At 55.8% G+C, this 58288-nt stretch overlaps 4 protein-coding genes across 4 annotated transcripts; 2 read left to right on the top strand and 2 right to left on the bottom strand.

Moving 5' to 3' along the window:
* Positions 1 to 689: 689 nt before the first annotated feature.
* BESB_056500 (uncharacterized protein) lies at positions 690 to 7489 on the top strand (the record flags this gene model as incomplete). Its single annotated transcript, XM_029364085.1, has 8 exons — positions 690 to 2336; positions 2982 to 3097; positions 3554 to 3713; positions 4047 to 5088; positions 5553 to 5659; positions 6013 to 6144; positions 6332 to 6839; positions 7311 to 7489. 8 exons carry the CDS (start codon positions 690 to 692, stop codon positions 7487 to 7489), a joined length of 3891 nt encoding a protein of 1296 aa, XP_029220008.1.
* An 807-nt stretch (positions 7490 to 8296) lies between these two features.
* BESB_056510 (uncharacterized protein) lies at positions 8297 to 48009 on the bottom strand (the record flags this gene model as incomplete). Its single annotated transcript, XM_029364086.1, has 59 exons — positions 8297 to 8358; positions 8820 to 8922; positions 9296 to 9418; positions 10032 to 10796; positions 10988 to 11162; positions 11534 to 12117; positions 12606 to 12821; positions 13110 to 13329; positions 13772 to 13909; positions 14263 to 14797; positions 15205 to 15402; positions 16245 to 16480; positions 16869 to 17037; positions 17551 to 17929; positions 18725 to 18937; positions 19220 to 19345; positions 19570 to 20107; positions 20162 to 20457; positions 20967 to 21160; positions 21517 to 21847; positions 22143 to 22391; positions 22664 to 22891; positions 23366 to 23771; positions 23988 to 24278; positions 24688 to 24838; positions 25413 to 25657; positions 26200 to 26497; positions 26780 to 26993; positions 27405 to 27717; positions 28152 to 29341; positions 29620 to 29852; positions 29964 to 30208; positions 30680 to 30813; positions 30934 to 31243; positions 31605 to 31947; positions 32562 to 32714; positions 33254 to 33488; positions 33883 to 34059; positions 34830 to 34978; positions 35590 to 35769; positions 36297 to 36530; positions 36865 to 37077; positions 37408 to 37634; positions 38076 to 38285; positions 38471 to 38637; positions 39131 to 39361; positions 39957 to 40208; positions 40495 to 40725; positions 41211 to 41696; positions 41948 to 42154; positions 42385 to 42517; positions 43166 to 43593; positions 43996 to 44064; positions 44636 to 44857; positions 45520 to 45579; positions 45707 to 45736; positions 46109 to 46211; positions 46758 to 46990; positions 47452 to 48009. 59 exons carry the CDS (start codon positions 48007 to 48009, stop codon positions 8297 to 8299), a joined length of 15639 nt encoding a protein of 5212 aa, XP_029220009.1.
* Positions 48010 to 50182: 2173 nt separating this feature from the next.
* Positions 50183 to 51678, top strand: BESB_056520 (EF hand domain-containing protein; the record flags this gene model as incomplete). The annotated part of the gene is made up of 4 exons (XM_029364087.1): positions 50183 to 50350; positions 50615 to 50720; positions 51101 to 51231; positions 51565 to 51678. 4 exons carry the CDS (start codon positions 50183 to 50185, stop codon positions 51676 to 51678), a joined length of 519 nt encoding a protein of 172 aa, XP_029220010.1.
* Positions 51679 to 54379: 2701 nt separating this feature from the next.
* On the bottom strand, positions 54380 to 57593 carry BESB_056530 (putative kinesin; the record flags this gene model as incomplete). Its single annotated transcript, XM_029364088.1, has 3 exons — positions 54380 to 54730; positions 54831 to 55966; positions 56225 to 57593. 3 exons carry the CDS (start codon positions 57591 to 57593, stop codon positions 54380 to 54382), a joined length of 2856 nt encoding a protein of 951 aa, XP_029220011.1.
* Between the last annotated feature and the right edge of the window lie 695 nt (positions 57594 to 58288).

The following is a 58288-nucleotide window of genomic DNA, read 5'->3' on the forward strand; positions in this document are numbered from 1 at the left end:
CAACTTCGGGAGGCGTCGCGTGCCTCTATCTCTCAAGCTGAGGCGGTAACCCGTTCCTAACTGCATCAAGGCTATACGAACGCTCAGAGTGTGCTGGGCACCTTTTACACGTGACCGATTTCCTGAGGGGAGACGGCACAGACCGCATGCGCCAGTTTTGCTCATCGAGACGTTGCATGACTCAGTGCCGAGGCGTGGACAATTCGTTCATTTTTTGACCATCTCGTCCTCGGCGGGGAGTCACGCAGGGTGCGGTTTACACCAGGTCTTTTTAAGGAGGAGGAAAACTCACAAGGGAGCGGCCGGGGGGGGGGGGGGGGGGCAGCACGCGGAGACAAGGCATGTAAGATATTGGACCGACGGAGGGTGACTTGACGCGAGAGACGGCCGGCTTTCTTGTTTGCCGTGGCAAGACTGTGCCAGCACAGAGAGGCTGAGTGGAGGTCTCGATTGTGAGCGCCCTGATGCCTCTACTCTTGTCGGCTCCTCGGGCTTTCTTTCGTGAGCCGCGGTCAAACACCTGACGCGCAGCGGTTTCCTCCTACTTCCTTGCCCATTGAGCGATCAGGCTCCTCTGCCTGCCTCAAAGCCTTTCCGCTCCCCGTTCTTTCTTCATCGACTCGTTCCCCTCTGCGTGTGAGGCCCGCATCCTTCGCGCGGCGCAGGATCTGTGCCTCTTGCTCGCCGCGATGGCGCCACCCGCCCGTCCGGCCCCGCGGGTCAAGGAGCGGAACTCTCTCTGTCTGCCTGAGCAAGAGACAGACTTTGGTGTTTCTCCGCGTTTTCTCGAGGAAGCGAGCACGATTGTTCCTTTGCCTTCGTCCTGCTCGTTCAGCCCCCGCTCCAGCCACCTGACTGCCAGCGCAGAAGCTGCGCTGCCCTACTACGTCTCCCTGGGCCCTTTCTCGCTTTTTCAACCTTCCACCCCTTCGCTCTCGCTGCAGCAGGCGGCCATCTCTTCTCTCTGCACTGGCTGCTACGTGTTCCTTCTGGGCGCCGCCTTCCGGTTCACCTTCGATTCCCCGCTGCCCATGCAGACAGGGCAGCCGCCGAAGGACGCCAAGCTCGACGACTTGCCTTCCTCTTCGTCCCCTGCCTCGGAGAGCTCGCTGCCTCTGCCTTCTCTTCTCGCGCTTTGCATTCGACTTTTCTATCACGAGGCGCCGTTTTTGCTCATCTTCCCCCTCTCCGTTGTGTGGATCTTGAGCGGGGTCAGCGCAGGCCTCACGACGCTCTATCTACGTCGCACCCGCGGAGGCTTTATGCTCGCGCCGACGCTCCTCGACGTTCGCTTCCCCCGCCACGCGAGTCTCGTTCGAGACAACGACGGCCGACGGCGGAGTGAGGCCCCATTTTCGTTTCTGTCCTCCTCACGGACGGCTTCTAAATTAGACACGCAGAATGCGGCTGGCGCCGAGGGAGAGGCTTTCGGCCGGCGAGCCGCCGCAGGAGATGAAAAGACTCCGGATTCTCACGACCTGAGAGGGCCCTCGCATGCGTCTGCACCCGCGCTCCAGGGCAGAGGCGGGACGTCGTATGTGCCCCCGCCGTTTCGCCAGACTCAATCGGACCCCAGCGACAAGCTCGAAGAGTCTGGCAGCTGTGCCACGCCGGCGATCTGCGACGCATGTTCTGCTGCCTCGTCGCCCTCGCCTCTCCCCTCTGTAGTGCGTCGCGCACGGCCTTCCATGTCGTCCTCCGTCGCATGTTCCGTCACTTCGCTCGCCTCTAGACAGCCGTCGTCTTCGTCCCTGCCGCCCTGTCTGCCCGGCTCCGGGCCCAGTCGCTCCTTCGCGTCATGTTCCTCGTCGTGCGCCTCCTCGCCGATGGCTGATATGCCCGCAGTCGACGCCCGCGGCGCGCGGGACCGACCGGCGCGCGTGCGGGCGCCAGCAGGGCCCGTGCCGCCAGAGGGGAGCACAGCTGGGGCCCCCGGCCGGTCTGAGAGGGCCCCGGGGGCAGGCGACCCGCACGGCTTGGACGTCATACAGTCTCCAGCGCTGGCGCCCTCACAGCGAGAGCGCGGTCCTTCGTTCTTCGGCCAAGGCACGATTTGCAGCATGTCTTCCCTCGTGCGAAGCAGACAAGAGAGTTTCTTTGGAGGAGACTCTGTCGGGGGTTTGTCGCCGGGTGCAAGCCACTGCGAGGCCCACGAGGGGTCGTCCGCCGCCGGCCTCTCCTTCCCTTCCTCCTGTTCGTCGCTGTTCGGCGCCTCTGTCGAGAGAGGCAAGGGGGGCGGGTGGAAGCTTCGGTCCAGCGAGGGTGGCGGAGGGGCGCGAGTCCGCGGCAACGGGCGATACGCTCCTGAAGGTCGTCGTGAAGCTACCAGACGCCGGGTAAGAGCGCGAAATCGACAGCGTCCACAGGGCGCCCGCATGCCCACGTCGCACGCCCTTGTACGTTTCCCGGACTGATGCGCCGGCTGTTTGTACAGGCCGTTCTTGAGTTTTCGAATTGCACCCACAGCGGCGCTCTCGCGTGCGAAGGACCCTATGCAATCGGATGCGTCCTCGCCGTCGGCGCCAAAGCTCTCTGAGTGCGGACAGGTAGAGGACGAACAAGTGTCTGGGCTAGATGGAGAAGTTACTTCCTTTCCAGCGCTTGTTGGAGTCGCTTGCCGTGATTTATCGCGGAGCGCCACGGTGTCTCACGTGCCGAAGCCTCTGCGAGGCTTCGCCTGTGACGTGACCCGGACCAGTCGCTGGCTGCGTCTTTGTGCGCTTCCTCTGTCGCATGCCGGTCGGATCTTGTTTGACGTTGTCTCCTCGTGTGTTTATAAATATGCGGGCACACATGCGCACGGGCATTCGTATATATGCCCCCGGAGGTCGTCGAAAGCGTTACATCTAGAGATCAGGAAGGCCGGTGGCAGTCGGTATGGGACTTCAGCCTACGCGACTTTGAGGTACCAGTGGGACCCTTCTGAACAACCTAGTCGTAGACTTTCTTCAGCGTCGCATTTGTCGCTACACTGCGTTCAGGAGTATGCGCAGCCGCCGGCTCTCGTCGCGTCCACGTGGCTGAGAACGCAGCTGACCGGCCTCTACGCTGCCCTCTCGTCTCGCGGACTGCCGTCCTTGCGCGACCGACTGACTGGGTGCGTAAGGCGCTTTCGCCCTGCGTGCTCACCTCATCACTCGCGTATATGTAACATACATAATATATATATATATATATATATATATATATATATATATATATATATATATGGGAGCTTTGCCTGTGCACAGAGTTTATGCAGTACGCGGATGCTGCCTTTCCTTTGGCTGGGGGAGGGTGTATGAAATGCATCTGCGTCTGGGTTCATGTTGCACTGCCTATGTCCTCTGCGGGGCCGCGACTTCCAAAGCCTGAAGGTGTATGAGCCAACTCAGGTACATGTATGGATTCGCATCGGCCAGTCGTGGGAGGCGTGTCTCCTACAACGTGTGCTCTTGCATATGTGACCCACGTCTCGCCTGATAGCGTCGTATTTCTCCATGCGTAATTTAGGTTTTCGTGAAAACGACATGCATCAGGATGTCTCTGCATGGTTCGCGGTGCCTTCTTACAGGTGCACGGCTGCCCCGCTGCTCAGTCGCCTCCGTTCTCCCTCGGGATTTTCCATGGCGGTTTGTGCCAGCCTCTTTGCCTGTCTTCAAGAGCTCTTTCTGCTTCTCGCTCTTCGAGCCGAAGGCTGGAAACGCTTCGATATGTGGCCTGTCGTCACTTCGGTATGCTGGCTTGCCTCTCTCATCGCTCGTAGCTCTTCGTCGTTTTGCAGGCTTCACACGTTCCCCGATAGTGTCCCTTTGTCGTGTTCCCACGAGTTACTCCAAACTGGTTTTGCTAGGTTGCGTGCAAGGAAAGCATGACAGACGTTTTCACACGCCATGTACGATTCCTCGCCCTCGTCGTACGCACGCCTACAGCAATGAAGTCACCTCCAGCGCATTTTTCCTGGGCTTGCGGCGCCTCACTGTCTGTCGTGTGCCCGTTTGGGTTAATAGCCTTGGAGCAGGAGGAATCCGTTTCTTTATTTTCTTCCGTGATGCGGTTTCGTGCAGGTGGCCTACGCAGAACTGCCGCTCCTCGCATTGCTCGCATCGGTCTTCAGGGGCTCGTGGCGCCCCTGCCTTTCGGCGTCGCGTGGCGCAGGCTTGTTTCTCCTCGTAGCTGCAAACTTTTTTTTCTGTTTATCAGCTCTGTTGCCTTCGCCTGTGAAGGTGCTTCGCGACGGCTCGCCTCTGACTCTATCCAACTCGTCCGTCTTACTGCTGACGTCGGAGCCTTCTGCAACTCCGGTGGAGATGGCGTCGCTCTCTGCGTTATCGCCTCGCCTCTCCTTGACGCCTTCTGGCTTCCTGTCGGCGACGCGTGCTTCACCCTCGCGCCCGGCGTCGGCTCGCGACGCCTCAGGCGTTTCATCGTCTTCGGCTATGGCCGCCCTGCTGGGGAATCGTTCGTCTGCTGCGTCTGCCTCCGCATCTCCCACTTCCTCTGGCATGAACTCGCCAGTTGTTGCATCTTCTTTTACTTCTGCCTCCTCGTTCCCCTCTTCTCGCCTTCGTCACTTTCTGTCATCACCCCCTTCACCTTTGTCGGGGCCTCCTGCGCCTCCAACCGGCGGCCTCTCGCCGTCCTCTCTTTCGCCGTCTGCGGCCTCTTCACAACTACCGTCTGGTGCAGCCGCTTTAGGCTTGCCAGCTCCGCTATCTGTGGGAAATCTTTCTGAGCTGCCACGTGGCGTGACGCTGAGTCACACGAAGGTCTTCTCTCGACGCGACCTGGAGAGTTTGCTGAGCAACCCGCTTGACCAGATCGGTGCCGCAGCGGCATCCTTTATTCCGACAGCGGACGTCGCCCCCGGTGAAGGCGAAATACCTGGCACAGAGACGGACATGAGCGATATGGGGGGTGGAGGTGCAAGCCTGCGACGCGGCCGGCAGCGTAGAGAAGACACGAATTCGCGTGGCAAGCCGGACGCGGCATGTGCGTCGTCTCGCTCTAACGCCGCCCAAAGCGGCGACGCACAGCACCACAACCTTGAGAGTCACGCCGTCGCCATTGTTTTGGCCGTCGGCGCCCTAGGCTGTTCTCTCCTGGCCAGTGAGCGTGCCCTTCCCCGGAATGTGTCACAAAAAGCGGTGTGAACGGGTGAATTAATGCGGACTTTGTGGATATGAAACGATATCTAAGCTTGTAACATCTACGTCGCGGTGTCCTCTCGGCGACGGGTGTCGGCGCTTGGGGACCGTTGTATGATTCAGCTGAGGTGTCTCGGTTCGCCGTCAGCCACACCCCCAGTCTTGCTGATATTCTTGTGAACCGTCTCGTGTGGCTGACGCTGCTCGCTCTCTTCTATATTGCACTGAGACAACATTTCGGTCGTGTCAATCACCAGGGCTGTACCCTACTGTTCCATTTAAACTGTATACTTTATGTATTATTTCTGGGCATTCTCTTTCCACACGCTCAAGTCGCTTCGAGTTTAGTTTGCGTTCAAACAAAATACTGCAAACTACCGCTTCTGCATCTAGCTCTTCGTTGCTATTCCGGCCTTGCGCATTCAGGTCTCTCCCTTGCGCAAGCGCTTCACTCGGGGCTATCCGTGGTGACCGCGTGCGTTCTCCGCTTTTTCACCCAGGGCGTCGTAGGCGGCCTTGGGCTCGTTTACGGCGTAAGGCGCTTCTCACGGCATCCGTGTGACGTAGGGGGATAGCTGTAGGCACGTGGCGTCGGCTGCGCCTGCTTGTGTGACGAAGACATGCAGCGGTCTTCATAATCAAATATGTGTACAGATATGTTTCTACTTCTACACACATGTGTGTGCAGTCATGATCTAAGCCGAAGGTGATGCTGCTTCTATACTGCATCTCACTTTTCGCTTTGATTCTCTTATTAGCTCTGCCCGTGATATACAAGTTCCTGGATTCCGGTCTCCGCTTTAATGACGCCGCCGCAGGGCCAGCAGCTACCTCCGCCGCGCGATTTGTGTTGTTGCGATACTCTGTGTTTGTTTCTTCCTCTCAGCTGGTCTGGGGCAGCCTCGTGAACGGCGAGGGGCTCTCGGATGCCACAAGCCTCGCGTCCCCTCTGGCAGCGAGTTTTGCATGTATCGGTGCGGGCGTGCTTGGCGTCGGGGCTGCGGTCACGTTCTCAAAGGTGAGTTCGCGTTGAGGTCGCTTCACGTAGCTGCGCTTAGCCGTTCCCTTTGGAGGCTGTTGCTTACGGGTTCGTTGTGTGCGCATCTGCGTCTGTCGTCCGTGTATGTTGCCTCTCGCGTCATCCGCATATCCGTTTAAAGCGTTGGAAGGTGTCCGCTGTCGGGCTCGTCTGCTGTTGCCTTCAGAGTGTGGCGCTATCCTCGCTCATGTTGAGCAGCGATATCCGCGGTCTCTGCTGGACATTCGTCGCCTTCCTCGTCCTCGTCGTGTACCACGCGTCGCTTTCGGTCGCTGTTTCGCTTCCTCTGTTGCTCGCGCTGGTGGGGTCCGCTCTGTTTTGGTGGGGGAGCATGCGCATGCAGTTCTGCAGCGAGACGACGAGGTATCGCCTCGTGGTACCCGGAAACTTGGGATATCCGGGGTCTGGGGGCGCCCGGATCGAGAGCGGTTTCTCCGGGTCTCTGGGCGACGGCCTGCTGAAAGACAACACGCCTGAGGGCGACGCACAACACGAACGAAGAAGCGACGCGGCTGATCACCCGCGCAGGGATGATCACTCCTTCGCCTACGACGCCGCCGATGACGACGAGGAGCAAGGCTGGTATAGGCGTGTCTCGTCGCGGCAAGCGGAGGAGTGCAAGCAAACAGAGGAGTCGCTCCGGTACTGCACAGAAGACCTGGAAGACAACGACGGTACGGATGTCCGCTGCGTGACTGCCCGGGTCGCCTCAGCGATCCATGTGCGTTCGGCGACGATGTGTTCCCCGGCGACTCTGAGGGCATGCTTGTCAATCTATAGGTTGTGTGGCGGCCTGGCGGTGACGTCCTCCCTAAACCCTAAATGTCGTCTCCGCCTGCGTTGCGTGTCGCGCCTTCTCCTGGTGTTAATTCTGCATACATGGCTGCTGTTGCGCGTAGTGGTCGTGTGGGGTTGCGTCTGTCTGTCTGCGTCTGCTGTGTCTCTTTGTGTTAGCGGTTTCGTCTTTCTCCACTCGGCGGCCCCGTCTGCCCTTCCGAGTTGCGTGCCCGCTGCCCCAGACTGTATGCAGCGCGTGCTGAGCGCGATCTCTACGATCGACGTCTGTGCTGCCGCGTGTTAGTACTGCGCACCCTGTGCCGGTCTGTCGATCGCGTTTCCTTTTGTCCGTCTGATCGCGCTTTCAGATTCAGCCATTGAGCGCTGCGACACCTGCAGCGAACCGCTGAAGGAGGACGTGCTGCTAGTGCGCACGCGCTCCCGCGTGCCGGTCGGTTTGTCGGGCGACCCCGGACGTCTAGCCGTTCTCGATGAGAGTGCGTGTTGCGAAGAGCCGGACGACGAGTGCGACGAATTGTCTCCGTGAGCGACCCGCCAAGCGCGACGTAGAGGCCTCGAAGGTGCTGTCAAAGACCGCGGACTGTCAGTTGCGCCAGCGCCTCCCGCACAACGCGCTGACGCGTGTGGAGACGTAGCGTGCGAGACCATCGGGTGCGAATTTAGCCTTCGCGCACCCTGATGCGACGCCGAAGAAGGCGTTCCGACGGCGCGTTGACGCCCTGAGTAGCTAGTGGAGTACCGTGTGTTTGACGTGAGAAGGGCGTCTCGATTTTGCCGCAGTAATACACACCGCGTATGTATATAACTCAGCGCTGCTGAGGCCGCAAGGGCAGCGGTGCCACACGGCGCTCGCACAGACAGCGCTCGGGTGTGGAATCGGTTTGTTGTTTTTAGTGAATACAGATTTGGTTGTAACCCAAATCGAAACTTTAAAAGACATTCATACGACCGCATGCACACGACAGTGCAGCGGAGGCGGTTTCGAGGGAATGGCTCATAACGTGTTTGCAAAGCAGCTGATGCGATAGACATAGGCGGGTGCCATCGCGAATGAGGTCACCGGCGCGCAGGATCCTCCCATCGCAGCCGTTTACGCAATCTTGTTTTGCCGCTGACAGACGAACATGGCATGCAGCTGCGAGTACACGGAGGCGCTGAGCTGCGTCCACACGAAGGCCGCGCTCGGGGCGCTACGACTGCAGCCTATCCCCGACGTGCGTGTCATTCCGTGCCGGCCATGCTCAGGCCTCTGTCGACTATGGTCTGATCCGGGAGGCCTTCTGTCTCGCCGGCTGTTACTACGCCAGTCGCTTGCGCGACGCCTTTCGCACATCTAGCCAGCCTTCAAGTAGAATATCCACGGCGGAGTGCCTTCAGCTGTGACGATGAGGCGTCCTGCATAGCCAAAAACGGGCGAAAGGAACCCGGAGGTTTGCGAGTAAAACACGAGGCCCCCAAACCTGGCACAGTCGTGTAAGAAACGCGAATCTCAGCATGCTGTGGAACGGGCGTAAACAACTTGAAGCGCTAAAGAGGAACACACATTCGCGACATGTGGCGTCACCCTCGTACGAGCGCCCGACGTTCCGAGTTAGAGCGGACGAGGTATGGCAGAGGCAAAGCGAGCCGCCGCGCGCTCACACGCGCAGCTGACGATTTCTGGCTCCACCACGACACGCCATATACAGAGGTGAACCCTCAAAGGGAGCGTCAGCCTTCGCCTTCAGTTTAGCTGGAACACGAAAGCGGCCTGAGTGCGAGGGGCAGCGGACTGCAATACCGATTCGCAGTAGTCTCGCGCTTATTCAGAGGTACCGCGCCCGTTTCTTACACTGACCCGCGAACGCGTCTCCTACCTGCTTCGTGCGAGTCGGGTTTGACTGCGACAGCGATTGTCATGGATTTCTTGGGATCCAGTCTGGCAGTTTTCTTCTCGACGGCGAAACAAGGGTGGTCAACCTGAGAAGAGAGAGGCCACCAGTGGCCAGGGTTCATGCACGTCATGTTGCGTCCATGGGTGTCTTGCTGCGTCATCGTTTTCGGCTTCCGAATTCCCTCTCTTGCTCGTTCTATATCGACGACTGAGGGCCCTGAGTGTGGTCTCGTGCGCTCACAATAGTCACCCGATGCGTGCGGTTGTCCGGGGCGACGAGTTTCGGCCGATGCGTACCAGACTCGAAATAAAAACATAACTTTGCTCGCGTCCATGTGACGGCCGATGACAGGGTAGAGGATCTGCGAATTCTGCGGTTGCTATCATCGCGGCACATGGTTTCGGTCTAGCCCACTATGTGCACATCTCTGCATGCCCAGTCGACCATGGCTAGCTCACTTGAAAGGTGAATTCCGTCTGCGCGTCGAACGGATTCTTGAAATCGATGTTGATTGCTTTTCCCTTCCCCTGGTGGAACGGACCCTGGGGCTGAGGCGGCTGAGCTCGCCCTACGAGGAGTGCCTGATCAAGTCATCAGAAACGCGCACATAGCTGCGTCGTGGTAGGCAGGCCTCATACCTCCTTGGAATACCGTCACCAGCGCGAGGGAGAACTTTGCCTGAACCAGGGAGCCCTATGGGTAGTCACTGCCTCTAGATAGGCAGTGTATGTTACAGGCCTCGTGCGCATTCTCTGTGCTGCTTCTGTGCTCGCACTCCGCATTCAAAGGCAAGAGACTCAAAACGGGGACACCTCACACTCAACGAGTCTTCGTAGAGTGCGCACGAGTTTTAGACGGGCGAGCGTCGGAGGCCCTGCAGTAAATACTCGAGATCGCTTGTGGATGGAAATACCAATTCCTTTGTATCTCCGGCGGACGGCCGCTTTTGTAACATGAATGCGTGCATTCATCAAACTCGATCATGGCGCCCTCTCGCGTTCTCTGCTGTTCAGGGGTTACCTCTGAGACAGGAGTATTTATCAGTTGCCTGTATCTCAAACGAATAGTCAGGTTCAGAACTATAGGATCTATAATGCTTGTTTTTATTTGGTTTGTCTTTTAGTACGATTCATGTTCTATGGACACGTTTTTTCTTTGCGCTCGTCAAGCGGTCTCCCAGGTGTTGTGCTTGACCTTATATTCGAATCCTTCTGGGCTTCTCAGCACCAGAGTCGCTTTCGTCTCCGCGAGCTTGGATGGGGTGAACCGGACAGTGACAGGGAACTCCACGCCTTTGTTCTCGAGGTCCGCGGCGGCAGAGACGCTCTTGGTATCGAGGGAGAAGTTCTCTAAGTTCGCATTCGGCTTGCCGCGGCTGAGGCCTTTCCCGTCGTCGGGAGGCGTGTCGAGCGTTGCGTGGTAGACCGCGGCCTTCTTTGCGAAGTGAAGGAAGCGAAGGGTTTGCGTCACGTCTCTGCCGAGCGGCGCGTTGAACGTGGCAACTTTGTCGATGTCTACTGGGGCTGCAGTGTATTTCAGAAGGTACTTGTAAGTGCCTAGCTCGTCACTCGTGAGCGCGACTGTCCCCTCGCCGGTCCCCGGGAGGTTTGGGCGCAGAGACACCTCGAGCTCGCCCGTCGCGCCCGGAAGAATTTCGAAAGGGACAGGCGCGAAAAACACGTCGGGAATGTTGCTTTGACACTGGAAGGCGACTTTTTTCGTGGACGGATTCTCAATTGAAATTTTTGCCCGTGCGAGCTGACGCACGAAGCTGTCCAGCGTGATAGCCCCCATCGCCTCAGGCTCTGTGAAGGTCAATCGGGCCTCAGCGAGATAAAAGTCCGCCTTCTCCCGATTGGTGAATCGGAACTGGATTACATGCGAACACGCTTTGAAGGCAGACGCGAAGAAGCGATACTCCCGCGACTGAGACGGCGGCAAGTCGAAGCGGTCTGGCGCCTGAAGGAAGCAAAACACGTTTCCACCAGCGAGGGCGGGGTCCTAGGCATAGTTGAGGCAACTCAAAAAACAACTCCAAAGCACACGCGATTTCATTTAAGACATCCTCGGTGAATGATCAGGATCCAACGCACAACGGCCGATTTCTGAAAATCAACCAAATCGCATTCGTTGCCGGCGCGCAGCCGTACCTGAATCTGAGGGACAGCGTCGCCTGTCGACTGAATGACGGTGTAGTGCACATCAAATTTCTGCTTCACTGGGAGCCAGTTGCGAATGTTAATCAGGTGAAGCTGCTTCTGTCTGCACCTAACGGTCGCCTCGATGACGTGCTCCACAATGGGCTCCGTGGCGTGGCCAATGAACCTGGAACGGTCAAGCACAAACAGAAGCAGAGCTTCGAAGACAAAACGGAAATCTGCTGGAGAAAGCCGGAAGAGGAAACAGATTGTCCGCGTCATCAGACTTCGATTTCGGTCGGTACAGCTTACCCTCCATTTACACAGTATATATATATATATATATATATATATATATATATATATATATATATATATATATATATATATATATATATATATATATTGCTTCCCTTATAGGCCATTCCCGTAGTTGACGGGCACGCGCCCCTCGCCGTCAACGTATCCGACACCCCGTCATCGTGGATGACATGGCGGCGCTTCACATACGCACCACTGAGAGGACTCTTCTTTCTCGGCAATCGCCCCCCGGCTCACCTGCAGGTGGTCGCCGCTCCGTCTGGCAAGGGGATGAAAATAGAAGCGGCGTGACAAGGGACGAGGGGCCCCGGATTCTGCCCCGCCCCCTTCCCGTGATGCGGAGCGTCCCTCGCGGCTCCGCCGCCGGCGACACTTTCCGCCTTGTCTCGTTCGTATTTCTGTCGCTTGCCGGTCGCCTCTTCAGCGCCCGGCTGCGCGCCTTCAGTTCGCTCACTCTTGGGCTCGCGCGTCAAGGCGAGTGGCTTGTAGGTCACTTGGAACGTAAGTTTTTGGTTTGCCGGAATCGTGATACGCCCACTGGGCGAGCAGAAGAAATACATCGCGTCCTTCGGGCTCTCACACGCAACAAGGGGCGTGATCGTCCAGTCGTACTTCTTCGGGTTTTTCACCTGGAACGTCTTGGTCTGCTGCATGCGCACGGCGGTGGAAAACCGCAGCGTCTGAACAGAGTCCGCGGGCTGCGGCACGCCGAGCCCCGTGACCGTTAGCGGCAGAGAGGAAACCTCGAGGTTCGCACTCGAAGGAGTCGCAGGCTCGATGACACAGCAGATGTCGTCCACCGTGACCTCCTTCTCCGTCGCCTGGGAATGCAGCAGACGCCCGGCGAAGAAACTAAACAGACGAACATGTACCGAGGACCTCATGAGCGCGGCAGAGGTCCTCCGATTCTGCCGCCGCCGGCGAAGGATAAAAACAGAAAAGCTCCTCTCAAGATGTGCGCAATGTGGACCTTCGGTCTTTTAGTTCCACAGACACAGCCACCGACGGGCGCGATCCCCAACATGGCTGCGTTTTGTGGCTACGAAAGAAATGAGGCATCGCTCGCCTCAGCAATGCTTGTGCAGTCGACAGGAGACACACTGGAACCGAGTCGCCAAGCCTCGCTGGAAGCCGAAGCAGAGAAAGCGCGCTCGCGCTGCCTCGCTTACAGGCATACATGTGATACCCCACCGCAGCCCACGTGGTGCTAGGCCGAGGTCGGATTCGATTGGCTCGACTTCGAGTACACTCGAATGATAAGCAGCGGAGAGGCTGGCGGCGAGCGCCTCGTTCTCTAAACTCTACTCACGTCTATCGGCCGGAACGTGACCTCGATTGGCACATCGGCGTGAGGTTGAAGAAGGCCTTCGGCAGGCGAGAGCGAGACGAGACGCGAATGCTTGGCTGAGTTCTTGAATCTGAAGCGCATGTGCAGCTCGCCGATGTTGGTCAGCTTCACCGTTTGCGTCGCCCAGGAGTTCACCACAATTGATCCAAAGGACAGCGACGGCTGGCTCAATCGAACCTGAGAGACGTCGAGACACACGCAGAGAGCAAGCCCGACAAAGACAGAAACGGCACCCTATTCAGTGAACGCCGCCGAAGGCGAGAGAGACATGCACATGCTCACGCCGCGCACCTAGCAGGCACCGCCCGCCACGAGCTCGAAGAGGCGCCTGGCAGAAAAAAGGTCCGGTGGGCGCCCAAAGACAGATTGCCGCATCGTTTGAAGCAACCGGTGGAAGACACAGGAAACGCCGAGGCGACTGCCGACAGCCGCCTGAAAACGCGGAGCTCAGGATAGCCGACGAACCTCGGTTTCGAAGGACTTGGCTGCTACGTTGCAGAGAAAGCTGGGGAATCGGTACGTGGACCCGCCGCGCTTGACCGAACACTCGGCGAAGAGGGGAAGGGAGAATTCAGGCATCGAAAACGCGGGTTTGAAGGAAACCTCCAGCGGCAACTCCTGCCGCGGCTGCAGCGAAAACATCCTCGTCTCCGACGACAGAGGCTTCCACGATATGCCGTGCGATCTGCACGCACGCGACACCACACACGTCGAATCTCGACAGAAACCAGAAAACAAACATGTGTCAAGAGGACACACCAGAGAACTCAGACAAACATGCGACGCCAGACCCGGAGAGGAGACTACGCGGCACAGACCGCCTCTCCGAGGGGAAAGCTTTTACGAACTGGCGCGACCATTCGAGAATTTATTGCGCAAGTAGCCTGTCGCTGGATCGTTGCCAGAAAACACCACTGCAGAGGCAGATCATTTTGAGTTGCGAGACAAAGTACCTGAGGAGTTCCAGGGAACGATGCAGGCCCCCAGTGAAACATTTGGAAGCTCGGAAAGGCGCACAGAACCCGATCTCAGCGCTTGCGTTCTCTGCCTGAAGAGGGACGCATTAAGCTTTAGGGGTACGATTTAAACGTGGCACGCCCGCGGGAGACGGGATGTGTCGAGCTCACGCTAGTTTGGGCGCTGCTCGGAGGAAGAAGTCGAGGCTCGCCTCAGAGCGATTGACAATCTTAACGTGCTTGATGGCAGACTCTCCCTTTATCAACGGCGCGAACCGAATCTCGTCTGAAGGCGGGGTGAGCTCCAGCCTGAAGTCGCACACACGAGCCAGGCGACTCCAATTTGAAAAAGGCAAATCGCCAACATCCTTAGGTTTCGTTCGGAAGAATAGAGACGGTGAACGTTTTATTAACAGACGATGCGCCGCTCAACCGCGCCACGTGTGGCACACATGCGTTCTCGCGCAACGTTACACGCTGCCTCCTAATCCGCAAAAGACATATGAACATAGTCAACAAACCATATGGTCATCTAATCTTCTGTCCGCTTACATGTATATATATACGTACGTCTATTGGTTTGTAACATATATTTGGATGTGTATATGTGTGTTCGTGTTGAAGGACTGACGCCTTCGCTTTCCACGCGTGGGTTCAAATACCTGGCGAGGATGGCTTTTCCCGTGATGGTCACGTGCGCGTTTTTTCGTTCGTTGACGGAGAAGGGAATTTTGAATTTGTAGCTGCGGGCTTGCTTGGGGGTGAAGACAATCGGCACGCTTATTCTCTCCCCAGGGCCGATATTGCATGGAACGAGCTGGACGTCGACAGCGCTGCTTTTCTCGAATGGAGTCGAGATGAAGCAGTCGTGGAGCGTGTCTGTGTTTGTGATTTTCAACTCCACGCGGTCGCTGATGCCGCTCGCATGAGGGAAAGCCAACGCGGACTCTGCGGAGTCGGACGATTCCAGCAGCGCCTGGAGCCCAGGCGCGAGTGGCGGCGGCAGTACAAACGTGCCAAAGTCGTGTGCTGAGAAGGAAAACGAAACTTTCGGCGATGCGCAAGAGCCTTGCACTCGAATGCGGTACGGCTCGCTGCCGCTGACGCTGCACACGAGCATAATTTCTTCGTGTCTGCAGACCTCAGTCGGCGCATACGTCAGCGCAATCTCCTCATTCTTGCCCTGCTCCACAACGCCTGAGATCCACGCAGAAACACAAGAGAACCATTTAGACGTGCCCGCATAAGCGCTAACAACCAGCTCAAAAAGTATATTGAAGCTCGAGCTCGAGGAACACCGTGAACTGCAAAGGCCCAGTGGTAGAAAAGCGAAAGACTGCAGCGATCGCGAAAGACCCCCAACCGCGACAGCAATCCGAATGCGAAACCTGCGCGGCGCCACGCCGAGCTCCTTTTATGGCCTGACCTAAACACTTTGGAAGCATAGGACAGCTGGCAAACGAATCAGCCTGTAAGCTCGACGCTGTGAAAAGGCGCAGCCTCTGACGCCAGCAAGGCGTACGTTGACCAGGCAACCCGCTCGGCCGCACTTCATGGAGAGAGAGGGCCGAATCCTGTCTGCCCGTAGACAGATGCACACATACCTGCCCTCGGCGATACGGTGATACTCGGCGCGAATGCCCCGCCGCTCACACTCTGCACTGCCCAGTGGAAGCTGAACGCGAAGCTCCCGCCATTCTGCAGCTGAAGGGTGTAGCGCTTCGTCTGACCAACGACCAGCGACCCAAAGTCAAGCAGCGACACGGTCTGAGCGCCCGCAGCGAACTGCCGAAGGCTGCCGTCTGCGAACCAAAGAGGACCGAGGACACGCTGAAACCGAGCGGCACGAATGGCTTCAACTCCACAGAGTCGCGCAAGAGGGGAGACGGCGCGCCGCGAAAAGGTGGAGCGAAGACAGCACGCCTGGCCGTTCCCACACAAGCGAATATTTCAGGATACATCCCCCTGGGCACCCCGCAGCCAAGACGCGTAGACGCAAACATACAGTCGCGACGCACCATCGCCCGCAGGCATGTTTGTGGTTATCCTCCCCCCTATACTCAAGAAGCTATCTACGCAGGGGTGTTTGAATACCTATGTATCTATGTACGTATGATGTATGTATGTAACTAAATATCTTTCTATTCCTACCTTTCTATCTATTTGTCTGTCTGTCTATCTACCTATCCATCTGCCTATGTATGTCTGTATGAATACCTCAGGCTATCCATTCACCTCTCTCTTCCTATCTATATATATGCATGTATGTGTATATTTGCCTATCTGCGTATATGCATACTTGTGTGTTCGTACGTACATGAACTGGGGTATTGTTCTGAGCGTCCACCTCATACATATACATAAACGTATATGTGTATAAGAGATCATCTATGTATCTACGTAAATATCCCTTGTTCCGTGCCCATATGTCGATGCATATTTCTGTCGATATTGATCTATCTATTGATCTGTCTACGTTTCCTTTTTGATATGTATGAACGCCAGCGTACTGAGCCAATTTGACTCTCTCTGTGCGAATCTTGAAGTGCTCATGGCACACATCAAATATGCCTGGGTGCCCCCCGGTAATGGCCTCAGGAATTTAGTGCGTGAGAGCCCATGCATGCGAGGCCTGCGCTCGTACCCTCGTTCAGAAGAATCATGTTGTGTTTGACGGAGTATCCTTCGCCCTTGACCTTCAGCGTGAGTTGCCGCGACTTCTGCTTGACTCGGCAGAGGAGATTCAGACTGAAGGGCTTTTCATCCACAGGCTTGAAACTCAGCGTCACCGGCGTCACCGAGTTCGCCGGCAGCACGCCGCTCGCGGGAGAGATGCTGAGCTGCGTGGTCAGAGGACGGCGCTCCGCTGCAGGTTGACTCCTGAACGGTGCAGAAGAGAAAATATCATGAAAGCAAGGTGCGATCCGCCGAACGCGCGGATGCGTAAAAGAGTGTATACATGCTGCTCGATGCACGCGTACAACAATCAATGTCTGTATATGCTTTTACATATATATGTATATATATACAAAGACGCAACGACACATGCCCCCGGGATGACGCATCCACATGAGCGTAGGAGAGTATGCGTGTGTGCATCTACTCGTCTGAGCATAGACAAATACCTTTCTTCAAGCGCTGTCACCGCTCATGCTAAGATTTCTCATATGGGACACAAAGAGGCTTCGAGCGTCGAAACCTTGGCGGCTTTGCCGGGGGCCAACGACAGAGTGAAACAGTTGTAGTAGTTTGAGGCCCGCCTGCGTACCGATCAAAAACAAACGAAAGGGGCACATCTTCGCGGTTGTGGATCTTCACGATTTCTTCGGCCTTCGCCCCCAGCAGCACGGGATGGAAGCAGACCGACGACCGGTCGAGAGCCACGTGAGGCTCTTTGACGTTCCCGACGAAAAGAAATTCCTGCTCGAGCTCCTTTCCTGAACCAACACGAAACGCGGGCACACGCGAGGCACCGGCGCGGCCTTGCATCGGCACTCAGGCAGCGGACCTTGCCTGGGGAGTCGCAGCCTGCTGCGCTACCCAGCAAACTGACAGGGAAGCGCCCCCCGACGGTGCCGCCACACACGCGTTGGGTGCATTTGTATACGCATAACAAACACAGTTTATATACATATATGTATATATATATATATATATATATATATATATATATATACATTAGTATGGACAGATATACGTTGACACGCGACGATAACCTGGCTGCCAAATTCCACTGACGTCGTCGTGAAACCTCTTCTTGACATCGTCATGTAATGCGCATCTCAGGGCGTCACCATGACGACAGCGCGTGGGCCGTGCTGCAGCCTGGCGAGACTTTGCTCCCTGCCGCATGGACCCACCAGGAATCGCCATTGGCTTTCGTATCTGTCGACCGACACATCTTTGTCTGCAAATGTGCTCCGGCATTCAAGTTCGCGGCGGTGCCTTACGGGGGATGGCGAACGTCCAGTAGCTTTCGTGGGTGCCTGGCCTCGCGGGCAGGAACTCGACTGCGACTTCGGTGCGCTTTCCCGCGGCGATTCGGCCTCGCGAGTTAGACAGCCTGAAGCCCTCGTAGAGCGGCGGGCCGCCTTTGGCCGCGAACGCCGAGGCACAAGAGGCGGAGGCGGGGGAAAATCCTGCAGGCGGCGCGCCGTTCGCCGCGACGACGCGAGCGCCCAGGGACTCTGCGGTCGACGCGCGCGTCGCCGCATCAAACGGCGCCCTCGCGGGACGCCACTCGAAGTCAAAGTCCGAGGTCGTCGGATTGAACACGAAGAAGCGCTTCGTATTGCGGATGCCAATCCCCACGCTAGTCACTTCAACGATCTGCATCGAGAGTAGAAATGCAGCAGCACAAGAAAGCAGCCGCGACACGGAGAGGCACCGTGCAATCAAGAGCAAAATCGGCGCCTGGCAGACGGAAGCAGTACAAAGTTGCGGACATAACAGACGTCCGCCACCTCCGGAAACACCGACACAACTATATCATCAAAATAGATATTCATATATGTAAATATATCTATCTCTACTTTCATCTGCATTTGGTCGCGTGTATACCTGTGGACATTCAGCCCCAGCAGCGTATGTAGCCATCACATGAGCATCGAAGCGTGTATTCGCTCTCTTGCCCAGACCCCTGTGATTTCGTTTTTGCCGTTCGCTAAAGCTTGGCTGCGTGAACTGCGCATTCAAGTACAGTCGCTCTGTGCCTTGCCGATACTACATTATTTTCCTCTGCTGCTGCTCGTGTATGCCTAGAATACTCTTCCTCCCCACTGGCGGCCCTTGCCCTCCTCGATTGATGTCATCATTGGCGCCAGCCTGGGGCGATTTCCGCGTCCCCCCGAATTGTGTCAGATTGCAAACACGATCATCGAGATATGTGCCAGCATGGAAGTCATGATTTCATGCCCTACGCATCATTATTGCCGCATTATACGTAGCCATCTGCTCGACACAAATGAACCGCGATCCAGAACTCTATAACGCAAGTCGAATAAACAAAGACATTATAGTCCCCCAGAGAATACAGAACATATGAAATCGCATCTCCCGCTGGAGGAGTGTATGAAGTGCACACATTGTTAACTACGCTTAGAGTTGAGGAATCGGCTGGCGGACCTGTATCTTGGGGTCGAGGATTGCCGAGTTCGTTCTTGCTCGTCTGTCTCGGTAGTCCGACGGCGGCAGGTCGAAGTGACAAACGGGCCTAATCGCGGATGCGTTAACCGCCATTCTGCGCGTCTCCGTCGTCGCGAATAAAGTTGGGAAGGAGCAGACGAGGACACGCTGAAAGTCGCGCAGCTCCGTCGGCGCAAAGGTGAGGCCGATTTCCTAAACGCGGAAGGAGACACAGAGCTAGGCAGACTGGAGAGTTGAGAGACATTCAAAAGTCGATTCGAGACCGCCGACTGAGAGGCTCCAAGACGAGCGCCTCTGAGTCTACTGGGTACGATAGTGCAGCAGGGGGCAGCTCCCCAATGCCGTAGTCGCCCGGGGATGCGCGACAAAAGGAGACGACCTCGTAGAACTGAATATAAAAGTGTAAATGATAGTACTCTATGCGCCAGTACACACACGTATAATTAATTTCATGCAAAGCTCAGGAGGACTTACCATCCTTGAGCTGGGCGCGAGGACTCCCTTCCTAGGAGAGAGACTGTAAAATGGCGGCTCGTCGCGCAGATGGTCAGCGTCCTCCCAGTGGAACTCGAAGGGCAGCGTCACTTTCGCGGGGTTGACCTAACAGCGACCGGGTAGCAAACGCGCCTTGAAAAGAGGTAGGAGTTCGAGGCGATGATGCAAAGAATATGGATGGCTATCGAACCAAGGACAGTGAGCACAGGCCACGAATTCGCCGCCCTTGCTCTTCGCAGGGTGAACGGCAACCCCCTCCCGGCCCTCAGGAATCTTCGTTGTAAACGGGCGTTTGGCAGCTCCCGAGGCAGGGCCTCGCTGGCGCCTACCAGCGTGAAGGCAAACTTTCTGGATTTGAACAGCTTCGTGGTTTCGAACTCGATGTCGCCGCACTCCAGCTCGCACTGGCGCGCGTCGCAGTTCACCGAGACGAAAAAGGGCAAATACACTTCTGTCCCGGCGAGGACCTGGTAAAGGCACCCGCAGTGTTCTTCGGTTCTGTCAAGGTCGCCTGCGGACAAGGCCGACTTGCCGCGGGCCTTGGCCTTCGGCCCCGCCTTGGCCCCTGAGGGGTCGACCTCCTTCAGGCGGCAAATCCGGCAGCCGATGGGGACAGAGGAGACAGTCAGGGGCGCCTTGGAGCCGAACCAGACGGTGACGTCTTGGACGCCACGGGCCGGTAAGACGCCAGAGACGGGGGAGACTTGAAAGGCCCCCTGCAGTTCCGCAGGCAGCGGATGGGCGATCTCGAACTTCATGCACGAGTCAGTTGTGTTCTCTAAAAACAACACCTTGCTGACCGTTTCCTCAAGCGGCACGTCGCCAAAATCTAGAACGGCCCTCCCTTTTCCGGCGCCCAGCTCCTGCCTGTGTTGTGCATTTTGGTAGAGAGCGCACGGGGAGGTGCTGGAGCCGGAGAACCCCTCAGCCGTCGAGGCGGCGTGCCCCGTTTCGGTGGGATCGAGGGACAGCGACAGGCGCGCGCCGCGAACCCCTGGGCCAAAGCCGCCGACACCGCTAGTTGGGCTCGACGGGCCCTGACGCGGCGAGAGGCAAGGTGGAGAGGGAACCACTCCCGGCGCCGCGAGGGTCCAGCGACACTCCTCGATGTAGCACGTGCCATGGATACGGCACGTGACGTCTTCGTAGGGATTCGAAATTGTGTAGACGCGGAAGGAGGCCTCGATGTCGCCGGGCACTTGAGGCCGGACGTGGACCTGCAGCGATTGCGGAGGACACATGCAACGAAGCCCTCTCTTGAAAGCTGATATCGGCTCGCATTATTACCCCCGAGGACCGGTGACGAGAGCGCGTCTCAGTGACCGACAGTCCGGTTGTTGGCACGATCGGGTGCTTGGTACCTCTGGCACCTCCAGTCTACGCTCTGGCTTCGTTTCCAGCCCATGTGGGTCTGATTAAGCAAACGCTTCACACAGACAGAAGCTGTTGCGCCTGCCATAGCGTCACGCCAGCGTCGTCGACGCAAACGGCCAGACAATAGCTAGATAAACCAAGGACAGAGAGTTGGACACCCCTGTGAGCCTTCTGGCGCCTTCTTTTCCCATGTCGGAGGCACTCCACAACGCCCGCTTCAGGCACGCGCCTGCTTGAGAAGATAACTTGCAAGCCTAGTGTCTTTCTTGGGGACTTTGCAACCGACGTCTGACCCAAGCGCAGGAGCCTGAAGCCCGCCCGCCTCGCACTGCCCCCCCTGTGTGTCACTCACCCCGTAGGACTTTGCCTCACCGGGCGCCAGCGTCACGAAAGCGGGAACGTCGATGAGGACGCCGTCGGCTGCCGCGGACTCGCAGCACGCAGTCGCCGGAATCGTGCCGCCGTTTCGCAAGATGCAGAAGGCCGTTGCAGAAGACCCCACTGCCACCCGCCCCATCTCAACTGCAGGGCCGAAACCGCTATCGCCTGCACCAGGTCGCACACAAGGAAACGGGAGCAAAGACGCCAGGGCCTCCCGATGTATCCAAGAGAGACAACGGCCGACCGAGCAACGGTGGGAAAGAGTCCTGGTGAAGATGCAGATGCGAAGCACCACGAAGGCCGGCCCCGGTGTGAATGAGACGTAGGGCAAGAGACGAACAAACAGCAAAAGTGGCATCCGCCGTTTTGGGTTAAGGGTCCGGGGGGAGGGAACGACTAGGCCATCGACCAGGCGAGAGGCCTCGGAAAATCGCGGATCTGTAGACCTGTGTCGTCGCACCGCAAGACACCGGGTGTCGTTTCACGTGCCGCAGTAGCCTAACAACGTCGTGCTGACTTACCGGCGCACACCGCAGCGCTCACCGGGGTAGTCGCCGCAACCGAGGAAGCTCGGTGCCCGGAGATCGCAGGCCCAGTGCGCTGGATGGCCCCCGCGGAGGGAGGCGCGACGACCTCGAGGGAGACCGTGGGTAGCGTGCCCTCGCCCTTGACGTCAAAGGCCAGCGCAGGCGACGCCGCGTCGCTTCCTGAGCGGTCGACAAAGGCGCGGAAGCACGCGGCGTAGCGTTGGATCGCGCTGGGGCGGAAGCAGATGGCGACAGATTTGGTCTCGTAGGGACCCAGCGAGAGGTGGCGGGGCTGGACGTCGAAAGCCGCGTCTGCATCCGCTGCCTGCAAAGCAAAAAAAGACACGGGAAGAGAATATGTAGGGTTTCTCAAGGCGACTGGGACGGAGCCGGAGGAGGCGGAGGACTGCGAGAGGACGGAGATGGGCACGGCTGTATAGGCGAAGGCGCGGCCAGTCAGGACAAGGCGCGATGAAGGCAGTCACAACTGCGCGCACCCGCGGGACAGTAGGCGCCTTGGGTGTGCGGAGGCACGCAGCAGGCAGTTTCCTCAGGAACAATACAACGAGCGGAGGCGAACGGCGTAGGCGCTATGTAAGGCGTCTGCCTGCCTGTCTCACCAGAGAAGCTCTCTCTGTTTCTTTGCAGGGCTTCAGCTCGAGCGTGACCTCGGCGGGCACGGACTTGGGGTTGCCGATCCGAATTCTCTCCTGGAGCCCGGCTTTGGTCGACTCGCCACTGGCGACCACCGGCCCAAAAGAGAGACAGTCCTCCTCGACGATATACATGCGACCCTCTCTCACTCCCGCCCAAGCCGCAGCCTCCTCAGCGTTCGACACGATGAATTGCTCTTCAAACACCCAGTCGGGCTGCGCACAAATGGACCCGGAAGCTGCCTTCCTTTCCACGACAACTCTCAGCTTCTTCAACGTCTACAGGCAAGCCTCTGGAACGAAAATTTCACATAGCAGGCACATATCCATGAACCTACGCTGACACATTCTACATGTAAATATTCATATGCATATATATATATATATATATATATATGTCTGTATATATGCCTGTCGTAAGTGGGTCCATGCAAACCCCCAGAACTTCATGCGCGGGGGTGCATGTGTAGACTGCGTTTTTCGCTCACATCACAAATGATGGCTGGCACGCAGCTCTGCGCCTGTAGCACATACTCCGCAGCCGGCACCGGGACGCCATGTCCAGAGCCTGCGCCGTCCCGCCCGGCCTTCTCGGCGCCCTTCTCGCCCCTGCTGTCTCCGCTGGGAGCCTCTGGTGACTCCCCCTGATAGCCGCCAAGAGACCCTAAGGAGCTGATCACCGTTTCGTCTCCTCGCTCCACCTTAACGCCCTGCGCCTGGAAGCGAACATGAGAGAAAAAAGCTGAATTGCCAATGCAATTGCCAGAGCCCATGATGTTGTAATGAGCTCATGTCTGCGCCCGAGCAGAACCACGTTGGCGCGAGGCAACGTAACACGTAACACCCTTGTTTGCATTAAAACATTACGAACCACATACAGAAGAAAAAGCTTATTCGAGCTCGGCGTGAAGGTGAGTTCACTTCAGGAAGGTGCCTATTGCACGAATACCGCATTGACTACGCGTGTCAGTACACATGCATATCCAGACACACTTGTCGATGAAGACTTCTATACGCCCCGGATATACATGTCGAGCCTATGTGCGCATGTCTCATAGTGGAGAAGCATGAAATGGACATTGTCCTCTATGCCGGTGTGCACATATGTCTCAGCCCATCCGCGTCTTTGGCACAGCCGAACTGCTATGCGGCTAGTTCTCAACCTAAATCATAACTCGCGTGTACCGCACCAGCAGCGCGAGCTTTAGAGAGTGATTGGCGTCGCCTTGAGCGCTGTACTGGGCCTCGACCGCCACCTTAGCCCCCGGCTCCAGATGGCCCTTGACGGGCGAAATCCGAAAAGGCCCGAACTGAGCGACCGCGGTAGTTTGGGTGCGGGCGCCTTGCGCAGGCTTCCCCTTGCTGTTCGGGGCTTTCGGCGCCTGCGCGCCGCCTGCTTGGGCGCCCCCCCGGCCGTCACCTTTGTTTGCGCGGGTGTCTTTCGCAGAGAGCAGCGAGGCGGGAGGTAAGACGCCCGCGTCGCCTTCCGGCCTGGCGAGGCTGTCGGCGCAGAGAGGCGAGCCGTGCGTGAGTTGATCATAGTCTTGAAGCTGCCACTCGAAGTGGAAACGTCCATCGTTGCGAATTTCAAACTGACTGCACTCACAGACAGAAGGGCGACAGAGGACGGCGTTGGCAGCACCACGGAGGCATCCAGGCATGCCGCGAGCGGCTCTGAATATAGATCGCCGCTCTCCTCTCTATGTATATATATATATATATATATATATATATAGCTGTCGACATGTAGTCTATGTTGTTAACTATGTATCGGGCCGGAGAGAATTCGGCGTTTTGTATTGGATGCCCTACAGGGAGTGCGTTTTTCCGCTTTGCGTCGGTCCGAAGTTGATCCCGCGCGCAGGCACTAGAGAGACGTAGTTGAAGTCCGCGTGGAGAGAGAGGGGGAAGGGCGGCAGCGGCGGCTCGAGCGGCGTCCCGGTCTCCGCGTCGTGGAGATCCAAAAAGACTTCCTCAGCTTCACGCAGGTTCACCTCGCAATGCGGCGCACAGCGGACCGTGAGCCGCCGATGCTCGCCAGGCTTCAGCTCGTCCGGCGAGCCTTGGAAGTTTAGGAAGCTGCGCAGCTCCTCCGACTTCACTCTGAGCAACAGGTAGTCGTATGTATAATATGCGAACATGTATAGATATATAAGCATGCATATTAATGAGTATGTTCACGATGTGGGCGTTTTGTCCGGGCGGGGATGTGTGTGAGTGCCTGAGCTTGAGAGACCCATCTTCGGTTAGCCTCGTGTAGGACTCCTGTTATACGAACGTAAAGAGGGACTGGCGAAGACACATCCGTATGTATAGAAGCGTATCTGCTGCAGTCTACACAGACTGCTGGCTCAGCTTTATTAGACACAGGTTCACCAGCTCTTCGCTCAAGCAGCAGACCATACGACTGCACTCGCAATTTCAGATGCACGTAACTGTATATTTATGCCTGTATGCGGGACTGTGTCTGGAACTCGCTAACGGAGGCCAGCGCTTCTGAGCAGTGTGGTACCTGAAAGCAAATTTTATGGGATATTTGCCTTTGTTGGTGATGCTGACTTGGTGCTCCGCGACGTCGCCTACGCGGACGTTGCCGAGATCCAGGCCTTTCCCCTTTCCTCCGCAGTCCGCCAAAACTTCGATGAGATATGCCTCAGCCTCCACTGCAACACCCCCAGAACCAAGCTCCACAAGGCTGTTTATCCGTGAAGACTCCTTCGCGGTAGATTATGCAACTCATATATCTCTGTAATCGCAGAACAGATGCGCCATGCGACAACGCTAGGTTTAGCGTGTAGTCCTCCAACCCCTAAACCACTCTCAGGTAGACAGTCGTGTGAGCAGTTCGACCGCCTTCTTGTTAAAGGCTCTCCACGTCTCCGCAACCTAGCGACCATACAAAAGTATCCGGGCATGTCTTTGCAGGGAGCTTTAAGCAACGGTTGAACGCGAAGATGCATCGTGCGGGGAACTGTAAGTAGCACAACACGTCTACGCCCCACGGAAGGACACAGCCACACACAGCAGTACCATATCGTTAATCCGCTCTGCACGCACGTCGTCTATGAACTGTGATGGAGGTTCTCCAGCGTTCCCCGATCCGCCGTTGCCCGCGGGGCGAGTGTCAGAGCGTCCCGCAGCGCCCTCGGAGAGGCTAGATCAACTCAGCAGTTTCCTGGCTGCATGCTCTGTAGGGCTGACTCCCGTTGCACGATTCATCCTTCACACGTGGCTTACCCGCGAGCGTGTGCGTTTCTTGTCCCACACCTAGGCCCTCTGCATCCGCGATCCGAATGGAGACCTTTCGCTGGAGACTGGCGGCTTGCTGCGCTGCAAAGAAGCTGAAGGACAGCCGGCACTCCTCGAACGCCGCCAGTGTCCCGTCTGTCGCGGGCTCGATCTTGAGCGCCCGCTGCAGCGAGTCCAGATTGAGCAGAGACCACTTGGCGGGCACCGGCGACACATTCTTCAGCGTCAGGACTCTGAAACGCCAAACAGCAGCTTGAATATCCATACCTCCATTCAATCACAGGCATCAACCGGAAGGCAAGGAACGGCGTGCCTCTTCCCGTCTCAATGCGGCCATCGCAGAGCTGACTACGGTTACGTGTGAGGGAGTGGCGGCACACGCTGTGTAGATGAGGCGACGGGGACAAGTCGAAGGAGAAATCAAGGCAGCCGGAACTCGAAACCTGGGTTTCGCTGTCAGCGCGAATGTAATACGCTATAGTGTATGACTGCCAACAGAACATTCCAGGCACCCAGCCGCCCTCCACAAGGGTGGCGCTCGACACGCTACACACACTACATTGGAGCCATGCAAACATGTCTTCTGCATCTGGAATAAATTCCCATCCTGCTGCTACCTCTCTAACTAGATGTTGAACACTAGCAAACCGCCTACGGATTTCTGTATATGCGTGGCTATGTATATCAGGGGTGTCGCTACATAGTGTCTGCAAGCCTCCGCCGGTGTGTTTCTTGAGAGGATCTAATTCTGTTTTTGCTTTGCGGCCCCACAGACCTGGTTGACGTCTGCCCAACAAGCACCCTGCCGAACTGGATCACGTCGGAGTCGAGAGAAACCTTGGGCAGTGCGCCGCGGGCGAGGAGAGGAATTTCTGTCAGCTCAGGGTTTTCCTTCACAGACAGCAGCAGCGTGTCGCGGGTTTCTCCCTCTGCCTTGGGGAAGCTCCAGACGTGAATCGTGCCAGCCCCATTGCGCGGAACGACGACTTCGCTGGGGAAAACGAAAAACGGGTTATCCGACGCGCTTGCCGTCTTCGGACTCCCCTTCCGCCGGCTGGCGGGGCCGAGCTCAGCTGAACGAGGACGCGGCAGCAGCGGAAACACACATGCCACTCTCGGAAAGCGAAACCATTTAGAGGTCTGCAGTCCTCACCTGAGGCGAGACGGCATCCGCAGGCGCGTGGCTGAGGGACGCCCAGAGGCGCCATCGCGCGCGCGAGCGTTGGACGATGGTCCCCAGGATGATGCAGAGCGGACCAAGGCTCATTCGCCACTTGACTGAACCCACCCTAGACGGGAGAGCGGCCCCCATCGCAGTGGAGAGTGTACGAATCTCTCTTGGTGGAACAGCGTACCTGCGTCAGCATGCAGTCCGGAACTCTGGAGCGCACAGCGAACGGTCGTGGGGAAGTCCGAGGCGTTGCGCAGCGAAATCTCCTCACAGTAGTTTTGCAGCTCGTCTGGAATTCTCGAAGATTCCAGCGCGTCGCCGTTTGCCATCTTCGCGTAGAGTGCGCGGGCGGTCGCGGAGGAGCGGCCGAGAAGAAGCGGCCCGAAGTCGAAAACCCCCTGGGGCAGGGACGCCGAGCACGAACGACAATCCGCAAGACAACGGACGACGCACCTGTGCATGCAGAGGCCTCAATGACCGACGCGTTGTTGCCGTTGCTGTCTCGCCAACTAGTCGTTGAATGCTAGCAACTACACACGAGGCTTCAGACCCTCGCGGGCCGGCGGCCACATGCGTCGAGCAGATGTCGCATCATCGCGGCATACATATATATATATATATACATATATATCGCGTAGAAACCCCACTCCAAGGACATGGATACGCATTCGCTCTAGGCCACGATGAACGCAAGCAGATTGCCTCACGGCTGACGACACGTGTCTCGTCGCAGATAGATTAGGCGGGGTACGATGATCGCGTTCCTTCACAGCATGTATCGACGCGCGGCCGGCGCGCGGTCTGCCTACTTCGCTGCTGACGAATTGCTTTTGAACGAGGCCGGCTTTGTCTGTGGGGCGTTGCTTCAGCGTGTTTCGAAACAGCTGCCTGGGGTGGGTCGAGATCCTGGGCAACCCGCAAGCGGCCCGCAGGGCGACATGGAGCAGCGGGCGGGAATCACCGACGACGCGAAAGGCGAGCTCAGACGAGTACGTGCCAGGCTTTTCCGCGCAGAATTTGATAAGCACGCGCTGCTCGTCGAGGGGACCTAGAACCCAGCGCGTGGTGGGCACGAAGCCAGGCTCGCTCGCGAGGGACTTGGCCGCCGCTGACGCCTCCTCGCTGCAGACGAGCGCATTCCAAGTGGAGCCAACCGACGCTCGACTAAATTCATGCATAGACAGAGTCTGGGGATCACGTCCCATATATGTACTCAAGCACACTGCTATGTGTATATACAGGTGGCTGCGGATTTGCCGTGTCCGTGACGCGGTGAGGTGGTTGCCAACTCCACGGAAGACGGGCTGGCTCCAACCCCTGCATCGTTACGATTACTGTCTTAGGCGTTGCGCATTTGTTTCCGCTGTTTCTGTCGCATCCTCTTTGCCGGCGATCGGCCCCTCGCCCCCCACAATGAACCTGCGGCTGTTTCCCACATCCGCGTCCATTCTCTCAGTCACGCCGCCTAGTCGCCCTCCAACTGTCGCTCAAACGTCACGCCTTAGCTGGGAGGCAGCGTCAAAACTCTAGTCCCCTCGGTCTTGCGCCTGGCTTACACTTTTTCAGGCTTTCTGCGACCCTTGTTCGCGCTGGGTTCTTTGGCCTTCTTCGCATTTCCGCTCTTCGCTGCCCGCGAGTCTCCAGCGTCTTCGCCTGGCGACGGCGGGGCCGCGCCTGCGCTGCCGCCGCTCGTCTCGTCGGGCCGCGCGCCCGCGGCGGGCAGGAAAAGCGCAAAGTGCCGCAGGGGCGACAGGGACGACGGGGAGCGTGGCGGAGGAGGCGGCTTGTGCACGACTTCGTGGATTTCGGGCTCGGGAATCGGCGGCTCCGCGGGCACTTCCGCGACCGGCACCTGCGCTGCGGCTGCGCGCTGAAGATCCGGCAGCGCCGTGGAGCAACTGGCCAGCAGCGTGCGCAGAATCGGGCGCCATGGCGGACCGCTCGCCCCCGAAGGGGGCGACGCGGAGGAAGAGGACGCCAAGCCGTGGCGGGCAGACGGCGAAGCAACGGAAGAAACAGAGCGACGAGGCGGGCGCGCGGCATTCTTCTGCGGATGTGCGAGGACATCCAACGACGTGGGCGGCTGCGGCGAGGCGCCACTAGCCGCGTCGTGCCGCGGGGACGCGGCGGCGTCTAGCTCTACGCAGTTCCCTGGGTTGTCGGACTCGGCTTGAGCCAGAACGAGGCGCGACGGAAAGGCCTCGGGGGCGAAGACTGCTCTCTCGATTTTCTCGACTGCGGCCAGCTGCTCTGCGACAAACTGCTGTGCTGTTGTGCTCGTCGCCAGCAGGCCCTCGAGCCTCTGTCGGAGAGTCTGCACGCCTGACAACTCGCGTCGGACTCTCTCGGCTTCCTGCTCAGCGTTCAGCTCATCGCAGCCGGTCGCCGGGCGCTCATGCGGAGGGCCGGAAAGTGTCTCCCGGCTGCCAGGCGCCAACGACGATGCCGGAGAAGCCGACGAGGCGCCGTCTCCCGACGCCGCTTCTGGCGATGCCGAGGGAAGAGCGTCCGGCGAACTCGGGGGCCGGATAGCGCGGCCGCGGCGCGCAGGCCCGTCCAGCCCCTCCCGTGCGCCACCCTCGGAGGCGCTGAGGGCTTCGAGGCGCTCGATTAGCGAACGTTCTTCGTCTTGGAGCAAAACAATCAAGTGCCTGTAGTACTCCACCCCCGCGGCGATGGCCGCTGCTCTCGGCGTCGAGGCGTGAAGAGCCGCAGACGAGTCATCCGTCGCAATCTGCTGCGCGAACTAAAAAGGGACGACACCGGCGAGGCGGCGGGGAGGGTCAGGGACAGCGCTCGTATACGGTGACGGACCAAACACGCCAGGGCCACGAGTGAGAGGGTGGCAGTGGGAGAAGACTGGGCTCAAGCCATCTACCCCCGCCATGATCTACACGGTTGAAGAAACAAAAGAAGAAAGTGCTCTCGGTCGGGCCAGTTTGTTGGAGCACTCGCGAAATCCCAGTGGCTACGTACGTCTAGGCCGTCGAAAGGGGACAGGGCGCGAGGCGACAGGGCGCTTACGTTCAGCAAAAGCAGGACGATCTGCTCCCTCGCGAGGCCAGCGGCGATACTGTGCGCGACCACGGCCGGCTCAACGTTGGCCAGGTTGGATACGCAGTTATCGAAAACCGCGCCTCCATAGCAGTCTGGCATCGCCACTCGGTACCGCACGCAGGCCGCCAGCAACGCCGAGGGCACAGAGACTCCTGGAAGCGGTTCAGGCTTCTTCTCGGTTTTGGATTTGCCTTTTGCGCCTGCGCACGGGGCACAGCGGCAACGTGCGCGCAGTCCACGTAAAGGGATTAAGGGCGCATATGTCTTCTCCCTTTCTCTCGTTTCTCCGCCAAAGCTTTTCCCTGTCTCACCCTTCTTCGCCAGTTGTTCACTATCGGCGTCGCGGTTTGCCTCGAGGATTCTTCGGAGCTGCTCAGCGAGCGTCCAGAACTCCCCGTCGTTTCGCAGCTTCCGCGGTGCGGCGCGCCTCTCCAGGTTCGCCATCCACTCGATGCACGTATCGACAGTCAGGTACTTCCTTCGGCCCTGCGCGGCGAGGCCGTGTGCCACGGTCGTCTTGCCTGTCGCGACAGGCCCTACCAATAAGACGTTGACTCTGGAAGCAAGGTTTACCAGACAGCGGTCACACGCCTCGACGCGGCAACACATGGCTTTACGTGGGGAGGAGGCGCGGAGAAGTCGCGAGCCAAGTGTCGCCCGCTGGCCTGTCGCCCTCTCAGCCAGCCGAGGCTCATGCGGTGAGTAACCTAGAGCTACAGTCCAGCCTCCCCCGCTCCCGATCAATTTGCGCATGCATGCATTCTTAGCTCGCTCCGCACGCGAACCTGACCAGGCAACTACGTGCGCCTTCAAAGTCATGGTCAACACTGGAAGTCGCACCATTCATCATAGGTATATATTATATATTAATAGATGCGTTTATATTTATATATATATATATATATGTAATCGTGTGCTTGTGCAGAGTGCTCAACCGTTCCGAGGACTGGATCTCCAAGGCTGCTAGTGAGTACAGCGGCCTGTCGCTGTTTTCGACCCTTTCGGGAACTCTGTGTTTCAGCCGCACCGTTTTTCCGTCGGTACACGGTAAGGCCGCGGCGCCTCGTCCTCGGTCTCCAAATCGCTGTCGCTCCAGTGCGCAGCTTCCGCCCCGAGCCACTCGAAGGGGCCCGCATCCGCCGGCAGCCTTTGAGACGCGGGCTCCTTTTCGGCATCGACGCCAGGCAAACCGCCATATTGAGGTGACTCGCGATGAGGGGCGCCGTTCATCGCGCTGCAGTTTGGCGCTGCCCTGCAGTTCGCATCGAGAGGCTTTGCGACCAAAGAATCCGACTTCAGCCTGCTCGGGCTGCTGGTCACGACCAATGCAGTGGCGTGCCGGGGGGACGCGGCGTCTGCGGCGGATGAGAGGCATCTGTGTTCGCCGCTGAGGCTACCGCCCTCCGCGCCGAACGCCGACGAGGGCCGCGCAGGCCCCTGGAGCCCATCGGCCTCTGCGGGTGCGTCGTCGGCCTTCTCGCCGCCTACCGCGGTCGTGCCCGTGGCCCGGGGACCCGCGGAAGCGGGTGAACTTGAGCGCAGCTGAAGGGCACGGCGAACCACCTGCCGCCAGACGGGCCTTCCTGGCTTCCTGCGGAGACACGCAGACACCCTCCAGAGGAGGGGGGGAGAGAGATAGGGCATATGCAGCAGAGGCGACTCGAGGCGCAAACGCGTGAAAAAAGGAGCGGTGCGCATCAGCGCGGCTCCGCGAGCGCGACACGTCACGGCGCCTTCTGAGGGTGGAAGGCCGGCGCAGAGCGAGAGGCGATGCAAGACAGCAGCATGCGTTCAGACAGGAAGAGAGAAAACTTAATGCGACAAACGAGCCTGTGAGTCACCCGCGCCCTGGACCAGTGCTGAGGATGCTGAGCAGAGAAATACCCCAGAAATACGGTCGACATTTCAGACGTTCTGCACTGCCACCGCTGCCAACGAGGCGATGGCCCTACCTCACGGGGAGGTAAGCCACTCCTCTGTCATCGTAGCCGGTAAAGTCGCGCAGGATCTGTTCCAGCCGCTTCTCGTGTTCGTCGAGCGCGACGGCGAACACTTCGCATGCAGCGCCGCTTGTGTTGGAGATCACAATTTCCTGTTTCATCGCCTGCTGTGGCAGTGCGCTCTCAAACTCCACTACGCCAGCCGGGGAGACCGCAAGCGAGGGGACGCGCGTGCGTCCTCTGACCGAAATGCACTCCCACCGCGGGTTGTCGTCGAGCTGAAACAAAAGCTTCGCCGCCGCCTCCCTTTCGCACGACTCGCCGAAAAAGAAGAGCTTGACATCGAGGAACTCACCTGCGAGTAGCACAGAGACATACAGTCAGACGTGTCTACGCGGAGCCTGTGCGAATGGCTTTCCTGGCGGTCGTGCACATGTCCACACGCGTGGCTGGAAGGCGCACGCGGCAAGCGAGGTCTGCGCTGAACAGCTACAGCTCGGAGAGGCGGCACGCCTGACTTCATATAGACATATATATATATATATATATATATATATATATATATATATATATATATATATATATATATATATATATATATATATAAATAAGCATATATGTGTGCAGATGTGTAGATACGCAGGGAAGCAAGCATTGAATGATTCGCTGAGTTCGGAATGCCTTCAAGCTCGGATGCACTCTCTTTGCGGCATACCGGCAGCCTTCTCTGCAAAGGGACAGGGCGCGGACGAGACTGCAGGCGAGTGACGAGCGAAGATGCACTTTTAACACACTCGGCTGCACAGTCTGAGAAGTCCTTCCTCCGCGTCGACGAAGCGCCTCTCCCTAACTCAGATTCGCGTGCATTCTCATTTAATCGCTTACGTGTTGGGCAAGGCTGCTGGCCAGGCAGCGCCACGGTTGCTGAGGCGCAGCGGCTCCATCAGTGTCTCCACTAGGAGGGCTCACCTGGATTGAGAGAGCCCTGATTGGGCTCCACGCCGAAGGGCCTCAGACGATCGCCGAGCTGCTTTTTGTTTTTCTCGGCGCGCTCGCGGAGCCGCCAGACCACCGGCACGGCCGCGGGGTTTTTAAAGCGCACAAAGACAGTCCTCCGCTGACCTGTCGGTCACTCAGAGAGGCAGCAGTCAGTCGTGGTCAAATAGAGAGCCCATACACTCAACCGGTTGCCTGGAGGTGTTAGTGACGTCGCTGTCCATAGACGTTGTTTCCACCTCGAAGGATCCGTGCGTATCCACTGCGAGTATGGCAAGAGCTACATTATACTCATCGCTAATGATGCATTCATGCATGCGCATATCAGGATCGCTTGGGACTCGTCAGCGGCCCCTACGAGCCGGTACGTATATATATATATATATATATGTAGAGAGAGAGTGAATATGGCTAGACAAATAGATATAGATAGACACACAAGTAGATAGATAGACACACAAGTAGATAGATAGATAGATAGATAGATAGATAGATAGATAGATAGATAGATAGATAGATAGATAGATAGCGAGCTAGCTACCAAATAGCATTTTCTATCGGATGCGCCTATTCGGACGTCCATCAAGGCCACCGCTATGCCAAGCATGCGAGGCCTCTTACATCATGTGCGCCTCAGTGCGGGCACATGGACCACAGTCTCTTACCCCGCATGACGGAGCCGAAGTCAACTTTGTCTGTGGAGAGCTCCAACTCCGGAACGACGAACATGGCTTTCAAATGGACGGCGTAGACGGGGCCCTCCGCCGTCTGGAGCTGCAGCGCCGCAGCGACGGCGCCTTCCTTCTCCCAGGCCGTCGCCACGCTCAGCGTCGCCTCTTCGCCGGGCCCTAGGCGGTGAACCGTCTCAGGCTCCACGCGGAAGCCCGCATTCATCAAGCTCTGCCAGCAGCCAGGAGAAGGGGCGACACGGGGCACCCATGCGACCGTGCGTAGAGGGCACGCTGGGCGCGCCGCTGGATGCCACCATCAAGTTCGTAAGCACTGAAACGATTATACATTTCTACGCGGTGGTTCATCGGTTCTTGGCTTGAACAAGGACATGCACAACGTAGGACCAATAGCCGTCTTTGCATCTTCACAAATATAAATCTATATAACATATATATACATATAAATGTCTAAATATACATACAAACGTATATATATATATATATATATATATATATATATATATATATATATATATATTTGTGTTTACGCTTGCATGGCCACGGTGAGGTGAGCGCGTGGAGGGGCTGTGAAGGAAGTGGGCTTATTTTTTGTCGGCACTCACGCGTTTGTTCGTTCGAAAGGAGACTGGTGTCGAGGCGCGATTGGTGACGCGAATGACTTTCTTTCTGCTTTTACCCAAAACGATGCTCCCGAAGTCGTACGCATACTGCGCGGCGGTGACTCGCACGCCCTCCAAGAGCGTCCGCAGCTTCGCGCCAAGGGCGTAGCCGCTCGCAGACTGAAACGCATTGCCACAGCAAGTGCCGAATGCGAAGCGGATGAGGTGCAAGGCACGCGGACGCTGTGAGCGGGTCGCTGTAAAACGTCATCATAGGCGTCGTTTTCTCTCACTCAGGCCACCCTGTCGTATATATTAATATATATATATATATATATATATATATATATATATATATATATATATAGGTTTATATATGTACTAGTCGCAGTAATCAACCACGCGGCCTGCTGTCTATGTCTCTTCTGTAAAACAAAGCTCAACGGTCTCTGAGCTTTAAAAATACTGTAGACCACGGTTTGGGATTGCGAAAGCTGTAAGCGGCGTTGGAAAGCGGGGCTTACCGCGACAGAGGAATTCGTCGATTGTCGCTCTGGCAAATGCGGGAAGTCGGACGCGGCGCTGTCGCCGCCTTTCTTGCCTTTCTCCGCAGTAGCTTCGTTGGAAAAAATCTGCGAAGGCACAGAGCGTGGCTCGCCACCGGCACGATCGTTCTCGGCCCCCGGTCAACTGAAAACTGCAGTGTTTTTGTTTAAATATAATTAGGTGAACATATATACATGTATATATGTATATGGCCGTGTGGCACGAAAAGTGAGGAGAGATCCAGGTTGACACCAAACTATGCACAAAGCATTAATATAACAAAGAAAATCGGGGCCAGGTTGTATCCTTTCCGGCAAGCGATCTTAGGCTGTACGCTGCTGAGGCTATATACATCCAAGTTTACATACGAATAGTCATATAAGGGGTTTCTCAGTTGTCCTTACCGACAGGTACTGCGAGAGGAGAAAATCACAGACGTTTTTTCGGTCTACCTCCCGTTCACCATCTTCTTCGGAGGAAAGGTCTCCAGGCTTTTGTGACTGCAGCGGCTGTTCGCCATCACCGCTCTCCAGCTGCGCGGGAGGCAGCTCCGCTGGACAGAGACGCACACACTGTGCAAGCAGGCGTCTTGCGGCGAAGAACGCTGGCGCGAGCTCGTCAAGAAACCGACGCATCGTGGACGCGTATGAATTTCCAGCGCAGGTCACGCCTCGACAGCTGAGTTTGTGGGGGTGCGCCTGCGCCCGTGGATTGAGACTTTACTTCTCATGTCGGGGTTGAAGTGAACGCTCAGGCACAGCCTGAACTCGCGAACTGAAAAGATCTTCTGCGCAACGCGCACGCTTTCCCTCGCGCGTGGCTGGTAGCGAGTATGCAGACGGCCTGACCATGGGCATGCCTATATGTGTCCAGGTACGAGAGCGGAAACCCAGCCGTGAGCCTTTCCCCCCCCCCCCCCCCCTCCCCTCCCCCCATTCCACTGCAGCGTCTCCATGCCTGGGGCATATGATTGTCCTAGTCACATAAGCATACTATATACGCTTACATATACTTATACATATACATACATGCACGTATATTGGTATGTGACCGGTGATCCCTGGCTTTGTTTCACTTTTCAGTAACGTCTTCAATTGCTGATAAGGCACCCGTGGACCGGGAGGAGTGTTTCGAGGCGCAGACTGCAGGACGTGTGTGTGGTACCTGGAGGGGTTGTGAGGTCCTGAAGCGCCTGAAACCATCTGTCTCGGTGCGCGGCTTCGTCGCGTCTCGGCAAATTCAATGCCAAACTCGGAAAGGTGCCCGTGCCCCGAATGGAAATCGGCACAGGCTCAAAGTGAGCGATATCCAGGTAGATCGTCTGGTAATACTCCATCGGCATTCCTGGAGCCGCACACGAGAGAGTCATGAAATCCACAACCCTTCCAACAATCTATTCATATGCATGTACAACTACAGAAACTTACCACCCACACACTATGCTGAGAACGAATGCTAGGCCAGCAGGTTTTTAATGCCGCGTCTCACGTGTGCCTTTGATTTAGTCTATACATTATTTCAAGGTCAGACGTCTCTACTCTTCAGAGGTCTGACATGTGAGCGCCAGGATAGCACACGGGAGCAGATTCTAGGCCAGGTCTTCAGAGGTGTCTGCATGTCTGTTAGTTTCTCTAGCGTGTTGTATGACCTTGTAATCGAATCAGCGCCGCATGAAATGGATGCCCGAGTGCGCACGCACATCTCAAAGACACACGCAGAGCCGCCGACAGTCCAGGTCTGCCTCTTCGCTTGCGCAGCTGCGCCAGCGCGGAACTCGCCACGAAAGAATAACCTGAACACTCCCTCACAAATCTCGACACAGGCTGGCTCGTGCAGCCTCTGCGTGCCGCACGGCTGTCCCGAGGTCTGACCTGGGCGGAAGCGGATGCCGATTTTCTGTTTGTCTCGCGAGGGGACTTTTCCGCTTTTTTTGCTCACATCAACCAGCCAAGGAAACTCGAGTCTGGAGAGGTTGAAGCCGAACTGCACATCGACCAGCCCCGTGTTAAAAATCGTCAGCTCGCTCTCTGCCGACCGATTGAAAGGCACCTCGCCAAAGTCAAAGTCGCTCTGACTCAGCCGAAACGTTGGCAGAGACGCCTGACCTGGAGAGGACAAAGGAGCGCGCTGGTGTAGGGTACAGATGAAACGCAGCATGTAAGCCTCCTGGCGCAGCAATCGCTCTCAGCACACTGTCGCCGCACACAGAAGTACACATATATACCCAATGATATACATGTGTATCTATATATACACGGAAACTGCCTTTAGAAAATGAAGTCCTCGTACGCCGTCCACTTTATGTCTAAGGCTGCCTCTAAGGCCTTGAGCAATCTACTCACACACCCGTTTGCACATACACATAGACACAGCATATATATATATATATATATACGCACACGCATACATATGAATAGATGTATGTGTGTATTCTTCTACCTCGAAGCCTGAGCGAGAACTCTGGGCCGTTCTCGATGACGCACAGCGCCGTGGCGGTGACGCGGACGTCTGGGAAGCCGAAGAACGTTGCGCAGATTGTCTCTGTTTGACCTGGCTCGATGGAGCCCGTAAAGGGAAGAAAGTCAAAGATCTTGTTGATGGCGGGCAGCGCCGCAGGTCCGCCGACCAGCGCCAATGGCAGGTCGTTGTCGCCTGTAGCAATTCCACAGCCACAGTCGGCGGAACCAGCCCTGTTCGCTCAGCGGGGGCACCTAGCCCCAAACCCTAAACCCTAATCCGTTGCAACCCCCCGCGCGTCAGTTTGCAGTGAGTTTGCAGCGCCCTTCATCCTACAAGCATCTTGCTGAAAGTCGCCGCGAAGTCTCCGCAGCCGTTGGCGATACCTCCTACTCATAGCGGGCGCAGCATGAACCTTAGGGTTTAGGGTTTAGGGTATGGGTAGGTAGCGGTCAGGGTCAGCGAGACGCTGGCGGCGCCAGCTGAGAGCTTGGCGCATGTTTGTTGTTGACCTTTTCGACATACCCGATACATACTGGAACTCGTACTGGTCAGTGAGATGCCAGTGGTAGACCACGGGAAGCTCAGTTGGGTTCTTGAGCTCTATCGCGAGGCAGCGGGTTGTCTCGTTGAACACGCAGCCAAAGTCGACTTCGGTCGCGTTGATCTCCACTGCGGGGTATACCACCTCTCCCCTCAGCTCGACACTCTCGGTCTTCGCGTGGCCTTCGAAGGAGACTTCCAACCTCTCTCTAAGCAGCGAGAGAGAGACGCGCAGACGGCGTCGGTCGCGCCAGACAGTCATCCAAGGTCGGTCTCTGCGTCGACACCGAGTGTGCCTCCGGACGAAAGCAACAGGACATGCGGCCGCGGGGGAGGGAGGCCAGGGGCTGGCTAGCCAGGCGGCTACACATGCAGCGATGCGTGTGCAGTACAACGCAGGAGAACCTCGAATCCTGATGCATAGAACACCGGATCTCTCACATATATATATATATATATATATATACGTATGTGCGCATAAGTAAATGCATATACGTTGGCAGCTACGTGTTCATTCCACCAGTACGGACGCAGTGTCACACCTGGGACGGCCTACATGCAGTTACGGTGGATCGTGATGCGCTGTTCGGTTCAGGACTCGCTGCTCTGTACCATGAAAGTCGGGAACTCAGGCACAACTCCGTTCCTACTTGATTCTGGAGCAGGCTCTGCCGTTGAATCTCGGGTTAAAGGCGATCGTGAGGGAGCCTGAGGCCTTGCCTCTCAGCGTCATTTTCGCTGGAGAGACGGAGAAAGGCCCGCTGGCCAGGAAGGCGCACGACGCCGGCAGCGGCGCCTCGTTCGTGCAGAGGATCTCCTGCGCCATGCGGTCGACGTCGTCGCCTTCCCTCCACACGTATCTGCGCGAGAAGATCCACACGAGGACTTGAAACCCCAGCAGCTTGCGAGAGCTCCCACGCTGTCATAGAGGCAGTCCTGGGCCGCCTGCAGCTACGCCGAAGAACGACAGAGACGGCAAAGCCAGGGGGGGCGGCGCGCGTCTCTTAATAGACACACGTATGGGACGTTTCCTGGAAGTGCTCACCTGAACGACAGCGCGCTGGACGAGAAGGAGAGAGAAGGGGCGAAGAAGTCCGCCTTCGCTGTGCTTTTCAGAATCGGCAGAGACTTCGTCCCGAATCCAGAGAGCTCCGTGCACACCAGCGCATGTGAACGATGCCCAGGAGTCTGACTGATGGCGCGGTATTCAAACTGAAGGGAGTCAAATGCATGCGCAGACACTACAGTTGGGGCATGCGACACACTCTGAGATGCACATCGAGTTCAACGTGAAAAGGAGCCGTACGTCAGGACAGCCGAATCGACACCGTAGCTGGAGCGAGCGGAGTGATCCTGCAAACACAGCAGTCGTTCCTCGACGGGACTGAACTGCGTAGTGACGCATAAGCCTCCTCGCACGTGCCAGCACACATTCTTACGTTTACGCACGTAAACATATATATATATATATATATATATATATATATATATATATATATATATATATATATATATATATATACATATGTCGAGGTGGACAGCACATAATCGAATGGACCAGATTTTGGTGGTGCTTCTACAGGAGCGGTATTCGACTCTAAGCAGCTTAATTCTGCAGTAGGAGATCTTCTCGGGTTCACGGCGGCGCAAGCGCCTTCAAGCCCCGCCTGCGGGATGGCCTCTGCGGCCATCGGCTGCATCGTACCACCGCGGATGCGTTGGGATCCAAGACGACTGTGTCGGGGACGATGGTGAAGGCCTCCTCCTTCGGATGCGATTTCTTGTCGGCTTTGCAGGCGTCGCGCCAGGAGAGTTTCCGCGACCGCCGCCCGCGGTTTTCGACTGCGAAGCTCAGCGTCTTTGGCTGGTTCGTATACATGATGCCAAATTCCACCAGCGTGAGATCCCGCGAAAACACCAACGGAGACTGCGTACCCTGAGAGAAAGCGACACGCAGGCCAACACGCGAAATGCTCGCATGCCGCAACCCAAGAGGACCGCTGCAGACCCGAAATCCGACTCTGACACAAGGGAGTCGCGGCGATCCCAACTGATAGAAAGGAAACGACAGGCCTCCGGGGTCATCGCGTCCAGACCATCGCGCCACGTGGGTCGCTGCGTGCGTCGATGCAGACTTAGCAGGTGCCTGTTCAAAACACTTTTCTGTCTGTCTCCCGCACCCGCTCTATATATATTCATATATATATATATATATATATATATGTGCGTGTGTGTGTGTCTTGAGACTAGCGGTACCCCGCGAGTACGCGCTAGTGTAAATCATCCCGTTTCCAACATTCCTTTGCACCGAATGGTAACACGGACCAACATAGATAACCGGCATACAGCATAGCCTGGATGTGCCTCCAGCCGCGTTTTCTCCTTATTGTGGCATTGCGCCTTTGCACATCGCCGCCACTTTTCTCCTATTTTCAGTGACAGCTGCGCTGCGCTCGGAAGACCCCGCAAGCCGCTTGTACTTTACCGCGTGTTCCCCTCCTGTTTGGTTGACGATTTGTTGTCGGTCCTACCGTTCCACGCAGCGTGACGCCGATCTCCGAGCCGCCGGTGACTGAGAGGACGAGGAGCTCCTGCACTGAGACTGGCTCGCAGAAGGCCCCGACTACTTCGAGGTTCTCGCTGCTCCCTGGAGCGAGGGCGAGCGCCTGCTTGCGAAGCCTGAAAAACGTTTCTTTCCCTCGAATCGCGCACGTGACCTCAGCCGGGATCGGGCACGCATTCGTCACCCTGACGCACCGGCAGGCCCCCTCGAGGCAGGCGACCTGTCGGGGACAGAAAAAGAAACACCCCGCGTCAGATAGAAGAGACGGGCGTCCGTAGGGGAGGCGAGGCCTGGGGCGAGCCGTGGCGATCACATGCAGAAGCAACACCTGAAGGCACACCTCGCACTCATGACCCTGGCGATGGTGAGTGCGACTATCCATCTCGCGCGGGCGGCGGTTACCGACCAGTCTATGGCAGCGTCCAATACGGAGTACAGGAGCCGAGTGATGAAGAGCTGGAATTCGAGACACATCGCCTGCAGGAGGCTTGGTGCGCGAACCTCACTTTGCCCCAGTCGAGCTCCTTTGGCTCGACGCGCACTCTGGGCCCACAGGCGGTCGCTCGCACGCGCAGAGTCAACGGCTCCGCGAAGCCGGCGACGGAGAGCCTCAGCGTCGCAGCCACGTGCCCGACTTTTTTCGCAGTCAGATGCACCGAGACGCTCTGCAGATCCATCGCTTCAACGACTCCGCAGAAATCCGAAATCTCCAGCGACGCCTGACTCGGGCAGCTCTCCTGCGCATAGGCAGACACAAAAGGGGGAGGGCGGAGGGGGCCGGACGCGAATCAAGAAGTGAAAGACGAGCTGGTGAGCCACACCAAAGGCGAAGGCCCCAAGCGATTGCGGCTACGAGTAAACTGCTCCCCCCATATATATGTATATATATATATATTCATATGACGGTATAGGGATAGGTGAAAAAAATTATGCGCACATGCACTGGTGCGCAGATAGGGTGTGCGCGTATTCGACCCTTTGCCTCCGTAGACTCGGCGTTACAGCTCGTGCTCCCCGTCCGGACGATCGCCACGTCGTCTCGCATGTCACTCCAAAGTGACTGCAGCTGGTTTCGAGTTCTTCGCACCCTATTTACGTGTCTGTTTTTGGCTGCAGTCGTTTCCTGTAGATATCCGTTCGCGCGTTCGGCGCCTGGGTGGAAGGGGGGCACGATGTAGAGCCTCGATTCCTGAACTTTCTCAGCGGCGCGCAGGAGACTGACCTGCAGGGCAACCTCGTACCTCGCAGGTAGAGGAGAGGGGTTCCGCACGACGATCGGCTTGGTGTAACGGCGGCCGACGAAGACTTCTTCAAAGAGCAGGATGTCGTCGGGCTCGAAGACTACCGCAGGCAGCTCGCAGAGCGCCTTCACGGGCACGGTGTGGAGACCCGACGCCAAAGCGCCCAGGTCGACCGCGAGCGCCAGCTCGTAGCGCTTTGCGGAGCCCGGCCTGAGCGTCAGCGAGACAGCCTGCGCCCTGTTCGCCTCCAGCACGCCGGAGACAGGAGCCACCTCGAGCTCGGATGCGTCCCTTGTCTCTGCTTCCTGGGCGCCGACGGCGGGCCCGAGGACCCGCAGTGAAAACGGCTGGCGCGCAGGAGACGCATTCTTGAGGACGATCGTCCGCGTCTCCGTGAAGCCCAGAGAAATCCGGCCAAAGTCCACCGAGGCGACGTCGAAGCGCAGCGAGGGAGGGAGAACTTCGCCCTGCAGCGGCGCGAAGGGGGGAGGCTGTTAGCAGATGGTGCCATATCCGAGACAGAGACACAGACGACACAGACGCGAGCCGCAGAGGGCAGCACAGACGAACCCAGCCGGCGCCAGAAGGGCAAGCCTCCACGAGGCGCGAAACCACCGGCGACCTGCGCACTTTAACCCGTTCCTTTCTCGCGCGTGGGCGGCTCTTTCCTCCGCGTGCAGCGCCGTTCCAGAAGGCCGTCTCAGCAGTTTCTCCTCACCGTGAACGTGGTGTGGAGAGGCCGTGGCAGGTCTTCCAGCCACCACTCAAACGTCTCTTCGAACGCGCCGAGGGCGAGCGGGAAAAACTCCACTTTGATTCTTATCGTCTCGCCGACGGCCAGGTGACCTTGCTCAGGCGAGAAGGAGAAGCGCTGCTGCATCGGGGCCTCTGAGCGCCTCAAGACGAAGCTCGCGCCAATGTCGCCCTGGACGAGTTTACAGGAACACGCCACGACCTCACGGCGTGCCAGCGTAACGGGAACAAAATCATCTCGCTCAGAGTAGACAGTGGCAAGATGCAGTTGTGGTGTATTTGCGCTCTCGGGAACCCCGACCGCCGTCACGAATTTCCAGTGATATCTAGATCCATCTTTCGAGTTGCTGCAAGCGAATCGGGATGGTTTTTCCTCAGTGAAATCAAATGTTTTTTCCTCACTTGGTTCGCGAGTTCAAACTCCGTGGTTGACCGCGTGTTCACGACTACGCGTCCCAGGCACACTTCGCTGTCGAGGAATCGCGCCTTCGGGCCAATCCCCGTGCCCTCGATGTCTAGCGTGAGATCTGTGTCTCTGGGAGAGTCGCCGCGACACCAGAGAGAAGGGAAAAACAAACAACATCTCTACGAGGTGGCGATGGCGCCGCCGCACGCCCGCGGCTTTGCAGATATAGATCGAGTGAAGGGTAGCCTCTCCACGTATCAAGCAACTACTGCTCGACTCGGGCCGACACAGGCCTGCGCCCAGAAGGATACCAGATTACCCTGAGTTTCTTTGTTATATTAATAACTGGTGTTCAGAATACCGTCGAGCTGCCTCACCGGCGGCCAGTGAGCACGCGAAACTCTGTTCTTCGCATCGCATTACTAGCCGTAGGTGGCTACGAGTGCTGATGGGAAACTGCACTTTTACAGAGTTGTGCGTCTGTTACGAGAGAAACATTTCCATTTATGGGCGCCCTGAGAGTAGTGCCCCTTCGGGTAAGACTGTAGAGTGTCTGTTCACCGCTCTGGCTCGCCCTCCCGTTCTTCTCTGTGACGCTCTCGTCTTTCCATGTTCGTTTCGAAACTCTCTGTTTCGGCGTTCTTTCGAGACTCTGGCTAGTCTCAAGAGCTGAAGTAGTCTGTTGTTTTTCTAAATGTGACTTCCACTTTGTTGGCTGAGACTCTCCCCAAGGTAGTCTTCTCAGCCTTTTCGGCTTTCGAATGCAGGAAGACTAACCTGCCAGCGATCGTGCAGACTGCTCTCTTCTTGTAGCGAACGGCGAGCATGGGGCGGAATGTGACGGCCAGAGCCAGAGACGTGTTGGCCCAGATGCGGCCGTCGGATGGTGTGATATGACAAGTAGGGATGTCAGGCCACGCCGCTGCTCTCGAGCCTGTGTATGAGTGGCTTTGCGCGGAATCGTCCTCACATCCTCCGGTTTTATTCGGATCGCGAGGCGCTGCCGACGTGACCGCGCTGCGTGGCGAAGCATCGGCCAGAAATCGCCACGAAAACTCGAGATGGTGGTCTGAGTTGTTGTGTAAGTACACCTTCTTCTCGTCCGTCAGCTGGACCGACGTGTTTTCCATTTTCAAAACAGACGCCGACAGCCTCACATCAGCGTTCACAGCTTCACCCGATAAATCCGTGATGAATTCCAGACCCTGAGAGAGAGCGACAGAGGGCGCGGAGCCGAAACAAATCCGAGAGTGCAGACGAGGGGAGCAATCCGCCGCACTCAGAAGACACGTTCCTCGCTTTGAAGACAGTGTAAGGCGCTCGTTACATTGGCTGCCGTCGCGACATCTGCACGCCTTTGTTGAGATGTAAATCGTTTCACGAGCATCACATGTGCTGCTGTAAGAGTGTAGATTTTTGTGAAGCCATGCATGCTGCAGGCGAGGCAGATCCTCAGCCGGCGAGGCAGATCCTCAGCCGGCGAGGCAGATCCTCAGCCGGCGAGGCAGATCCTCAGCCGGCGAGGCAGATCCTCAGCCGGCGAGGCAACACGTACACAGCAAGAACCTGATGGCCTTATGTAGCTGAAAAGGCGCAGCCAGTCGTACCTCCGTTGTCTGCATAACTGCGCGGGACGTGTATTTGCCGGTACGCAGAGGCTCGAAGACAAAGGTTATCTATGGGGAAACAAGCCCATAAACAAACAGAAATGCCGTTGATGCAAGGCAACCACGTTCGTATACGTTTGTAGAGCACGCATACGGGTGTGCGTACTCCTGCCGCGTCTCTCTCTCTCTCTCTATATATATATATATATATACATATATATGGAGATATTTTTAACATTATATGTCAATATATATTCATATATATGCGAATACAGCAGACGTAGTTTACCCTTATGACAGCGCACCCATTATTGTCAGGGGACGAACTTAAACATTGCATATCTCACAGAGGTGAACTCAAAGGTGCATGAATACATAAGCGGTAAAACCAGAAACCGTAAACTCTCAGACGAGGCCGCTAAGGTCCAGCGTTATCATCATCACCTCCAACCTCTGCTGTGTTTTCTTCATTCTATGCATTCCTAGGCCCTGCCGGTCTGGTGCGCACGTGTGTCGCCGTTAGTTCCCGCTGTCCAGACTGAACAGCGTTTCGGCTTCTGAAGTTTCCGCACAGGCAAAGGGCTGCTTTTCCGGTCAGTTAGTCAAAGCTCCCCCCCTTTCCATCCATGCTTGCACCTGCCTGTACAGATTCGCCGACTTCAAGGAAGCTCTGACGTGGAGAGGCGGTGAAAGGGGCTGAAGTGTGGACGGTGAAGTTCATGGCTTTGGTGCCTGTGTTTCGGAGAAGGAGCGTTTTTTCTCCTTTTAGTTTTACGGGTGTTGCGTCGAACGCAACTCTCTCCGGGGTGTCTAGGCACCCCATGCCGCTGATGGCGCGGACGGGTACCACGAACGTCTCTCTCTGCAAAGCGGGCGCCGCCGCCAGAAAAGAAAAGTAAAGCGCGCGACGGAGCGTACGCCATCGCAAATAAAGAAATCGAGAACTCTCAGTGTGTCCGCAGGCAGCAGCAAAGCACTCGGTTTTCTCATCTTTTGCAAGATTCAGCGAGACGTCGACAAGCCTTTTATACTGTGAGAGCCATTGTGTTACGACGGCGGCAGTGCGTACCAAAAGACGCAAATGCGTGACGCATGTACGCGAGAGAAATGACGAGCAAACAAAAGACTTTCGTTCAGCATTTCGCTCGCATGGCCTTGAAGATACATGGTGAACACAAACCAAGGGTACTTAATCAACACAAAATATATGTCTGTATATTATTCGGGAGTGCCTCAACGTTGCATCTACGTCGTGTCGGCATTCACTAAACCAGAAAAGACGACTCCGAAGCTGGTGCAAGCATGTGGTGTCATGATATTAATGACGAACTGCAAACGCGTTTGGCCTTATCCACCGCGCCGCAGAAGCAGAAGCAGCTTCTACGAAGCAGGGATCGGGCGTGCATGCGCGAGATTTGCGGTTTATCTGCATGATGCGATGGCACTTCAAGCAGAATTGAGGTGATTAACGTTCAGGAAAGGAGAACGTCACCAGACCTGCCTATGCGTCGATGGCTAACTTACTTCTGTAACGACAACGAGCTCTGAGAGACAGTCTCTGCGGACTTGCGGATTGAATTGCACCTGCGGGAACATACGGCGTTTCACAAGAAGGCGCAAGGCACATTCGCTTCACAAGCTGGAGGCTCTCTTGCAATTGAATCCTAAAAGAAATGAATTGGTGAAACGACGCCGTTCCATTTTCGCTTACCGTGAAGCACGCCGTCATGCCGGGAGCGACCTGCAGCAGGCAGGGATTAGCAAGCATGCGAATGATCACACAGGCACACCAACTTCTATAAACAACTCCGGCACCAGGTCGCGCATCAGGCATGCGACAGATCCGCATATTACCATATATCTCTCAATAAGTGTGATTCGGCACTCACATTAACCATATATATATATGTATATATTATACATATCGCAGCCATGCATTCGCATTAAACATGTATATATATATATATATATATATATATATATATATATATATATATATATATATATATATATATATATATATATAGGGCATTCAGTGTCGTGTGACTGTATATGTGGAAGCCTGGTGGTTCATGCTTCTGTATTGAGCTCCTGCACTGCGGTAGGAGGTCACCTTCGGCGTGGCTGGTCCGAGGCCGTCTTTTCCTGGAAGAATCAAAAACTCGTGGGCCTCAGGCTGCAGGACTTGAACGCGCCGAGCCACGGAGTCCCGATTCCTGCAGCCAAATCGAAAGACAAAATGCGGCATTGATGCACAAGAGCCGGATTCCTGAGATGTCTGTGTGATTACGACGCACAGGCGCACGTTTATAATCTTGTGGTTTAAGAGAGTATGAATATACATATATATATATATATATACAGAGAGAGATGCAGGCGCACGTAGTGCAGCTGCGTGGATGGGCCGGCTCTCAGTAAAAGCATACGCCAGGTGCAACGTGTGCTGAATGCCTCCTCCTCAGATTTACTCTCGTAGGAACATGTAGGGTCATGATCAGCCTCACCCGCGAGCGCGTACTGTTCAGGCAACAGCATGTGTCAAAATTGCCAGAGGCGCCTATCTACGCACATGGTGTATACCATCGACGCACATTACACGTGCACGGCCGTGGAGGCGTAAAATCACCAGACGAAATGGCAACAGCATGATGTCGTTTGAGAAGGGGTGCGGCAAGAGACTGAATGCTGGATATTGAAACGGCTGAGACAGCGGTGTCGTCGAATGCAATTGTTCGTTCCCAACGCTGTGTCATGGACCTTACCGCAGCTTCAAGACATATTCGTAAGTCTTGAAGGGTTCAAAGTCAAGAAAAAAAATGACCTGAGGATCTGGCTCGAAGAGGAGCTGGCCCGGAGTAATCGACGAGTTGCGCACACGCGGCTCCATATCACTAATTTCCAAAATTCGATTCGGGTTGTCTCGCAAGTCAGGGTGACACTGCCGCAAGCGGGAAAATGTTTCACTGTCGTCTAGACTTCCGCAGCCTTGCTTCTCCTGAAGGGAAAGCGAACGTCCCAACTTGAGTTTTCCAGAATCCCGAACTGCGCATTAGAAGTGTAGGAGGGCTAGACGCGTTCTCGAGGCGTCTCCGTTTATCTAAGCGCCCACAAATGTGCAGATGTGTACGTATACATGTTTTCTTGAGATAGAAGTAGGTGGCGTATAGATGAGAAGTCGTGAGTCTACAAATGTTTCAACCCCCATGTGTGTCCACTCGGTGACCTGCATTCTTCTACCAAGACTTTCATCTACACGATTGGTTGTCTGCCGTCTGCATGTCTCGCAAATGTTTGGAAGCCTAGCTCGAGCTATCCACGGTCCAGCGCCCGTCTATCATAAGCGAGAACGAGGCAACATGGATACGCAGAAACGTCCTCGCATGGAGTTTGCCCTAAACCTCTGGTTGGGATCTCATGCTTGCCAGTGTCGTAGGCCGTGCAGCGAGCAGTACTCACCGCGCGCTGCTGTGAGCCGCGCCTCTGCAGCACGGACTTGCCACGGACGCTGATGTGGTTTCTATCTCGAGAGGCCACGCCGGCGGCGCATGCCATTTCGAGATCCTTGACAGCCCTCGCGCCCCTCTCATTACATCTCTGGGAACCGTTGTCACAGCCTTTCCTGACACTGCGGCTCGATTTGACCTCGGTCATTTTCGTCTGACGCATCATCGACTCTGTGCCAGATCCGACAGAGCCCGCTGAAGCCTGGTGGTGTCTCGTTCTCGCCCGGCCTCCCTCCTTTTCCTCTGCGTCTGTGGCCCTACTCGGGATGCCGCAGTCTCGAGTCGACGTGTTTCCATCGAAGGACCTCGAAACCCCCTTTTGGCGAAGAGGAGAAGGAAATGGAGGCTGCTGGCCAAACGAGCGCTTTTTCGCTTCTGTTATTTCCAAAGCATGGGCGGACGGGTGAGCACCGGAGGAAGACTCAGTAGGGGGAGGCGGGATAGAGGAAGAGGCGGGCGGACAGAGGACAGCAGAGGAAGGCCGTCCACCCTCTGCTTCAGCAGCTTCCATCTGGCCTGCCTCGTGAAGCGAAGAATGGGGGAGAGGCCTCGACAAAAACGTCCCTGGAGGGCCCTGAAATGGAAGCCACTGGCGCAGAGAGAAGCGGCGACAGCGCTCGAGTTCGTGAAGCAAAACTAGCATGAGACGCCCTCCATCCCAGCCCGTAACGACTCCAAACGCGACAGACAGTCAAGTGGTGGTGTTTCAGCTCATCGCGTCTTCGCGTTCCGACAGTGCGCTTGCCACAAGCAAAAAGAGAATCGCGGCGTGGCGGCCCTGCTTCAAAGCATGCGCAGATCGCTTCTGCAATGTGACTACGGTCGCGGACGAGCAAGAGGTTTAAATGAAGGAATGAAAGTGGAAGTGTGTCACACGATTCGGGCTCTGTTCGGAAACTCGCACGGCGGGTGAGGTACCGAAAGGCTTGAGAGGGACCAACATAAGGCGCCTCCGACCGGTATCCTTACACTCGCGAGCACATTCTAAGCCCCCGCACCACGGCTTTGGTCATGCGTGCGGGACTTGTTTCAATTGGCATGCTGTCCTGGAGGTCTTGTGCAGGTGAATAACTCAGTCTGGTCAGTGCAGATCAAATACGTGAACCGTGACGGTGAAGCCGACGGCCACTTTTGCCTGACATGCTCTTCAGTGGAACTCCACACACGCGCCGCGTATACCTTGCATAAGAGGTGAACGTATTGGACAGAATCGTAGAAATATGCGTGTATCCAGGTGTACTGTCAACTAATTTGTATGAAGAGGAGGAAGGAGGGAAAAGCGATTGATGCCGAAAAAGGGCTCGTGAACAGAGTTCCGGTGAAGCCCGAATGGGCAGAGTCATGGACAGTAAAAAGCGATTCAACTGCCTGTGTATCGTCTCAACCGCATACTGATACTACGCTCTGTGTGCGTACCTGCCCATGTGGAAGCGATGTGAGGTTGATTTATGACCACTTCCTTGCCTAGGCAGGCAATTTTGTCCAGCTCTGTCTACGAACGGAACTTGAGAAAGGCAATGCAAGTCGCGGAATGAGATACGAATTGGTGGCTCCATACTACATCGCTGTATTCTGTGGCGGGTTTGAAGGGATTTCAGACGGGGAAGCGCACCCCTCCGCCCGCAGAGAGGTCTTCGGGTTTCACGCTTCGTCCATCTCTTATGGAGGAGAATGAGATCACGAGCCGCTTCAGAAAACGCAACACCAATCGGCAGGCATCTCCATCTATTTTTTCATCCGGGTTAAAGTGGTAAAAAGTACAGTCGGCCTGTCGAGTGGCGGAGTTTCCGTTGAGGGGCCCGTACGCTGTCAAGCGGGAACACTCGCGGTGCCAAGGTTCCTCTATTTCCAGTTTCTCAACACAAGATATGGTAGCCAGACATACAAAAAAACGTCGCACTTTCATCGCATGGAAACAACACCGAGGGGGGCAGCCTCCTTGCTGTATGCCCCCTCTAGCACGACTATCTCGCACTGTCAAGCGTTCCACGCATAAATTCGTCCCCGCCGAGCCGCATCTCATCAACGTGTTATATATTCAACCTGCGTACGAGGTTCCGCTTGACCATTGCCATTTACTGGGGCTTTCAGTGATTAAAGATATTGTCCGTCATATATTCATCAGCCGCGCCCTCACGGGTTGGCGGCCCCGCGGAAGCTGCGCAGGGAGCAGGACACCGTCGAGACGTTAGAGCTAAACGAAAGCCCTAACCCATGCAGCATCTTCACCAATTTATTTTATAAGGACACGAGGTCTGGAAAATCCGGAAGGTGTCGGCAAAGTGGATTGCGATCACGCAGGAAGAGTCAACCGTTGTACGCTCATGTCCTCGTGTGTATGCGTTTGGCGGCCTCCAAGTCGTGCCCAGACTGCTGTGCCCACTGCATGCCACTCCAGCACGAACTGAGCTCATGCCTACGGTGACTGCAAGCTAGATAGGAACAAGGAACTATCTTTCTACCTGTATAGCTACAAACGCGGTATGTGCACAGCGAACTGTTTAAGGCGGCGCAGGGCGGGAATGGGTCGACGACGGAGTTTCCCGCCCTACAGTAGGCACTGAGTAGTATTTGCTCCCTTCATTCGTGCGCGTACGCGAAGAGCAGCGTTGCTGTGTTCCGACGCAAGGGATCTAGAAGTAATTCGTCGTCTTAGCCAGCGGCGAAAACTCGGAAATCGCACAATGCCGCTCACCGGCCCCCTCGACTTGGAGGCTGCGAGCCAGCCGACGCCTGTAGAGCTCGAGGCTCTCCGGCGCGTTTTCAACTGGATGGATGCTGACAAAGACGGGAAGCTCAGTCTGCAAGAGATCAGCAGTGCTCTTGCGTCGCTCGGGCACAAAATGCCCAAAGTACGTGCTGTCAGGCTGGCTGTTCACCACGCGTGACTCCATGACTACCTTCCTCCTTTCCTCTGACCATACGCCAATCACCTCCACTTGGGACGCATACACTCGCGGCCGCACGCACATGAATATATATACAGATGCATATGAATACGCACATAGAACTCGCCTCACAAAACGAATCGGCTGCGTAGATCGGTAGAGCCTGTGAGACGCACACACCGCGCTGCACGCATCCCATGTCGTGTGCGTGACCCCTGTATACCCAAGCAAGAGATCGAAGTAATCATTTGGGAGCTCGACGAAGATCTGGACCAGCACGTAAGCTGGGACGAATTCCTCGTCATGTATCAAAGAAGCATCAACGATCCAACAGGTAAGCTCTCAAAGCAGCTTTGATACCGTTTCATCCATGCACAACAATTACTGCTTTATGCTTGCACGGCGAGGAGGTGAAAGGAATGTCTCCTAACCACGAGTCGCCGTGGTGAGTCTACGGAAGCACTAGAACCCCACACGCTAGGCAGTGAACCGTGTCAGACCGGAGACTGTTCCACACGTATTCTACTCTTAATATACTTCTAGAGAGAGGTAAAGCAAGTATTGGCCTTAGCTATATTGTCATTCATTCAAGGCAAAGGCTCACTGTGTTTGTTCACTGTGTGAAACATGACGTGAGGCTGAGTTAAAGATAGAATGTGACGGACAGCTGAATGGTGCCTTCAGTTTAGGGTCTATCGCTTGCCGATGTCTCAGGATTGGAGCCGCGCGCTTTCTTCAACCTGGTTCAATTCCTCATGTACGATACAAACTTCGCCGGAGAAATCAGTGTTGAGCAGACGCTTCAAATACTTTTTGTTCGCTTCGGAAGAGAAATGCTCGACCAGGTGCGGAAAAGGGGATGATTCAGCAGCACACTCGTATATATACGTATATATAATTAATTATAAACGAAGAAACACGTGCCAGCGCAACAGTACGAGCCGGTGCGTTATTTGGGATTGCTTCGAAAGAGAGTGACCTTCTCTCTATATACCGTTAGATGAAGGAGCGCCAGCTAAGTGCAATCCACGAATCAAGTGGAACTGTCGACACGAAGACGTCGAGGGAGAGTGTACAGGCAGATGTCCGGGGATCCTGGGCTTGGCTCTCCGTTTGAACGGCGGCGAGTCTGGGAACGCCAAGCTCGACATTTTCCGTATACTTGCTATTGCCTGCAGGAAATCCAGGCAATTTTTGGTGAGGAGGAAAAGGGTCCTGACGGACAGGAAAAGCGAATCACGCTCTCAGAGTACTTGGAGAGAGTCCAGGGGCGCTTGAACAAGCAGAGGTAGGTGGGCATTACTGGAGCAGATTTCGTCTGATACTTATTGCTAAACAGATACAGTACATATGCTGGACCTGTGAAAAGACCTCTCCAATTCCGCTCTTTATGCTGCAGATTTAGGGCCTACGATTGATCGTATCTGAATTTTTCCGTCGCACAGCGAGCTAGCGTCGTTCGTCGTGTAGCCCTTAGCCGTCCCCCCTAGAAAAAAATGTGACCGATTCACACGTGGTGTGTTAATATCGGGAAATTCTCTGAGAAACGAATGCTATTTCGCGCACGGAACTGAAGTGCGTGTGACTTTGTAGCGCTACCAATACTTTATGCCTCGCCGCGCTAATCGCTGACGCCACTCAGCCACCGGTGTCCCCGCCCACATTATCGCGTTGACACGCGCTTGAGTAGCCGACTGTACAGACGGGGAGTTGGAGTAGATTCTGGTATATTATCGAATGGTGCGCGCTTCAAAGAGCGATAATGAATCTAGGAGTAAGGAAGCAATCGACGTTCGCTCTTCCAACCGCTTTCCAAGCGGACACCGAAGGCTCCTGATTCCTGACGCATGAACCCCTATTTGTGCGGCTGTGCAGGAGGGCCCGCAAAGGGATCAACTACCCTCGAATAAACACTCGAAGGCGTCCCCCGCCGTAGATTTGCGTGATCTGTGCCGTGCACACCTCGGGCTAGTGCATAGAACTTCATGCTTTCATCGCAGGTCAATTTCATTCTTTTCATGAGAATCGCATTGCTTTGAGCTTTCAGGTTTCATGGTCAATTCAGATGCTTTATCGCAGTGTAACAAGCCCCTCGCAGATTCGGATGCCGCCAGAGCGCAAACAACATTTGAGCGAATGCGTCGATGTCTGTGGCTATCACCTACACCTCGTTGCATCCGGAGTTCTGAGTGTAGTCTATTGACAAGTATCTGCCAGAAAACGAACAGGACTGTGTTCCGTGGTGGCGGAGGGGAACATTCGCTGACCATGATGATGCCAAAAACAACTCCGCGGCGCGGCAAATTATCTTTCAATTAAATTTATTTTTAATATTTTATGAACAGCTTTATTACATGGTAGTTTATTTGATACATAAATTTAGTTAGATAAAATTGTTTTAATATTCAAAAACACATTTTTTAGGGGCAAACAGAACGAGCTTTTTTTACACAATTTTGTGAATAAAAATGCCGTCTACCTTCCTCGCATACACATCCGAATGTATCCATGCCAAACTCACAAGGGATCATGCACTTACCGGAATGTATTGGCAATGAGTTCACGCTTCAGTTGCGATTCTCGAGTATTAATGGCGTGGGTCGTGCGCGGGACTCTGCCGTTCCCCGCGACTTGTGCAACAGGTCAGACGGGCACATGCACACATGTATGCACATCAAATCTCAGTGACAATTGTCGTATACTTCCTCGTAGCACACGCATTTCACCATGCTGTAGTACGGCCACGCAAGTGTACGCGCGCGTGCAAGTACAATATATATATATATATATATATATATATATCTTCGGGACAAAATATGTAGCATAGGCATGTTTGATGTTGACACAAGCACGAATCCACATGGATGGAGAAAAAACCCATGGAAACGGAGACACATCAAGAAGAAGATCTGGGAAGGGACAGGGGGCAAAATGCAGACGTGACATTGAAAAGTACCTGCCACTCTCGTGGCTTCCAGTAGCCAAGAGGTTCTGTGGAGTGAATAGCACTGTTCGTAGCGCAGTGGTAGTCGTTCGACAGACGTGTGCTTTTTCTTCGCTCCCTCCATGTTTAATCTCGCCACCGTCAGCGCTGAACTGTTGCTCACGTTTTTCAACTATCGTGCTCTAAACACGGCGCAGCGTCCCTTTCATATTAGACGCGTATCCCGCTTCACTGGACGCTCCTTCACTCTGGCGTTCTCTCCCTCTCTTTGATGTTTTCCTGACGTTCAAGAAGAATCCTGAAAACACTGTGTAGTTCTGCCACATGCGCTTCCTGACGCCGAATATACGCGAGTATGCAATTCCGCTCAACTCTTTCTTTCGCTTCCTGTTCAAGCAACTGTAGCATCTTCTCCCATAGCCAGAGCTGCTCTTCCCGCTCTTGAGCGTAGGGGTTTCCCTCCCTTCGATTCACTCGCGTGCTCCTCAGTTTGTTCGTGTTTTCCAAACACTCATTGTCTTTTTCAATGCACGTTCTGAGAAGCATCCATTTATAGCGGCGTCTAGCACAGAGGGAGAAACCCCTCGGCACGTTCTCGTCCCTGGGTGAGGAAGCAGCGAAGCGTCTCTCCATCCGCCGTGCACTGGATTCAGCCTCGCATCCTAAATTGGGCGGATTGTTGTCTCGACCGGCAAAGGCCGCTTCTCCTGCAGCGCCTTTCCGTTCAAGGTGAGGATCTGACGGTGACTTTGTTTCGCACACTGAAGCGTTTCTCATTGACACATGGACGGCCTCCTGCTTGTCCTGTGCTTCATTTGTCCCGTGTTCACCATCTGCGCCAGCGATGCCTGGCATCGGCGCGCAAAACCGCCTACTACGGGACTCTAGCGTGTCCACGTTCGGCTTTTTTTGAAAGGCCGTGTCTCCGCCGGTACCTGCCATGGCGATGATTCGGGAGGTGGACCGGAACGCTTTTTCCAGGTTGACTGTTGTGTCTGAATGGGAGCCCGTGACGCGGACTGCCGTTGCGCTTTCACCTGTTCTGGGAGTTACAAGAGGGGCAAATGAAGCCCTGTTTGTGTGGTATGTACGCCGAAAAGCCCCGCGTAGGCGTCTATAGGCTTTGAGTTCGCCCTGAATTCGTGACAGCAGATGTGCGGGATCATTTTGAGCACCTGCTGAAGACAATGGTACTTCGTCGCCGTTACAACTTCTGCGTGAGTGCCATGGACGTGAAGCAAATGGGCATGTAGAGTGGGCATCGTCCAAGGGCACGCCTTGTGTTTCTCGTTCACCCCATTCGCCAAACCACTCGCAAGCGCCTTCTTCTCCGTAGTTGTCGTCTTCTTCCTCGGCTGAGGAGAAACACGGCTCATCTCTGTTCGCTGCACGCGAAGTGCCTGCGGAATGGTCAAGAGCGCGGACATCGTAAGCTGCCTGAGAATGTGTCTTCCACGCAACTGTCCGTCCCATGGCTGTGCCGTCGGTTCCGCTTCTCACAAGTTTAGGTTCACCTTCCACTTTTTGTAGCTCCATTGCTGTGTTTTTAGGATGTCTGCCACCTGTTCTGTCATGCATTTCGTCCTCGTCGTGCTCCCTCATAGTGAGAAGGTCAATTACATTCTGTTTTATTTTGCTCAGAAAGTCTGCTTTCTGGGGCCGCGCCAGCATCAGGGACTCAGGTGCGCTAGGCATAGCTGAAAGAATGCTCTCGAGCGCTGAGAAAAGACTTTCGCGTGAAGATCGGGCATCAGTTGCGGTTTTCTCGAAAGAAGAGCGGCCATTATCCTTGAGGTGTTCCGCCCCCGAGGCGGCAATTGTATGGCCCTGAGTCTTATTGCGGGAAGATGGAAGTCGACATAGTCCTTGAGCCTGCTGTGGAGATTCTTTGAAATCACGTGACGAAGAAGCGTGAAGAGGGGAAGATAATGGAGACAGTGATAGACCAGGAGGTGCGTGGCCATCATGCACAGCTGTGTAAGCCGGATATGGCGCCCCCTGGCTGATCTGACTTTGAACGAGATTTAAGAGGATTTCGTGAGCCCACGTCATCAGGTGCGCAGTGAACTTTTCGTATTCTAATATTATCTGCTGGTGTTTCTTTATCGCCGGCACATCGTTTTCATCGTGAGCCCGCTCTACATTCACCTTGGGCGTGTTTCTCACACACATCGCACGCTGGCCGAATCGCAGGGTCGAGAGGCTTTCACTCATGTGAACGGCGTCTGGCGAACACGTGAGAATGAGACAGGTGTTCGAGTTGCCGCCTAAAGCATCCTGCAACACACGAGTGAGCTTGGAATCGCGGTATGGAACGAACGAGGAAATAGGCAGGGAAGCGGCTGTAGACTGCTGGGCCTGTGAAACAGGCGGCGACGAGGATGGCGCAGATGGAATCGCTGAAGACGAACCAGTGAAAGAGCCCTCGGTGGAGAGGGCGGCGGAGGGGCCCGAAGACCCCGTGTCATGCGCTCTTTCCGAAATTGCTCCAAGAGTAGAAATTACTTTTCCCAAACACGTCAGACTCTTATTGATCATTGAGCCCTCTTGAAGCGTGGCGCCTACACTACCGGTCTTGGCCACGCGCTCGCTCCCCGCCAAATCCACGACGGTCAAGCGACCCACTTTCAAGTCACCTGAACACGCAAGCAATCGGGAAACACCACAGACGCGAACGAACCTGAAAGCAGACACATCGACGCAGGACAGTCAGCTACGTCCGCTTCGCGGCACGCGAGAGACTCACCACGGGCATACGCATGTGTGTCTGTGCGTCTGAACACAGATATGTATCACACTCCGGTATGGTCCTCTCTCAGGTTACTCGTATAACACTGAGAGATTGTCTTTCTACTCGTATACGGAGGAAGCGTCGGGCTCTTACATGGCCGTACCTGTTTCCAGGAGAGTTTCTTCGAGTGTCAGGGAGAAGATGAAATGCGAGCGGCTGGACTCAGCGTTCATTCTTGTAGATCCCGCACGTCTTGCTTTTATTGTTTTGTCAAGTATTGCAAACGCTTCGACAGGAGACTGAGGGGATTCTTCTTGCAGCCCCACTATCGACACACACCCTTCACCCTTTCTGCGGTGCTTGCGTCGTTGTATCTTCAGTCCGCATTTTCCGCCTATCAGGTCTCTGACATTCTCGTTATATATCTCGATAGCTGCAACAAGTACCCTTCGCCTAACACGTGGATCTTCATGGTGCTTCATCCACGTGAAGAGAGCTTGTATCATCCGCGGCAACAAACCGTCGCCGTCACCTACATTGGGACTTCCTGACGTTTTTCCATCCTCTCTCTTCCTCGTTTGCGTCCGCTCATTACCAATGCTGCCATCTGCCATGCCATCGTGTGACAAACTGGGAGTACCCTTCACAACACCCAGACTATCCCCGTGGTCACTGCCAGGCACTCCTCTTCTGCGGCGTTCACTGGTTTCACAGGTTTGCTGTGCGTCGATGCTGTGGATTCCTTCGCCGTGAGCTGCGCCCCCGTCGCTAAAGCCTTCCTCACTAGCATGGTCGCCAATGATTGTGTACGTTTTCCCGCTCGAACTCTGCCCGTACGCAAGAATAGTAGCGTTGAAGCCAGAACAAACGGCATGCACCAACTGACTTCCTATTTTCTCAAAAACACTCGCCTGGGAGCTGTCTTCCCCGAACACATGGTCGAAAACGAAATCCTGTGCTAGTCTATTGCCTGTACCAGTGGAATTGACAGACGTAGAAGAGAGACTAGAGGGATAACGGGCGTGTATTGTGTTCGTGGAGGCACGGCCACTGGCGCTCGAAGGCACCGTGAGGGCCCTCTCGGAGTGCTTAGGGTCTACACATGCCCCTTTCTCCTTTGTCATTGGCCTCAGCCGACAAACGACTTGAATGTTCCTGCTGAGGGGAGCAAAAAGGGAAAGCGGGTGTGCCCTTTGAAGTAAACTGGGAGCCACTGAAGCATCGGTAATGCCATTTTGGCGCTCCCGGGCGTCCTCCGCCACGCCAGTGTCAATAGGGCCGGCGGACGCCGCAGGGGCGATCTCTGAAGCCTCACCATGACTAGCGTACTCGTGAGAAAGAGGCAGAACGCACGCGGGGTCCCAAGGTGACATATACGGTGACGAATTGGCGGATGAAGGCAGAAGATGTGGAAGAAGTTCGGACCCCCCTGCGGGAACCGAAGCGAGATGAGACGGAGGAGCAAGAGTGACAGGCCCAAGCTGGGGGAGGCAGGACGAAGAGGGAGATGTGCTCATATTCATGCGTTCCATCGTCCTAATCGTAATCCAGATCCTGCTTAAGCGCGACAAAGCACAAGCCCCATTTTTGCCTGGGAACGCGCGCAACGCTGTCTCGTCAAGAAACCGGCAATACAGAGACAAACCCCAAACAGCATGATCAAAGCCCAATGATGTGAGACTTTTGCGAGCGTTAGGTGCATTCAACGCTATAAAAATGCTTCCCGTGCAGATGCTCACATGACGGTCGCAGATACGTATCGATGGTCTAGATATGCAAAAAGGCTTATGAATAAACCAACAGCTGCGCACAAGCCAGAGAGTTCGCGAAACGTTACGCCACTCAACCAATGCATTCGCCGCGGCATTACGGAGCAGTGCCGAGAGTGGCGTGAGACCCACTAGGTTATCCGCATCATTGAGCGCTTCATGTGGGTGCGGCACGAATCATGATCATGCACTTTCTTCTGCATTTAGAAACCGCGTAGGTTATCACTTGACGCCCGCGCTTCAGCATCGTTATCGGTACTTGGCTTTCGTTCGACAGTTCCAGCAGTTTACTTCGTTGGGCGGGGGAGAGGGGGTGAGTAATGGGATGCCGCAGGGGAAATGCCGGTGTCAGTGAGGTGATGGGAGAGCACACTGCAAATTGTGAAGATGCGATCTGGTAACCTGCATGCTTCGTACGCCAGAACGGATTTTTAACAGTAGGCAATGCGCGAAGGACT

Source organism: Besnoitia besnoiti, chromosome IV, assembly GCF_002563875.1.
Source record: "Besnoitia besnoiti strain Bb-Ger1 chromosome IV, whole genome shotgun sequence".
Lineage (NCBI taxonomy): Eukaryota > Apicomplexa > Conoidasida > Eucoccidiorida > Sarcocystidae > Besnoitia > Besnoitia besnoiti.